The sequence below is a fragment of the Chiloscyllium punctatum genome, chromosome 5 (genome assembly GCF_047496795.1).
Source record: "Chiloscyllium punctatum isolate Juve2018m chromosome 5, sChiPun1.3, whole genome shotgun sequence".
Taxonomy (NCBI): domain Eukaryota; kingdom Metazoa; phylum Chordata; class Chondrichthyes; order Orectolobiformes; family Hemiscylliidae; genus Chiloscyllium; species Chiloscyllium punctatum.
In genome coordinates, this window is record NC_092743.1 from 93,339,797 (window position 1) to 93,411,885 (window position 72,089).

Sequence of the window (72,089 nt, forward strand, 5' to 3'; positions counted from 1 at the left end):
TCTCTGCTCATCTACACTACCAATAATCTTACCATTAGCCAAGTCCTCTTTGTTCCTGTTGCTCCTTCCAAAGTGAATCACTTCACACCTTTTCACATTAAACTCCATTTGCCACCTCTCAGCCTAGCTCTGCAGCTTATCTTTCTCTCTCTGTAACCTGCAACGTCCTTCAGTACTATCCACAACTCCACCGACTTTATTGTCATCCGCAAATTTACTAACCCATCCTTCTATGCCCTCATCCAAGTCATTTATAAAAATGACAAACAGCGGTGGCCTCAAAAGAGATCCTTTCAGTACACAACTAGTAACTGAACTCCAGGTTGAACATTTCCCATCAACCAGCACCCTCTGTCTGCTTTCAGCTCGCCAATTTCTGATCCAAACCACTAAATCACCCACAATGCCATGTCTCCGTATTTTGTGCAATAGCCTACTATAGGGAACCTTATTAAATGCCTTACTGAAATCCATTTACACCATGTTAACCCTTTACTCTCAGTCACCTGTTTGGTCACCATCTCAAAGAACTCAAGAAGGTTTGTGAGCCACAACCTACCCTTCACAAAACTGTGTTGACAATCCCTAATCAACTTATTCCTCTCTAGATGATTATAAATCCTATCTCTTGTAACCTTTTCTGACATGGTGGTACAGTGGTTAGCACTGATGCCTCGCAGCGCCAGAGACCCGGGTTCAATTCCCACCTCAGGCGACTCCCCGTGTCTGCGTGGGTTTCCTCCGGGTGCTCTGGTTTACTCCCACAAACCAAAAATGTGCAGGTTAGGTGAATTGGCCATGCTAAATTGCCCGTTGTATTAGGTGAAGGGGTAAATGTAGGAGAATGGGTCTGGGTGGGTTACGCTTCAGCGGGTCAGTGTGTACTTGTTGGGCTGAAGGGCCTGTTTCTACACTGTAAGTAATCTAATCTAATAGAAGTAAGGCCCACTGGTCTATAATTACCCGGATTTTCTCTGCTCCCCTTCTTGAACAAGTGGACATCATTTGCTATCCTCCAGTCTTCTGACACTATTCCTGAAGACAATGACGACATAAAGATCAAAGGCAAAGGCTCTGCAATCTCCTCCCTGGCTTACCAGAGAATCCTAAAATAAATCCCATCTGGCCCAGGGAATTTATCTATTTTCACGCATTCTCCTTGCAAACGTCAATCCCGTCAAGTCTAATAATCTGTATCTCAGTATTCTCCTCGACAACATTGCTTTTTTTCCAGTTTGAACACTAATGAAAAATATTCATTTAGCGCATCCCCCATTTTCTCGGACTCCACGCACAACTGCCCACTACTATCCTTGATTGGTCCTAATCCTTCACTAGTCATTTATTCCTGATATACCTGTAGAAAACTTTATGGTTTTCCTTGATCCTACCGACCGATGACTTATTATTTAATAACAATAAAGTTATTAGGATAGCTATTCACTTTTATTGTGGTGTAACTATATTAAAATTCAATATTGTCACAGAAAAGCATAAATCTGCTGGAGGAAAAATGCTTAAAAGTGAATTTTATTCTGGTTGTCTGATAATAATCACTTTTTGTACAGTAACTTATTAATTGTTATTAAATATTTTGTAGTATCACTTGATCAGCCATTAATAATAAAATCTGACTAATTATTTTAAAGAATAAAAAATGCTGTCTGTGAATTTAAACATTCTAAAATGGTTATGATGATTGATTGTGAAGAATCACTGATGCAAGTCACTGTGAATTTTTAAAACCATGAGATTGAGAAAAATATTAAGAGCAGATGTTAATTTATGAATGCACATGCATCAAGAAAACTGTACATCGTTCTCCTCCTCTTACCACTTCTCAATCCTCTCCTCTCAATTCTCTCATCCTTTTTGTTTCCCTGCTCCATTTTCCCTCTTTCCTATTCCAATCCAATTGAACTTTCCTGATTACGGTAGTCCAGAAATGCTGAGTATGCAGTTAAACTAGTTAAAGAGCACTATAATTTCCAACTTGCCTCATTTTGAAACTAACAGTGATTGCTACAAAAGTCAGAGAAATTGAATTCTACATAAATATAAAATGAAGCAGTCTGATCTCCAAACCTAGTATATTTGAAATATAAAATTCATTTAAAAATGCAATTAACTTTTTAATAATCTTAGATTGCAAAGAGTTACATATATTTTTTTACACAACTTGCAAACCCATAAAGGTCATAAGTATGAATATTGCAAACTTTATATATAAAATTGTTGGCATCAAAAGGCAGACAGATTGAGTGCAAGAATCTGGAGTTGTCGATCAGAGATGAGCTGTTGATGTGGCAATAGAGTAAGATTGGAACCCTCAAGAAATGACAGAGCAGAGTCCAGACCAGGACTTAGATGTGCACACTGCTATTCTGGGATGTAGAACATGGTGGTCAAAGCAGGAGTCCTGAAGAAGGGCTTATGCTCAAAACGTCGATTCTCCTGCTCCTCGGATGCTGCCTGGCCTGCTGTGTTTTTCCAGTACTACATTTTTCAACTCTGGTCTCCACTTTCTGCAGTCCTCACTTTCTCCTTGTCAAAGCAGGAGACTAGACAAGCAGATGTTATTGATCTGGAATAACAAAGATTGTGGGTCAGGACTCACAGGAACCAAGGGTGACAAGAATCTAGACTGGGACTTACCAAAACCAAATCCCACACCCTTTGGCACAGCTTAAATAAATCATAAATAACTGTGAAACTTCTAACTAACTCCAAAATGTTGCTTTCCAATCAACTTGGTGAATTATAGACCAACTTGGAGAACTGAAACTACTTTTTAACAAAACTTTGAAGGAAGCATGAAAACTCTCAAACAACCCGGAAATGTTCAATAAATGCAAAGAGATGTTGAGACAACTCAGAGACTTTCAAACAACTTGGGAAAATTCCTATAACAGTTTGCAGTTCTAATAATGTAAAGTTGCTAGAGGATGGAATACTTAGTGCATGCTGATGGTGCCACTCAAATTCAGAATAAGAATAGATTTATCTGATTGATGAGACTAAAATAATTGCCATTCAAGAGTTTTGCTTGCTACCACAGTAGTTGAGGTGAATAACTTAGATATAATCATGGGAAGTTTGAAAAATACAGGAGGGAGAAAGGAATAGAAAGATGAGTTGGTGCTTGTAAACACTGGGCATAGATCTGTTTGCTGTACTGTACAGTAAATTAGTAGTTTGGACCTCTAGGTAATTAATCAAATAATATAACCATTACACATGTGATGATACTATGACTTTAAGAGGAGTAATTTTGACTTTTTTAAATGAAGGTTGAGGCAGAGGTATTGAGCAGTCTGCTCAAATTAATTAAAGTATTACAGCTTGTGAGGCCTTATTTTTTTAAAAGTTGGAAAAATAGAAGCAGCCTGAATAGGTGGGGTCTTGAACATCTATATTACTTTGTTGAGCATTTTGGTAAGAGTTAGAGTTAAGCTAATGCTTTTCTTTTCTTTTTATTCTGTCTGTACTTTAACTGCTGTGTAAAATAAAATGTGTTTTGATTAAAGTTGAGTAGTTTGACCAATCGAATTGTAGCTGGAATGTACTGCATTACATTTACCTTTAAAATAAGAAAAGGTTAGATTCTAGACGATCTTCTCAATATATTTTGAGGGGGGTTTGATCTGGTCCATTACACACTGCTTATATAGATGCTGAGAAGGAGAATTTATAGTCCAGTATTTCACTTATGGGCAGTTTCCTCAGACAGACTGAACCTCCACTGAATCATAATCTGTAATAGTACACATATCCTGTCATGACACCTTGCAAAATATCAACCTCGCCATTTGGTTGTGATATTGGCTACTGTACATTATGTGGAGTACACACCAAAGCAACAGGATTCCCTTCTTAAACTGATGAATTTATTTAATAACAATCCCACAGTAAGACAGGAACAACAGCAATGGAATAAATTAAATGAGGTGGTATTGGATATTGTTGCAAGTTAACCTCCTAAGAATTCACATCAAATTGAATCCTAGTAAAACCTGCCAGATAGCAGTGCAATCTTCCCAGAGCCTGCCTTGTCGCATACACATTGCAGCAGACAAATAAGGTTTCCATGCCATTTGTCCCAATTATCAACACAAACCCAATATCTGTCACCAAAGCAACAGTGTCATAGAGGCTGCACCATCTGCTTTGAGATTCCTGAAACCTTTGCTGACCATCTCTGCTGTTAGAATGTCTTAACTTAGGATTCACCTCTAATAAGCAACTCAGAAAGCTCTGCATGATTCCAAATCTGATTATTGGGTATTTCAGCTCTGGCTGAAGATCTTTAACCCACTTTAAAAAAAGAGAACAGCACAGCAGCTGTTAAATTACCACTTTCTTGAACTCTTTTTTGCCAGGAAGTCTTTATGTTTCATTGCGTATTCTATTCATTGCATAAAGAACATCACTGTTTCAGTCTTCACACAAACTCCACAGTTTTATTCCTCATAGGGTCTGCAAGGCAAATGGAGGGAGCAATCCAATTCTGGGATAACTTCCAAAGGTGGAAGAGCAAATTCCTGGTACTTATCTGACAGTCAAATTCCTCATAACAACACAATACACAGAACTGGAAAGGATTTTACTCAATTAACTAGGGACTGTGTATAATACCATTCACACTGCTGTTCGCTTAGCAAATCAGAGGCAGGAAGAGGAAAGATAAACTCATTGAAACAAAAACAATGCAGGAAAGAAAAATGGTAGAAGGTGCAGCAGCTTAAATTTGAATTTGAATGGAAAAGCCTCAGCAAAGGAAAGAACAGATTAGAACAGCATAGAAGGAACAAGTTATTGAAGTGTGACATGAACATGTTACCAAGATTAGTCACCACATGAGGATCTAGCTAAAAGCCTGTTCAAGAAGTGCTATCTATTCAACCTCTAATGGAGCTCAATAAGAATGTAAGCCAGTACTGCACAGCACAAAACACATTTAAGGAGATTTACTTTAAGGAACAGGTAATATAATTGCTGGGAGTAGCATTAGCACCAGTTGTCAGCAATAAGCTTGTGTCTTCAGTGCCAGTTGCAGGTGCATGAGTGAAAAGCACCTAGGATCAACCCTTTCAAGAACCAAGCTGTCAGACTGTCTCTATTTCAGCATCCTCTGGGTTTCACACATTGATTCTTGTCTTTATTTTGTCTTCTTGTCTTATCTTGTCAGTGCAGTGAGTGGAGGAAAGAAAAGGAAGATAATGAGGATGAGCTGAAAGGAACTAACAATGTTTGGGAAGACAATGAAGATGCTAATGACATTGATGAAGATGTAAATCTTGTTCAATCATACCTCTTGTGTGCCTCCTTCATCCTTTGCATGGGTTTACAGAACACCACAGAGTCAAGACAATAGACTCCTTGCAGTGTGAAAACAGGCCATTCAGCCCATTGCATGCACACCAACTCTCTGGAGAGCATCCTACCCAGACCCATACCATCCCTGTAACCCTAAATTTCCCCTGGCTAATCCACCTAATCTGAGATCTTTGGATTGTGGGAGGAAACCGGGGCACCCAGAGGAAACTCACACAGACATGTGGAGAATGTGCAAACCCCACACAGACAGTCACCCAAGGCTGGAATCAAACCCAGGTTCCTGGCGCAGTGAGGCAGCAGTGCTAACATTGAGCCACTATGCCACTGAGGAAGATGTTGTAGCAAGAGACTCGCATGTCACAAGGAAGTTGAAGGAATAGATGATGATTCACCTATTCCCCAATAATTTTAGTAAGGCATTTTCCTTGCTACTTACAATTCCAATGTTCAAGAACCAAGAATCTATTCTTGGCATGTGCTGCAAAACAGCAGAGTGCTCAGCATTGTCCACTGCCCTTATGTGAAGTAACAACAGGAAATAATTTTCCAAATTGAAGACATCAAAGGAAGATGCAGTGGCTTTACTAGAACCTGTGGTAGTCTCCCTACACACATCCCCACACACAGATCACAGCAGCCCCTAAAGCAGCTTGCAAAATCTTGCAAAGATCTGACTTCAGGTTTGAGCAAAATCTGAATTCCAATCTTCAGGCACTTGGGCAGAGAGCTATACCAGGGGCCTAAAGGAACAGTAGCTAACATAAGTGTGGCTGTGTTTATTGAATAGTGGGACATGTCTGACCCGGGCCTTTAAGATTCACATAGGTGACAAGTGCAGGATGACCGCATCAGCACAAAAGGTAGAGAGCTGGCAGCAAATACTTTCCAGAATTTGTCATATGTTGACCTGGCCTTTAAGAGAATTCACATATAAGGACTCAGTGTGTATACAATATTGTGACATTGCCTGGCAGTTCGTCTGCTGTGAATCTGCAACCAACACGCAAACAGAAATCAGTTGTTTGCTGAAATGTCTTTTTCATAACTTAAGAGGTGACTTACTGTTTTTAATTAAATAAATAAACTAACCCATTGAGTTAATCAATCTTTGAAGAACAATTGATTAATCGATCAATATCACGAACATAATAGAATTGAGTCACAAATAACAACCGACTGTAGATTTCCTCATATTGGCCTCAGGTGGCTAGATGCAGAACCAAAAGGGGTAATAGTATGAACTGCAGCAGAATGTGGATAAGTCACAGATCATGTGAAATTCATGATAAAGATTCACAATAAGGAAAATTAGAAAATGCATTGCGGATCAAGCAGCACCAGTGGAGAGAGAAAAACAGAGGGCTGGATAGTATACTGGGGTGGTGAGGGAAGATGTTCCCTGCACTGCAGCATACAGTTCTGGGCCAAGTCTACCTCTGTTTGGCCAGTTTGCTCCACTTTCATTTTTCCAGGCTCCACAAATATCCCTATCCTTAATAATGGGGGTCCATTTCATCTGCATAGAAGACATGGCTGTAGTCTTTACAAACATCTTCAGTCAGAAATCTCAGGTAGTTAAATAGAAAAAAAAGTTGAAGGCCTGTGAATGGGTGAAAGACATGAGAGATTAAAGGGCAAAAGGGAGGTTAATCTCAGACAAAAGGTTCCATAAGCGGTGAAAATGGCAACAGCAAAATTACTATCAACAAGTCCTGTCTGAAACAAAAAGAAAGGAAAAATGCCAAAGGGTTTGACCAGAAATTGTTGAATTCAGCGGTGTGTCGGCATGTCTGTAGATGACCTAATTAAAAGGTGAAGTTCAGTTCTTTGAACTCACAGTGAATTTCATTGGAATAGTGTATGAGGCTGAGGATAGAGAGGTCAGAGTGAAGAAAAGACAGAGAATTAAAAGGAAAGACGAAGAGAAGCAGAACTCACATTCATAGACTAAGTATTTGCAACCTGGGAGAGTGGGATCAGAAGAGGTTAAAAGACTGGTATTACATCTCAAGAAGTGGAATGGTCAGATAGAGTAGTAAGGGGAGAATTTTTGGGGGGCTGATTGAAGAATTGACAGCGGTATTGAAAGAGAAAGTGAGGGAATGTTTCAAATGAAGATGACAGAGGATGGACCATTGAACATGGATGCTAGAAATGTTTCTGAGAGGGAGGGGTAATAGTGACAGTCGAAGTGTGAGAAATTGAATTTGTGGAGCAGCCTATCAACCACAACTGTCGGGGAAGAGGGGCAGGCAGGTTCCCCAAAGAGAAGCAAAAGGTGGCATTCATGAAGTGCTGGTTTGAAGGTTGTAACATTAGAACAGATGATGGTAATGGAGAAACTGAGAGTATGGAATGGAGACCCAACCTGAAAAAGGATGTGAGACTGCGTTGACAGCCTTTGCCACAGAAACAATGAGCCACATCCAGAGAAAAAAAAACTTGATAAAAATATTCTCTAGGTCATCTTTACCACTTATGAATTTAATCACATAAAATTATAACCAGTAGCTCACCATTTTGTCCAAGATAAGGTGCCTGAAGGATTGTGATAACCACATGAGAGGAAAAAGAGCATAGGAGCAATTTTATAAGTTTGCATTAGCAATGTAGTATCCTGTCAGTCAACAGTATGTGTCAGAAGTTCAGATTTGAATCACTTATAATTTTGTAAAACTTTTGCTATAAACTCACAGCAAAGTCCACTGGATTTCAGATGGACATCTTCCCACCAGCAGCACAGTCATCAAATTATTCCAGTAATATCCATGCCAAAATAGATAGAATCAGGACTATGAAAGTAATGAATAAAGGCAGAAGCTTTAGAGGAGGCATGAACGATTAACAAAGCTGAAAGCAACAAGTAGGTCAAAGAAGATGAGAGTGACAAGAAGCCATGGTAATTGTCATTCGATAAATAAAGCAACCTTAATCGCTTTCAATGCAGGCTAATCTCAATAAAAGCGACATTAATATTCAGTTTGACCCGAGGCTGATGTTCAAACTCACATCCTATCAGATCAGTCAGATGTCAACATCTTGGATGCTGAAATCAATCTCTCTTTGCTTCAAGCTTAACTCTTCCAGTGTTCTTTTCATCTATTTCATAAACGAAATGCTATGTAGAGCCCAAACCACCAGAAAATCTTTATCGTCCAAATCCTACCTCACATTGAATCCATGACTTTCAGTAGTTCCTTAGCAACATTCCAAAATAATTTAGGAATGCCAAAAGACAGGTACAGCAGAAGAACACAGGGCTGTCATGGACCAGGCCAGACTCCTTCAGAATATTTCAAAAAGGAACCCCAGACCTTAACTTTAACTTCCCTAGCATAGAAGGGGATTGCCATAGTTTCAAGGCCTCGAATAGGAGGAATTTGATAAGTGTATTCAGAAAAATGTTCTCAATCGATATGTAGATGGCCCTACTAGGGAAGGGGGCAAAACTCAATCTCCTCTTGGGAAATAGTTCAGGGGCAAGTGACCGCAGTGTCAATGGGGAGCAATTTGGAGACCAGTGACCATAATTCGATTGATTTTAAAGTAGCTATAAAAAAGGATTGGTCTGGTCCACAAATTAAAGTTCTAAACTGGAGCAAGGCCAATTTCGATTATATTAGATAAAAACTTTCAAAAGTTGATTTGGGGAGGCTGTTCACAGGTGAAGGGATGTCTGGCAAGTGGGAGGCTTTCAAAAGCAAGATAATGAGAGTTCAGGACCAGCATGTTCCTGTTAGTGTGAAAGGCAAACCTGGCAGGAATACGGAACTCTGGATGATGATAGATATTGAGGCTCTGGTCAAGAAAAAGAAGGGGGCTTATGTCAGGCACAGTCAGCTGAGATCATCTGAATCTCTTGAGGAGTATAGGTGTGTAGGAGTATACTTAAGGGGGGGGAGCTCAGGACAGCAAAAAGGGGACATGGACATCTTTGGCAGATAGAGCAAAGGAAAATCCAAAGAGATTCTACAAGGGCTAAAAAATGAGCAAGGACAGAATAGGGCGCCCTAAAGAACATCAACAATGTGTGGAGCTACAGGAGGTGGGTGAAATCCTAAATGAATATTTACCGTCAGTATTTACTATGGAGAAAAACATGAAAGCTAGGGAATTCGGGGAAATAAATAGTGATGACTCAAACGCAGTCCACATTACAGAAGAGGAAGCTCTGGCCATCTTAAAACGCATAAATACCGATAAATCCACAGGAACTGATTAAGTGTATGCCAGGACATTATGGAAAGCAGGGAAAAATTTTCAGGGTCCCAAGCGGAGAAATTTGAATCATTGATAGCCATAAGCAAGGTGCTGGAAGACTGAAGAATGGCTGATGTTGTGCCATTATTTAAGAAAAGCTGCAAGGAAAAGCAAGGAAACTATAGATTGGTGAGCCTAATGTCAGTGGTTGGTAAGTTGTTGGAGGGTAACTTGCACAGATGGCCACTGTCCTGATGCATTTGTGGGTGCATGGCTGAGAGATCTATGACAGATAGCCTTTCACTCCCTGGAGGGGGCCAGGCACACAGAGACTGAACACCACAGTGACCTTCACAGCCTCAAAAAGAGAGTGGCCTCCTACTCCTGTGGCTTTCAATCCTGATCCAGCATCAGGGACATTTCCATCAGTGTCCCAGGACATAGGAATCATTGGCACCTTGTTTATGCATAGGAGGCAGAGTTAGGGCCAGAAAACACTGGGCACCCCTGATACATCCTGAGATTGGAACTTCTCCCTGAGCTGGCTGCTCCTCCTCCTCCATGCTCACCTATTGCTGTACCTGGGCGTGCAGCTGGCTGTAGTTGTGCTGCATCAGTGTTGGTGGAAAGCACTTAAACTGAGCACAGTAGGAATAAAAAGGTTCTTGGAGATCAGATCAGTTATTAGTGGCATACCCTGGATTTGAAGACTGAGCACACTTTATCACACAGTGAGACATAACAAGGAACATGTCTCCAACATCGATGCACATCAGCCCCAGCTTGTACTGCAACTTGGTGAAAGTACTGCTTTGGTGATCACCCAATGTTGTCAAGAAGGGAGACCTTGCAGTGTTTGGACACCCTTCCAACCCTGGACGCTTCACACTGCATTCAGTAGAGACCATTGTAACATGTACATGATAGATGAGGGCACAATGCTGTGTGACTCACACAAGACCTTTGGATGTTGTATGAATAGTGGTTCCCCTTCAGCCAGCACTGGCCTCTGAGATAATTATTTCTGATAAATTCAACATTATTAAGATGCCCAAGTTTGACGTGCAAGAACCAATGGGCAAGAGTATTGTAAATATTAGCCACCTGTACATCTGATTTGTATTGTACTTTTAATTCTTACCATTGGATTTTCCCAATTAGACATTGTAGTCAGGGAGGTGCAGTTGTGAGTGGTTTGGACAGACAATTTCCAACAGTTTGTGGACTGTATGATCAAAGGAATACTATTGAATAGGTACATCTGGAACTTTTGTGTTCCAAATTCTCGAACAAGAGCACCCCTTTCCATTGATTCCAGGCCCATGGCTCCAACTCTGGTATGGTAATCGTGGGAGTGGCAGCAGCAGAGGCCAGTAACCGAGATCCCGCAGTCCCTTTCAGAGACCACAGAGCCCACTCCAGACACTCGGGCCAATGTCAAGGAGTGACTCTTGGAGTAGCGGAGGAGGAACCAGAAGAAGAGAGAAAGATGAACTCTCTTGTAGTAAAATCTTGTATTGTACTCAGTGTTTCAAGGTGATGCCAGAGGTGGTAACACTTTGTTTACAACATGTAAAAAAGCACTTCTACTGTATTTTTATATACATGTGACAATAAATCGAAATCTAAATGTGTCTCCGACAGTGGTAAAAGCTATATTCTACAAGAGGACATTGAACTAAAATGTGCAAGAAATCCGAGTGTCTAGAAAACCTAAAATGCAACATAATGCTCCACAGCAGTACATGAAGAGCCAACAAGGGAACAATGTCAAAGCATTTCCAAACTTCAAACCCTAGCACACAAATGTGTCAACAAAGTTCAAAAGGTAACTGCAATGTTATACAGTGTGCAGGCCTCAGACCATCAGTACATGTATTTAGTTTGACACCCACGTGGATACCATCAGACAAGCTGATGCCTTTACTGTCATTCAGGTGAAAAATCTGAAAAGGAATGAAAAACAAACACTAGATGCCAGGATTGCTGCTGGTGCAAGTGTAAATATCAGCCCCTTGGCATAACTGGTAATGTACTTTGGAAACGGGCACAACGATGGGCAGTCTGCCTGTGATAAACTAATTATTTACCAAGACTCTGACATCAATTCTACTGACATTATCCATCTTAAATGTCAATATGGCTCCTCAAGTTGGAGTCCTGAAACGGTGTCTATTGTTGATACAGCAGGACTTTCTATCTGTAGTTCACCAGCTTGCACAGATGCATGTTCTTATGGTCAATGAGGTAAAGAACACATAAATTCCAACTCTACAGATTCATGACCACAACCTTGAGTTCATCCATGATCTCATTAGCCTTTACCTTTATGATCCCTCTAAGCCTTTGAACGTAGACGCATCAAAGATGCCTTTAAGTATGCCTATTACAAGATAACCAACCTATTGCATTTGGTTCAAAGTTCTTTATGACAACTTAGGGGATTGTCTCCAACATGGGAAAGGGATGCTCCTGCTCTAGCTTTTGGAATACAGAAGTTCCAGATGCACTTATTCGATAAGTATTTCTTTGATTATACAGACTACAAAGTGGAAACCGTCTGTCAAAACCACTCACAACTGCACCTCCCTGAAGACAGTATCTAACTGGGAAGATCCAATGGTAAGAATCAGAAGTATTGTACAAACCAGATGTACAGGTGGCTATTCTTAATGCTCTTAGCCAACTTCTAAATCCTGTTAAAAATAAAAAGTATTCCTCCAGACTTACAAGTGGACATTGTCAAATCTGAGTTAGTAGTTCGTTTCAACATCAATCTCATCTCAATGGCTTTGTTCACAGCCAAGCAGAGCAGAGTTAGCAAGCTATGTCTCATGATATCCAACTGCAATATCTCAAGGAGATAATTATCAGTAGGTGGGCTGAACACATTCAACAGGTTATCCTTGAGCAAGTATGTTCTTTATGACCATTCAGAGATGAAACTGACTGTCTTGGGATGTAATTTTCAAAGGCAAACAAAGTGATTATTTCACAAAGTCTAAGTGCTTGTAAATATGCTCATAGGTCATATTGACAGAGCCAAAAAGCCAAAAGAATGAAACATGTCATTCAATCAGCCTCAACAGTTGAGAGAACCTGTCAGTCCACACAAGATTCATTCTGAGCTATGGCACAAGATTGGGACACAATTACAATCTGATGATAGACTATTTCACTAAAGTCTCTTCTGTGAGAATATAATATACCATGAGTGTAACAATTGTTGTCTGACAATTGCAGTACACTAGTGCACCCTTCCAAGATATATACAGGGAATGGCATATTCAGCACATTACCTCCTTTCCTACTATGCTCAGTCAAATGATCTTATAGAATGCACTGTCCATATGGTAAATCCTGATGAACATTGAATGTAAAGCTACTTTCCAAGATTTTTAGATAGCCATGGTAAATCTTCATGCTTTCTTCTAGGCAATGGTTTACCCTCACCAACAGCTGTCCTGGTTGGTAGAGACCTACATATAGTTCTTCCCTCACACACTGTTACCACCCAACTACAAATATACAATTCAATTCTGAAAAGAAGGGAGAAAATGCTAGAACAACATGATCAATGAGAAATTATTCCAAATTGAACTTCGACAAAGCATCAGAGTTTGAAATTATTTATCCCCATTCTTTTCGTCTAAGGAATATATACTAGTTCCTTGCTTTTGCTCCATGACATCATTGTCATTTAATCACTCCCACTCTCTCAGCTATCCCTGGCCTTCCCTTTTGTTCGACCTGACTCATTCCACCTTTTTCAACAGCAAACTAAAACACTTCTATCTCTTCAGCCCAGAAGAAGTGTTATATTAGAGTTGAAACGTTAATATTGTCTCTCACTCTCTCTCTACAGCTGCTGCAGTTTCTGTTCATGATTACCTCAGATCATTCTTGATCTATAAAGTAACTTGATTACACTCTCTCATCATTACTATTTCTGAACAGGACGGATTAGTACAATAAGGGGAAAGGCTAGAATGCATGACCATATTAAATAGGAATTTCAATGATGTGGCACAATGACACAGTGTTAGACTTTATAGAGAGTTCCTGTGACATAAGATTTTAGAATTCTGAACCCTTACAATTTTTTGCATTTAAAACGTGAATAAATTGCCATATTTAAACACCCTCCTTATCCTACGTCATTATGTAATACTTATGGGGAAGTGCTGATACCAATGTACATTAACACTGGTATAATGCATAATTTGCTAATTCATTTCCTTTAATACCTTTTAAATCTTTATTATTTTTGAAACATGCCGGATGTTTCACGCCATTTCTCAGGCGACTCTGATGTGAAATCTGGACATTAAATGGAAATGTTAAATCCATTGTAAATCCCTTCAGTCTAAACACAGTTTCAGCCAGCTCAAATCAGAACCAAGATTGTTTCATTTTGTTCTTCCAATAATAAATGAGCTTCTCAGATTAACTTTATTGTCTAAATGGGTTGACGGAACAAGTGTAGTGCTAACTTTATAATGCAGTGTAAAAAAATTAAATCCACTTACGTAGCTGGCTAATATGATCAAATATGGAGCAGCTGAGCTTTGTTCACCATTATTCAAAGCTTACTCCACTCCTGCATTGGAACTCCAATATTAATGAGCATTATTATGTCCCTAAGCATGAAAGCCATAAACCTTTAACTGTATTCAGTCAATAATTACTTCAAATTTAATAACTGGCAATCTGTTTTACTGATTTTCAAAGTCAATATAACATTAAGAAGGCTTTCACTTACAGTGGGAACTATTTTGTCTACAAACCTAAAATACACTGGAACCCAAGCTTCATACTACAACTGGGTAAGAAAAGGTTAAAATGATAATTAAATGCTAGATTGTCATGATGTATATATTTTCTTATCAACCTGCTCAGAGGCATTATTATGCATCTCTGGAGCAGGTAGAATTTGAACCCATGTCTCTTAGTCCAGAAGAAGGGATATTACCACTGTGCTACAAGAGCCCTGGGAAAGGGTTATACATTGTAATAACTCAGATCAGTTGCTTTTGTGTACTATGAGGCTTAGAGTCATTGAAACCTACAGCAAAGAAAAATGCCCTTTGGCCAATCAAGTCAGCATCAGTTAAAAAATGTCATTTAAAATATTCTAATCCCATTTTCCAGCATTTGTTGGGTTCAGATCAATTTGAACTTTTCCAATTTGTTGTTTTCTGGATACTCTGAAGGAAAAAAAACTTTGTATGGTTGACGTTCTTGGTGAACTGCATTGGGTACAGAGAAGGAGGAGGAATGGCAGCATTAGCAGCAGAATGCTCAGTGTTGTAATGCTGGGCTGAGAAGCACTGGGAAATTTCACTGCCACTAGTCCTTATCTGTATTTGTCTAAACTGTTGATACCATATCATGAAGGACGGCCACAAGAAGTCTTCAGTAGCAAAGGGACTCTATCTCGACAAACTGTAGAGGTTCATTACTCATTACTAAACAGCTAATTACATAACATCTGAGAAACATGAAGATTTCTTGTGAGATATTAGGATCAACTTAAGAGTAAGTTCACAGTGCTACTGTGAAACATTCTCACACACTTTTGGTAACAAACACAGAATCATAAGTAGAAGTGGTGAACTGCCCCACAGGAACAGTTGTTTATAACCTAGATGGGTAGCGCTTATCTCAGTTGTTGAGGTTGTGATGTCAGTGATGTCATTTAATCTGTCCAGGTATTACCTGCTTTCTATAATATAGTATGTGAGAGGAGCTGAAGTTGAAAAGAAAGCATATGATGGGTCTGTTTGCAGAATTTATCTCTGGCTACTAGTTAAATTCCAGCAGTTTTTTTTTACTCCCAGAACAGTGTCATGTGGGCTGTCTCTGAGAGCTCATGGACCATGTGTTTCTCAAAAAACAATTGTGCTCTTCATAAGCACAACATTTTAGTTACTGTTGGCCAGTATTCTGAGCTTTGAGAAGTGCTTTTGGCAAAAATTCCACAATACTGATATATTCAACTGATGACACTATGAATTAATATTTTAAATCAGGCATCATTGTAAGGAGCTTTCTGTGAAACAACCTTTAAGAAATGTGAACAGAAGAAAGTCTGAAAGGCAGGACTATCATCTTTAAAGCTTGAAATTTGGCAGAAATAGCCACTATTGTGGTGCATAAAGGAGTAAAGGAGTACTAGTCGAGGATTCTCTAAAGGTAAACATGCAGGTTGAGTCTGTGATTAAGAAAGCGAATGCAATGTTGTCTCTTATCTCAAGAGGGTTGGAATATAAAAGCAGAGATGTACTACTAAGACTTTATAAAGCTCTGGTTAGGCCCCATTTGGAGTACTGTGTCCAGTTTTGGTCCCCACACCTCAGGAAGGACATACTGGCACTGGAACGTGTCCAGCAGAGATTCACACGGATGATCCCTGGAATGACAGGTCTAGCATATGAGGAACGGCTGAGGATACTGGGATTGTATTCGTTGGAGTTTAGAAGATTAAGGGGAGATCTAATAGAGACGTACAAAATAATACATGGCTTGGAAAAGGTGGATGCTAGGAAATTGTTTCTGTTAGGTGAGGAGACTAGGACCCGTGGACACAGCCTTAGAATTAGAGGGGGTCATTTCAGAACAGAAATGCGGAGACATTTCTTCAGCCAGAGAGTGGTGGGCCTGTGGAATTCATTGCCACGGAGTGCAGTGGAAGCCGGGACGCTAAATGTCTTCAAGGCCGAGATTGATAGGTTCTTGTTGTCTAGAGGAATTAAGGGCTACGGGGAGAATGCTGGTAAGTGGAGCTGAAATGCGCATCAGCCATGATTGAATGGCGGAGTGGACTCGATGGGCCGAATGGCCTTACTTCCACTCCTATGTCTTATGGTCTTATGGTCTTACATCATACACTAATCTCACTATTTCCAGTTTTCTGGATGCCCCATTTATTTCCTGTGCCCCCTCCCTGATCTTATTTCTCTCTTGAGGTGTGTATGATCATCAGCTCGAATAAGGGGACGGTGTTGTGACTGATGACAGAAAAGCCAAATGCACACACATGGGACTTCTACATAATCTGAGGGAAAAATCACCAGACACTTGGACAACAGTGATGTCTGAGCTGAGTGCCTTGCATGAATATTGATGGAGCTCTGAGAGGAGGAGTGCACTCAGAAATTCAGACTTGCTGCATCTGACTGGTCCCTGCTGATCTTCTTTGTGATGCTGTTCGGCATCCTCAAGCCTCCTCATGGGAATAGGTCTACATGGGGATGGTGCTGCCAGCCCTGACCACTGTCAACAGCATGCGTCTACAGGGTTGTGTCTGAAAACTTGGAGACAATCATTCTCCTCATTCTAGTCATTTTCAAATGGAAAATAAAAATTAAACAAGCCTTCCCGCTGGGGAACTTAACTTCAACCCGAACCCTATTGCAACCTGATTTCAAGAGGTCCATTGACATTTTAAAAGAGTCAGTCCAGACGACTCCTGAAAATTGTTCAGTCAAGATGGATGGCCTGTTCCCAACAGAATTGGCTTCGTCTGTCAATCCTCTTATTAAAAATGCCTGGTGGTAAAGTTGGCCAGGTCTTCCTTCATTCCACCAACTGAGTATCATCTACAACATTGCACACACTGAACCCCACCCTCCAAAGTACTGCTTAAACTCCCAGTTAACAACAACCCCATTGTGTCTCAAGTCAAGCATTCTGTCTACAACTTTGTTGGATGCTGAACTCTATTATCTAGCTTGAATGTGTGAAATTGGATAACGTGTTATATTGAAAAAAAGACAAAGAGAAACTTAAATTTGAGATTCAAGACGAGATGCAGGAGTCACATGGTCAATCTTTTGGTGTTTAGTAACTGACTTTGACTAAAACTTGATCCTTGAAACTTGAACTGCACAAAAGGAAACAGAGAATTTCAACATAAATGAGCCTTTGTACAGTCAGTTACTTAACTGTAGAATGGTCAAAGGTTTGTTTTACTGCATTACATTCAATAAGCTTCTGTGATATCTCCAAGAAAGTTCACTGGAATCAAATGAAATAAGAATTGAAATAAATTGCAATCAAATCTTTCTCCAGGTAGTTAGTGTGTAAAATGTTTAGCTCCATACCTTTCGTCGTAATCTATCTTTTGATGAATTTCAATTCCTCAATTCATCACCCTCCTTGGTATTCTCCTCATACCAGTGGAGTGATTGTCTACTAGGGGCAGGTTTTAATACCCTCGGCTGAAGTTAGTTAGGGATGGGATATTTAATTGGCCGGGAGAATGAGGGATGCTGCCACTTTCTCACACTTAATATTGGGAATTGGTCAATGCTGAATGCACCTGCACCTCGACCCGTATGACTCCACACTGCAAACTCCTTCTCACCATTGCTCACTTGTGGTCTGGGTCAGACTCCCAGCTAATCGTTGTTCTACAAGCAACCTTGCACCTACCTCCCCCCACCATTTAACAGGGCTGATGGCCTCTGATTGGCTGACAACCAGTTGATGGGCAAGATTCCTGATCCTCCAAGAAAGAGTGGTGGCCTGGCAACTTCCCAGCAGGCATGTACGACTGCCAGGCCTTCCTAGGAAGCTACTTCCTGAAATTGGGAATCACACCAGAGCTCAATCACTTCCACATCACTCCTCCCCATGCTAACAATAAGAGAGTTATAAAACAAGCTGATGGTTTGCTGATATCTATTTTGTGTTAGGGCATAAAGTTGCAGTGATCTCACAGTTCTTCAACTATGTACAAGTGAGGGGTACTGTAATCTTGTTTGCTATTTGCTATCAATCTCACAGTAAAAATAAAACCTGCAGTGGGGTATCTTCTAAACAGGAAAGCCAGGCCATTTTGGCTTCACCACTGCAACTCACTGGTTAACTGCCAAGCAAATATTATGGAATTAGATCACAGGCTAAATATCTTCTTCAGTGAATAGACTCCTGTCACCTGTTCTTCCCAACTGCAAAGAAAACACAAACTGAACTCAATTTCATGTATTATGGACTTCAATGAAATGTGGGAAAAAAGAAACATTCAAACCAGGGACTTTTGTGTAGATGACTTAATATAAAAATAGCGAACACCCGAAAAAGATTTGAAGAATTTTGCACAATGCAGAATAGGGGTGACAAATTATTTTGAATATAACTAATAAGTACACCTTTCAGAAAATGTCAATAACTACATTAAAATAAATGCTACGACTTATGAATAAGTCAGATCTGCATGTCACATGGATAGAACAGCAGACATTGGTTGTGAAATATTGTGTATCTGCTTCATTTCCCTTGCATGATGTACTGTCCCTTTGGAATAAGTTGGCAATTGTGCAAGAGGCTTTGATCTCAGTTCCAAATGGTACCACTTCCTGTTATTTTAGAGTGCAAATGTGCTTAATTTCAGGAATTGCAGGAACATCAAAGTAAACGTAAATATCACAATTGTTAGTAATTAGTTCTACACATGTCATTTGAAAATGAGCTTAAATTATGCCTAGAAGTCTGACATTCAAAAAATATGAAGCTACTTGAGCCCTTGGTCTGGTAAAGTGCAGTGCTCCTTCATTATTTTTTTGTTTTTTTTTGTTTAGGAGTGTTTGTCAGAGATTTGTGCCAGGCAAATTGTACAATTTATCACTCATGGGTAAATATACTTCATCAGTTAGTTATTTTCTCTTAGGTAAACACCCGACCAAGTAAGCACTTCTCTTTGAAGAAAAAGAGATCTATCTGAAACCATTGAGGATTATAAATCCTGTCCCTGTAGACCAGAGATGTTTTCTAATCAATACTTTCACCAGCATCCAATTCCAAAGCCATGAGGCACTGGCTACAGATAACAATTCCATTACAAAATAAACCTCATTATCTAATACAAGAACAGTAATCTGGAAGATGTACAATATAAGAATGACCAGATGCCTGAGGTACTCAGTAGTACACATGTCACACAGGAAAGCTAATGTTTGGTGTGAAAGTGGTATGGCATCAAAACTCGGTTATTGAAATTTAGTCAGAAACTAAATGTTTTGGCCCTCGCTTAAGGCTTTGGGAGTGGGGTACCTGGAGTACCTTATGGAGCTATCGGCAAGATATTTTAGCATGTTGATTCCATACTGCAGATATGCAACTCAGTGAGTTTCCTACGACAGTACCTTGCAACACTGTGAACATGTAAAAGGATAAGAGGAGGAAATGCATGGAAATGCCATTACGTGCAAGTTCCCCTGTTAAGTGATTGACTTTCCTGACTTGAAACTATCTTGTCATTCTTTCACTGTCACGAGGTCAATGTCCTAAAATGTCCTGTACCCTGAATGCCTTGAACAGAACTGTGATGTACCTATACCCCAAAGACATCAGCAGTTCAAGAAGGCAGTTTGCCACTAATTACTCCAGGGCAGATAGGAATGGGCAATAGAACTGTAGAATCATAGAATCCCTACAGTGCAGAAGGAGGCTATTTGGTCCGTCAAGTCCACACTGTCTTTCTGAACTGCATCCCATCCTGATCCATACCCTCACCGCATCCCTGTAAAACTGCATTTCTCATAGCTAATTCACCTAGCCTGCACATCCCTGGACACTTTGAACAATTTAGCAAGTCCAATTCACCTAACATGGACATCTTTGGACTGTGGGTGGAAACCAGAGAACCCAGAGGAAACCCATGCAGACACGGGGAGAATGTGCAAACTCAGTACAGACAGTCATCTGAAGGTGGAATATAACCCAGGCCCCTAGTGTTATGAAGCATCTATCTCAATAGTGTCACTTGAACTTGATAAAGAAAGAAAAAGCTACATTTACATTGCATTGTTCTTGGCCACTGGGTATCTCAACATGCTTTGCAACCACTGAAGTGTACTCACCCATTGTAAAAATGTAGGAAGCATAGAAGTATAGAAAATAGGCTAAGAAGGACTTTGCTGACTTAAGGGAGGTATCCATCCTGCTGACTCAGAATCGTAATTTACATTGGAATCTGCAGGTAAACAGTGAAATGCATGCAGATCAAATTCGTTTTAAACATGTACCCCTACCTGCTTTCTGCTGGGTAAACAGCAAGAAAATGTTCCTTTCAGAAGTCAGCAACCCATCTAATTATAGAGGCTGAGTAAATATCTGGCAGTAAAATTGTAAAGCTGAAGTGTAGTTAAATGGTTGTATAACAGCATAAGCTGTGAATACAAATCGTCAGTCGTTTATGACAGCCAGAAGAGCCTAATAGATTGAATTACAATTTCAAGACATTGCTGTGCATTTGTAGTGCAAGCTATAAAACCACTTCTTATCCCAAATTAGAGAGTTAAGGATATTCAGTTCTTTGAAAATTAATGGCATACTTCAATGAGCACCTCACCAGTGTGCATAACTCAACTTGGATAATCCCCTTTAGGTGTCTTTCCAAAAGAATTGCTATAGTCGATGCATTTTGTTCATTTCCAATTATGAGCTGAAAGTTAATATCAGAATAATAATAAAAAAAGGTTATGCATATCAGTGTCTTCATAAGGAATGCCAGAAATCTGACACGTAAGTGCTTGAGATATTTTGGTGCATATGTCAGTGAAAGCTTTGTTCACGTGTGGCTATGTTGAATATCATTAAAAAAAACTCTGCACAGATGTTTCCTGGTCTGATTTTCCAGCATCTGATTGTACCCCCATATCTGGGTTGCACAAACTCGTTCATATTCGGAATGTTTAATATTATCAATGAGCTGAAGCAAATGACAAGACTCAAAGACCGAGAATCCTCCAAGCAGTGGGGAAATATGTATCAAATCTCCAGCAATGATAATCCTTGTTTGTTGGCCCATCCCTGCTCACCTGTCAGAAATGGGCTCCACTTCTCCATCAGAGTGTCCAATGGTTTGGCAAAAAACAAATCGATGCATGGTCCTGTGAATAGTTAATAAACAATGCCAAGCCCTCATCTAAGCTAAGTTCCAGAACAGTGATTTAGGAAGCCCCAGCCACTCACAGGTCTTTCCCCTTCATCTCTACAGCCCCAAGGAATGAAGCAGGTCTTTCCCCTTCATCTCTACAGCCCCCAGGAATGAAGCAGGTCTTTCCCCTTCATCTCTACAGCCCCCAGGAATGAAGCAATTCCAAGGTGTAACAAATATGAAAATCTACATTTTACTTGTTTTAAACTCACTTATGAAGAATGTTATGAAAATGGATTATTACTACAAATCACTTATTGATATTGCAAACTTATAAGCACCACATATGTTATTTAAATTAAAACATACTAGTCAAAAGATAGTTGAGGATACAAATTCTGTGGCTGTCTAAGATTGTTACAGCTAACCTGAGAATGCAACTTTTAAAAAATTTTGTGATTTACACATGAAAGAAGTGAAACTATCATGGTATTCGAGCAGATGAAAGACTCAACAGACAATCAAGGTATTTTTCAATGTATAATTTCAGTTACATTACACTGTAAATTTTTGCTATAAACTCTGTGCCTTACAATTGTATCCTCCACAACCACCTGATGAAGGAGTGGCGCTCTGAAAGCTAGTGTGCTTCCAATTAAACCTGTTGGACTATAACCTGGTGTTGTGTGATTTTTAACTAAGATCTCTGTGGGTTAGTTGCAAGAGGAATCATGAAATTTAATACCTGAAGATGTCAAGGGAATTTCAGACAACGTCTTATCAAAGGGAAAGATGCTACTCAAATAAAACTGAACGATGATCTCCTATGTGGTGTGTCCTGCAGACACGATATGAGTTGAATGAATTGCATTTCTGGGTGGAAGGTACACTTGTGTTTTCCCCTTACAGAAGTACACAAGAAAGCAGGTTAAAAACCAACTGCAACCTCTGGAGCTGGTGAGCTAGAGAGCTAGTGTGCTGATGTGTTAGCTTCTGGGTCAAGTTTCACTATGTTACCGAATGCTGCAAAGAGTAAAGCTGAGAATGGAGGCTGGAGATCCCTGCATGTGCTGGTAAAAAGCAATAACGATTGCTGAAAACAAGTATCTGCAAAGTCACTGTTGACAGAAACTGGAAAAGCTCCTTGCAGCAAAATGCAGATTCTAATATCTCCAAACAACCACTCTACTGTCAAAGTCAGCTTTAGCAGAAACATCGACATTAACAACCACAGTGTTTAACAACATGTTTGTTACAGACAAGCCAAGAGTGATTAGTAAATTCCTTTTTGTTTACCTTTTAACCTTTTGTGCTCAACTCACATTTCCAGTCTGTGTGTATGTGTGTAGTGTTTCTTCATTCATATTCTTGTATCAAATAATCTCACTCTTTCCTAATGCAAGAAAGCCTGGTTAAATCGGTTCCATATAAAACAAAATGAAGTTGGGTTGGAAAGAGGCACTGGTGTGAGAAAGGACTCTTTTGAAATCAATGTTGTTGTGATTAACTAAGGAGCAGTTGAGTAAACACAGGGAACTGATTCATCCATCTTCACAGTAACTGGGGGCTCTCACTTGCAGATCAGTCAAGACAAGAAACAAATACCAGAGAATTCTCACTTAACACATCATTATCCTCCAGGAAGCAGTGAAGGTGGTGTTTTATTCAGCTGCTCTGATCAATGATCCTTGTACAGTACTTGATTGCTTAAGCTTGTGGTGGAGCGCCTGAATCGAGTGACTAATTTCTGACTCTGATTGAAAATTGCAGGCAGACATGAGGTGTCCTGCTCCTTGCTTTGACCCAGTTATATTTGAAAGCTCAAAGAGTTCTGAGATGACTTAAGTAAATAAACATTGAATTTAGATCTCCACATTACTCTGACATAAGTAAGATATAAAGCAACTTAATCCAAACATAAGAGTGAATACTTTTAAGACCGAAAAGGAGGAATGCATGCAAAAAAAATTAAATATTCAGTGTCATAGAGTCATAGAGTCATAGAGATGTACAGCATGGAAACAGACCCTTCGGTCCAACCCGTCCATGCCGATCAGATATCCCAACCCAATCTAGTCCCACCTGCCAGCACCCATATCTCTCCAAACCCTGCCTATTCATATACCCATCCAAATGCCTCTTAAATGTTGCAATTGTACCAGCCTCCACCACATCCTCTGGCAGCTCATTCCATACACGTAACACCCTCTGCATGAAAAAGTTGCCCCTTAGGTCTCTTTTATATCTTTCCCTTCTCACCCTAAACCTATGTCCTCTAGTTCTGGACTCCCCGACCCCAGGGAAAAGACTTTGCCTATTTACTCTATCCATGCCCCTCATCATTTTATAAACCTCTATAAGGTCACCCCTCAGCCTCCAACGCTCCAGGGAAAACAGCCCCAACCTGTTCAGCCTCTCCCTATAGCTCAAATCCTTCAACTCTGGCAACATCCTTGTAAACCTTTTTTGAACCCGTTCAAGTTTCACAACATCTTTCTGATAGGAAGGAGACCAGAATTGCACGCAATATTCCAACAGTGGCCTAACCAATGTCCTGTACAGCCACAACATGACCTCCCAACTCCTGTACTCAATACTCTAACCAATAAAGGAAAGCATACCAAACTCCTTCTTCACTATCCTATCTGCTTGCGACTTCACTTTCAAGGAGCTATGAACCTGCACTCCAAGGTCTCTTTGTTCAGCAACACTCCCTAGGACCTTACCATTAAGTGTACTAATCCTGCTAAGATTTGCTTTCCCAAAATGCAGCACCTTGCATTTATCTGAATTAAACTCCATCTGCCACGTATCAACCCATTGGCCCATCTGGTCCAGATCCTGTTGTAATCTGAGGTAACCCTCTTCGCTGTCCACTACACCTCCAATTTTGGTGTCATCTGCAAACTTACTAACTGTACCTCTTCTGCGCACATCCAAATCATTTATGTAAATGACAAAATGTAGAGGACCCAGCACTGATCCTTGTGGCACTCCACTGGTCACAGGCCTCCAGTCTGAAAACAACCCTCCACCACCACCACCCTCTGTCTTCTACCTTTGAGCCAGTTCTGTATCCAAGTGGCTAGTTCTCTCTGTATTCCATGAGATCTAACCTTGCTAATCAGTCTCCCATGGGGAACCTTGTTGAACGTGCAAGGGCTCAAATTTAACTCGTGCTTCTAAATAGGAACAGAGTGGGGAAAACTACGAATTAATTTGACTTGCTACTTTATTTTCAATAAGTTAATTTGTGGGATGTGGATGTGTGTGGCAAGGCTAGCATTTAAAGCCCACTCTATTTATCCTTGGGAAGATGTCTTCCAAAGATTGTGGCTTTCAGGGCATTTTATATTTGTAGAAATTCACCAAGACTCTTTAAACAGCACCTTCCAAACTCACAGCTTCTTTCTTCCAGAAGGACAAGGGCTACAAATAGATAAGCACACCACCATCTGCAAGTTCCAATCCAAGCGACTTACCATCCCGATCTGGGAAAATATTATCGGCCCTTCAGCTTGCTGAATAAAAATCCTGAAATTCCATTTCCTAACACCATTCTGGATCTAACTGCAGCTCATGGATTTAGGTGGTTCAAGTAGTGAGTAGGTAACTCACCACCATCTTCTCAAGGATAACTAGGGATGGGCAATAAATCAGTCAGTGACGCCTACATCCTGTGACTGAATTTTTAAAAATATTTGAAATTAGAATCAGAGATAATTTAGTGTGCCCCTTTGTAAAGGGTAATGAAGGATTTAATATAAGGAGAAAGAACTTTTGAGATAGCTGGATGAGTGGTGTACCTAGGTTTTCTTATCAGAGGTAGCAAATTGAAGAGCTATATTTACTTTTGCAACTCTTGTAAGGACATTGCAGTTTCTTTATATATCCATAATTGTACTGGATCTAAAGCTGACAATATCGGTCATCTCTCAAAAGGCAAAATCTTGCTGTGAACGAAAGTCAAATCATTGTAGTGTGCTGCGGGTTAGACCCAATTTTCATGCATTACAAAACATTATATTAAAGTAAAATAAAGTACAATTATTGTTCCAATTGCAAAACATATTTTTTGCGCCAGGAGTGTCAAAATGGTATCGGTAGGGTATTAACTCCAGAAAGTGGAGGCAAAAGATTGGAGTATAAAACAAAGCAACTGGAAGACCAAGACTGGAGGGAAGACTTGCTTGAAAGCAATTAAGAAAGGCTTAGGAAAGGACAGTGCAGGGTGAAGTAAGAATGTAAGGCCTCAGACAGGAATAAGATGCAAGCCTCAGCCAGTAGATGTAACAACATAGAACATAGAATAATACAGCGCAGGAGAGGCCCTTCAGCCTTCGATGTTGTGCCAACCTGTGAACCATTCTAAGCTCATCCCCCTACACTATCCCATCATCATCCATGTGCTTATCAAAGGATTGTTTAAATCTCCCTAATGTGGCTAAGTTAACTACATTGGCAGGTAGGGCATTCCACGCCCTTACTACTCTGTAAGTAAACAACCTGCCTCTGAATTCTGTCTTAAGTCTATCACCCCTCAATTTGTAGTTATGCCCCCTCATACAAGCTGACATCATCATTCTAGGAAAAAGACTTTCACTGTCTACCCTATTAATCCTCTGATCATCTTGTATGTCTCTATTAAATCCCCTCTTAGCCGTCTTCTCTCCAATGAGAACAGAGCCAAGTCTCTCAGCCTTTCCTCATAAGACCTTCCCTCCAGACCAGGCAACATCCTGGTAAATCTCCTCTGCACCTTTTCCAATGCTTCCACATCCTTCCTGTAATGGGGTGACCAGAACTGGACACAATATTCCAAGTGCGGCCACACTAACATTTTGTATAGTTTTTTTTTATCAGATTAGATTCCCTACAGTGTGGAAACATGCCCTTCAGCCCAACCAGTCCACACCCACCCTCCAAAGAGTAACCCACCTAGACCCATTTCCCTCTGAATAATGCACCTAACACTATGAGCAATTTAGCATGGTCAATTCACCTGACCTGCACTTCTTTGGACTGTGGGAGGAAACCGGAGCACCCGGAGGAAACCCACGCAGACACAGGGAGAATGTGCAAACTCCAGTATGACATGGACAGTTGCAGCATGACATTGCAGCTCCGGAACTCAATCCCTCTATCAATGAAACACAGCGTATGCCTTCTTAACAGCACTATCAACCTGAGTGGCAACTTTCAGGGACGTATGTATTGGACTCCAAGATCCCTCTGCACATCCACGCTACCAAGAATCTTTCTATTAACCCAGTATTCTGCCTTCCTGTTATTCTTGTCAAAGTGAATCACCTCATATTAAGCTGCATTGAACTCCATTTGCCACCTCTCAGCCCAATTCTGCAGTTTATCCAAGTCCCCTGCAACCTGTAACATTCTTCCACACTGTCCACTACTCCACTGACTTTAGTGTCATCTGCAAACTCACTGACCCATCCACCTATGCCTGCGTCAAAGTCATTTATAAAAATGACAAACAGCAGTGGCCCCAAACAGATCCTTGTGGCATTCCACTAGTAACTAGACTCCAGACTGAATATTTTCCATCAACCACCACTTGCTGCCTTCTTTCAGAAAGCCAGTTTCTAATCCAAACTGCTAAATCACCCTCAATCCCATGCCTTTGCATTTTCTCCAACAGCCTACCATGTGGAACCTTAGAAAAGGCTTTAATGAAGTTTACGTACACCATGTCAACTACCTTACTCTCATCTACATGCTTGATCACCTTCTCAAAAGATTCAATAAGGTTTGTGAGACATGACCTGCCCTTGACAAAACAATGTTGACTATCTGAAATCAAATTGTTGCTTGCTAGATTATTATAAATCCTATCTTTTATAATCCTTTCCAAAACCTTTCCTACAACAGACGTAAGGCTCACTGGTCTATAATTACCCGGGCCTTCTCTACTGCCCTTCTTGAACAAGGGCACAACATTTGCAATCCTCCAGTCCTCTGGTACTAAACCCGTAGACAATGATGACTCAAATATCAAAGCCAAACGCTACACTATCTCCTCTTGTATTTCATTCTTCTCCTCTACAATATTCTCCTTTTCCTGAGTGAAGACCAATGAGAAATGTTTGTTTAGCACCTCTCCAATCTCCACAGGTTCCACGCTCAGCTTCCCACTTCTGTCTTTGGCTGGCCCTATTCATACCCCAGTCATTCTTTTATTCTTCACATACCTATTGAAAGCTTTACGGTTCTCCTTTATTCTACCTGCTAATAATTGCTCCCCCTCCCACTCCACCAAGGACATGCAGGTCCTTGGACTCCTCCATCGCCAGACCATGGCAACATGACGGTTGGAGGAAGAGCGCCTCATCTTCCGCCTAGGAACCGTCCAACCATAAGGGATGAACTCAGATTTCTCCAGTTTCCTCATTTCCCTTCCCCCCACCTTGTCTCAGTCAAATCCCTCGAACTCAGCACCGCCTTCCTAACCTGCAATCTTCTTCCTGACCTCTTCGCCCCCACCCCACTCCGGCCTACCACCCTCACCTTGACCTCCCTCCACCTATCGCATTCCCAACGCCCCTCCCCCAAGTCCCTCCTCCCTACCTGTTATCTTAGCCTGCTGGACACACTTTCCTCATTCCTGAAGAAGGGCTGATGCCCGAAACGTCGATTCTCTTGTTCCTTGGATGCTGCCTGACCTGCTGCGCTTTTCCAGCAACACATTTTCAGCTCTGATCTCCAGCATCTGCAGTCCTCACTTTCTCCCTGAGAGCTGTCAGCCAAACGAAGTCCTGCAGCTGTCCATTGGAGCCAATACCAGACTGTATCTAAGGAGCAAAAGGGACTCTGGGCCATAGGTCAGTGAAGGTCAGACACGAGGATTGGAGGGGTGGGGGTCATGACAGAAACAGGTGAATGTCTTTTTTTAATTCATTCACAGGATGAGCATTAATTGCCCAACCCTAATTGCCCAGAGGGCAGTTTAAGAATCAACCACAGTGACTGTTGGTCTGGAGTCACTCACCTAGGCCAGGCTAGGTAAGGATGGCATTCTCTTTTCCTAAAGGACATCAGTGAAACAGATGGGTTTTTCCAACAATCAACAACAGTTTCACAGTCATGATTGGACTCTTAATTCCAGATTTGAATTAAATTCAAATTTCACTAGTGGAATTTGAATGCAGGTGCACAGGACATTACCTGGGTCTCTAGATTAATAATCTAGTGGTAATACCATTAGGCCATTGTGTCCTCTTTGTTGGTTGTTGGCAGCAAGGGTGAGATTGGGGGCTGTCAGCAGGCACCACTTTGCTCTTCCCCAATCAGGCACTAACGAGTGTTGGACAATGGGGGAGTCACATTCCACTCCCTCATCAGGTTCACTTTGAGAGTTTCCTGCATGGCAATTGCTCTGCTCACAACTGCTTCAATACCAGCAGCTGTGGGACAAGATCCATAACAGCCTCAATTGGTAGCAGGACAGGAAGGTCATCCAAGAACCTTCCTAAAATGCACTTGGCTGGGAAAGAGGTGGGAAGAAGGCAATTTCCTCACCATACTCCTTCCTGCACGCTTCCACGCTTCCTAACCCACTTTCAAATACACATCAAATAAAGGACATTAAATTCTGTACAATGGTTCAAGTAATTACTCCAATATAAGTTTGCCATTGTGTTTATTTAATATTCATTAGTTCTTAACTGTGATATTATTATATTTTAACTTTATTGTCTGTCTCCCACTTGAATGTTTTTGAACATATTTGAGCAGTGTTGTGTGGTTGTATGAGAATGTGAATACATCTATGATTTTACATACAGTGTCAGAAGTGGACCATATTTTAAAGGTGAGATTCCATGATCCAGTTAGTCATTGGCCTGTGTTGGGTAGTAATTACTGACATATTGCAGGAGTATTGTTCACAGATCTTGTCTGCTATTGTAGAATAAGCACTTTACTTATCGGAGAAGATATTCATATTCCTTGTCCGGTTAGGTCAGGGAAGAATTTAGCTTTTTGGAAAACCGGTATGTTTTGTCTATTGTGGAGATTATGCTGTACCTGAGGCTTTCTCTTACACAAGGTTCTGCTGCTTTCTGTTTCTTCGTAATTCCCATTGACTCAGGACATTACACTTTTAGGAACAACTGTAGTATCTTTTGATAGGGGAATAAAAGATTATTTTAGTTTCTGAGTCCTCAGATTATCACTGAATTTCAAGAAGTGATGCTGAATATCTTTAATTTCCCATAAGACTGAACTACTGTCATCCAACTTTATCCTGTTGCTATAGCTGTATGTTATGCAAAACATGATGACTATGTTTTATGTTAGAAGGTTGTGTTTACATCACTGAGTGGTTGTTGGTGTGGAGTTTTGGATTGTAAGGGTTAATCTCCAATGTGTGGCTACACAGATAATCCACTGGCTTCTTGTACCCTGTTCCTGTGCCCCAGTTGAGTTTAGTGGAGGATTTACTCCCTCTTCCTTCTATCCTTTGCTGCCTTCTGCAAGGAGAAAGAAGTAAGAGATTCATAAGTGAGAACTGTTGCATGCATTACACAACGGGATGGAGAACATCTATTGCAAGTGACCAAAAGAATGAGACATAATACTTCAGAAGAATGAGGGTGAGTGTCAGCATTGAATGAGCAGCTTGAAAGATGTGGAATCACAGACTGGGGTGGACATACCTATAAGGTAAATTGGTGTGAGAAGTGATGTGGGTTATTAAGCAGAGTGAAGGTGCTGGTTTGACCCACACATCAGGATACAGGTAAATGTACTGTTATCCCTATCTTGACCACACTTCTGAAGTCATTGATCCATTTCTTGCAGTATATCCAGGCATCATTCCTACTGCTGATGCCTTTTTCATCTCCAATTACATTGGAGTTCTACATGCCAGCCAACTTCCTCCTCCCACCACTAGGGACCAATATATTTCACGGCACTTACAATTCCCAAGCAGCAACTCCAGGAAGGTGTTGGTGAAACAGGATACAGTTTTATTCATCACGGCCAGATATGTTCCTTGCACCATTTTTTAATTCAATCAGGGATAAGGGTGTCACTGGCTAGGCCAGCATTTATTGCCCATCCCTATTTGCCCAGAGGACAATTAAGAGTCAACTGCATTGCTATGGGTCTGGAGTAACATGTAGGCCAGACCAGGTAAGGATGGTATTTTCCTTCCCTAAAGGATATTAGTGAACCAGATGGGTTTTTCATTGTCAATGGATTCATGGTCATCATTAGACTCTAATTCCAAAGTTTTTGAGGAATTTTAATTCTACTATCTGCCATGGTGGATTTCAAACCTAGGTCCCCAATTACTAGGTCTCTGGATTAACAACTCAATGACAATACCAGTAGGCCATCACGTCCCCTTCCTATATCTAATAGCTTCAACTTACAAGTTTGGAGTAGTTTCTAACAGTGGAGTTGAAATTACATCAAGTCTGTCAGTGATCACCATGTCTGCTGATATTATTTGGTCAGAAAATGTGGAAATCATTGGGTAATGTGTGATTGATCCAGTGCCTGGGTTAAAAAGCCAGTGACAGACTTTGCACTTACTTCTGGGGTTCCTGCTTACATTCAGATTGACCACTCACCATCCCCTAACTGTTAATTTCTAATGAGTTTACAATCTAGCTCTTTTAATTTAACTGAGGCTAACCTTGGTGAGAGATGTTTATCAAACATACTTTAATCGTATAAAGATAGAGGGTGGTGGTGGAGGGTTGTTTTTCAGACTGGAGGCCTGTGACCAGTGGAGTGTCACAAGGATCGGTGCTGGGTCCACTACTTTTTGTTATTTATATAAATGATTTGGATGTGAGCTTAAGAGGTATAGTTAGTAAGATTGTAGAGGTTCATAAAATCACGAGGGGCATGGAAAAGAGGGTGGGGTGTGTGTGTGGAATGGGCTACCAGAGGAAGTGGTGGAAGCTAGTACAATTGGAACATTTAAAAGGCATCTGGACGCATATGTGAATAGGAAAGGTTTGGAGGGATATGGGCCAGCTGCTGGCAGGTGGGACTAGATTGGATTGGGATATCTGGTTGTCATGGACGGGTTGGACCAAAGGGCCTGTTTCCATGCTGTACATCTCTATGACTCTATGTAGAAATTGTATTTGATACATTTACAGCAGTAGAAAATAGTTCAGAGCTTGGTAAGTTGCTATATCAATTTATTAACTTAATGCAGTAGCTAGTGTGATTGATTCATTTTTGTGATTAAAGATTCAAAAATTATTTGAATTCTCTGCTGAGAGTGTGGAACTTACATAACCACTGTACACTGTGTCTGAATAAGTAACTGACCACACTGTAAGAAAAGTTGCTAAAGAAACTATTGAATTACATATAAATGGCAGCATTCACTTCAATGCAGCCTGCTGTGAGAAGCAAAGTCAACTAAGCATCTATTTTTAACCAAACTCAATTTTCAGTTTTTAAAATTAAAAATCTAGGACCAGAATCCAATTGCAGCAAAGCAGTTATTAATTGTTCATTTCAGGTGGGCACAGATCAGAATCAGTTAAACAATGCAAATTTTCCTATGACACTTCACCAATATAATCCACAAACCCTGCACTTCTAGAGACTCTCCTGCTCATGGGATTAGATTAGATTAGATTACTTACAGTGTGGAAACAGGCCCTTCGGCCCAACAAGTCCACACCGACCCGCCGAAGTGCACCCACCCATACCCCTTCCCCTACATTTACCCCTACATCTAACACTACAGGCAATTTAGCATGGCCAATTCACCTAACCTGCACATTTTTGGACTGTGGGAGGAAACCGGAACACCCGGAGGAAACCCACGCAGACACGGGGAGAATGTGCAAACTCCACACAGTTAGTTGCCTGAGGCAGGAATTGAACCCGGGTCTCTGGCGCTGTGAAGCAGCAGTGCTAATCACTGTGCCACCGTGCCGCCTGGGATTTAGGCATCACTGACTGGGTGAACATCAATTGCCCATCACTAATTGTATTGAGAAAATTGTGGTGACCTGCCTTTGTTAATTACTACAGTGCATGGTATGTATACCCACAGTGCTATTAGAAAGGAAATCTATGAGCTTGACCCAGCAACAGTGAAGGACTGGCGATATATTTCCAAGTCAGAGTGGCCTGTAGCTTGGAGTTGAACTTGCAGATGGTGGTGTCCTTCTAGGTCCTCAAGGTCATGGATTCGAAAGGTGCTCTATGAGGTGTTTTGGTAAATTTCTGCAGTAGATCTTGTAGATAGTGCACACTGTACTACTAAGTGTTGGTCATGGAGAGAGTGAATGTGGGGCCAATCAAAGGGGGTTACTTTGTCCTGGATGTTGTCAAGATTAGATTAGATTGCTTACAGTGTGGAAACAGGCCCTTAGGCCCAACAAGTCCACACTGACCCTCCGAAGAGCAACCCACCCAGACCCATTCACCTACATTTATCCCTTCACCTAACACATACAGGCAATTTAGCATGGCCAATTCACCTAACCTGCACATCTTTGGACTGTGGGAGGAAACCCACACAGACAGTTGCCTGAGGCAGGAATTGAACCCAGGTCTCTGGCGCTGTGAGGCAGCAGTGCTAACCACTGTACCACCGTGCCACTTTTGTGTTGGAGCTGCCGTCATCCAGCAAGTAGGGAGTATTTCATCACACTCCTGACTTCTACTTTGGAGGTGATAGACAAGCGCTGGGATATAGGTTACTTGCAGAATTTCCAGTCTCTGGCCTACTCCTGTAAACATAATATGTCAGTGTCAGTTTTTGGTCAACAGTAACCAAAAGACTATTGATAATGGGCAATTCAGTGATGGTGAATCTATTGAATGTCAAGGGAGGATGGCTGGATTCTGGTAATGGTGATCAGGTACTTGTACTGCATGAATTTTACTTGCCTTTCTTGCCAAGCATGAATGTTATCCAGGTTTTAATGTATTTAGACATGGATTCCTTACTACCAGATGAGTAGTGATTGGTGCTGAACATTGTGCAATCATCAGTGAACATCCCCAGTTCTGACCTGATAATGAGGGAAGGTCATTGATGAAGTAACTGAAGATGGTTGAGTCAAGGTTACTACCCTGCGGAAATCCTGGGGCCCTCTTATGGTGCAGTGGTAGTGTTACTACCCCTAGACCAAAAGGCCTAGGTTCAGGTCTTATCTGCTCTGAACAGGTTGATTTGAAAAATTGATTAAATTATAAGAAAAACCCTGAGGAGTTCCTATGATTGAGATATTATCTCCAACAAAACCCAGCTTTCTTTCTTTATGTTGGATATGATAGTGTGGTGAGATGGTGGCCCTGTTTCTGACATGTCTGGTTTGACTTCTGTCCTGTTTAAATCCTGAGCTACTTCAAACGTTTTCATTTTACTGCCTCCTTGAAAGCTTTCCAACCATTTTTTGGTTCTTGGTTTAGATTTAGATTTAGACTTTAGATTTTCTTGTATTTTAGTGCAGAAGTACAGGGGAAAGTGTTTAATGTTCCCACACATGGTGCCATCTTAGGTTCCAAGATACCTAGGTACAAAACACATTTAGGTACAAAGTAATAAGAGAAACAAGAGTTTCTCTCCATCTTTTGACTCAGTGGTTAGCACTGCTGCCTCACAGCGCCAGGGATTCGGGTTCGATTCCAGCCTCGGGCGACTGTCTGTGTGGAGTTTGCACATTCTCTCCGTGTCTGCATGGGTTTCCTCCAGGTGCTCCGGTTTCCGCCCTAAAATCCAAAGATATGCAGATTAGGTGGATTGGCCTTGCTAAATTGCCCATAGTGTTAGATGTATTACCCAGGGGTAAATATAGGGCGGGTTACTCTTCAGAGGGTCGGTGTAGACTTGTTGGGCTGAAGAACTTGCTTCCATACTGTAGGGAACCTAAATCTAAAAATTCTATCTGTCTCCCAGATATTACTGCTCCCTTAACACTCTCTAGTCTGTGATAGCTATTATGCCCAACTTCCCCGGGTTTATGAGTTTGCATGTTAACCCAGAGTCATCAGCCAGAAATACTGCCTTTCTGAACCCTGCTGAATTGAAAATTCTTTGTAATTATTGAACTTCTCTTGGAAATTTACCTCATTAAGGTTTTGGTCAAAAGTAAACTTCTTAAGCCATTCATATTCTACTCAAGTCTGGTCAGGCTATTACTTAAGGGCTATGGAATTTGTGTCGACATGCTTCTGGCACTAACTGGGCACTTAAGTAATCCTTTTGCTGGCTCATAGTTCAGTGGAGTTTTCCTCATGTAAGAGGCAGTGAGGACTGCAGAGGCTGGAGAGTCAGAGTTGAAAAGTATGTCACTGGGAAAGCAAAGCAGGTCAGGCTGTCTGACCTGCTGTGCTGTTTCAGGATCACACTTTTCTACTCAAGTAAGAGACAGCAAACCTCATATTCTCTCCCTGTCAGCCTGCTCTTTGACAGTTAAAGAGAGATAAAGAGGCATAAATCTCTTCCTCATAAAACGTGTGCATCAAATGAGCAAACTTGAATACTTTGGCCCTTTAGTCTGAGCTGGGTGAGGTTCCATCACTTGAGCTGCTTTCAATCTCAGTTCGAGCTGTCTCAGTTCAAATTCCCTTTCTCTGTTGTCCTGTCTTGGCTGAAATTCTCTTGCTTTTTCCCTTTCCTATTCCCGCCTCTCTCTTCCTCTTGTGCCTGAAATTCTCTTCCCTATTTACTCTGTTGAATTCCAAACCTAACCTCTGCTATAAAACAGTCTTCCAAGGTCAAAGCTTTTAGTTTTTCATCAGTCATTTAGTCATGCTCTTTGAAATAACTAACCTCAAATGTGACTATGTTAGTAGCCTTTAATATTAAAGACCAAACAAATCCTTTTTGATAGTTGATTTTTAAATCGCCTCTGAAGGATCTATTTGTTTCCCCTGCTCCAGTCATTGGTCTGTGGGAACATTACAGACTGAGCCCTCAAATTTGCAATGACGAGGCCTTCCTCATTTGAACAGCCTCACAGTCAATTTCAACAATTTTTATTTTGAATTAGCGTTTAGCTATCACAATTTAATTAAACTTAGTTAACCAGATCAAAATTGAAGGAAAACCGATTCCAAGGTGTTCTTGGGAGAATGAAAGTGGAGTTTTATTACCTACTAACCTAAAACAAATAATGAAAAGCAGTCAGACATACACACACACCCAAGTGCAGCTTATTAATAATGGGGGTGGTGGAGTGCGGTTGGGTCACAGGGTTTGGTGGTATGTGTCTAGTACAGACAGAAAGGTAAAAGCAAATGCAGTTACTGATCTTATGAGTCCCTCGGGTCATGAGAATGAAAAGACCAGAATCCAACTGTTTAAATGCTGACTTGTTTTCTTAGTAACAGTGAAACTGTATATGTCTGGTTCTCTGAGAATCCTTGATGTTTATCCAAATTGCTTCCCATCAGCTCGTTTCTGAGCTTGAGGGCGATTGGGAGAGAGAGAACTTTCAGTTCATTGCTTTTAACAGTCTATACTGCTTTCTCTGTCTTTTTCCTGAAAAGCTGCTGGTGATATCACGTATCTTTGCAGATTCTGGTGTCTGTGTCATTGTTTTACATCAGACTGGATAACTGTAGGCAACCATTCATCTCTACATGTAGGTATCATACAACATGTGAGTAAAACAAGAGACTTTTCATGGCAACAACAAAAATTTCTCTGGAAAAGCTCAGCAGGCCTGGCAGCATCTGTGCAGAGAAGACAGAGTTAACATTTTGTGTCCAGTGATCTTTCTTCAGAACTAGGAATAGGATGGTGTATATGCTAAAGATGGGGTGGGCAGAGGGGGAAGGAATAAATGATTTCTGTCATCTTCACCACTTGCCTTCCCATCTATCTTTGTGTCATCTGCAAACTTGGTGAGAATATATTCACTTTCCTCATATATTTTATTTCACATTCTGAAAGTCCAAATATATCTCATCCAATCCTTCTCCGATATTTTTTTCAATTCATTTATCGGATGAGAGCATCACGATGAGGCAGCATTTATTGTCCATCCCTGATTGCCCAGAGTACAGTTAAGAGTCAACCACATTACTGTGGTCTGGAGTCACATGTACGTCAGAGCAGGTAAGAAAGGCAGTTTCCTTCCCTAAAGGATATGAGTGAATAAAAACTAGATGGGTTTATTCCTGACAATCAGCAATGGTTTCATGCTCCTCATTAGACTCCTAATTTTAGATTTTTATTGAATTCAAATTCCACTACCAGCTATGATGGGATTTGATCCAGGGTTCCCAGGAAAACATTTTGGATCTCTAGGTTAGGAGTCCATTGATAATACCATCAGCCTGTATACCTGCATATTTAAGGAAGTGTTTGCTTTCCCTCTTGATATTATTTGTAAGTTTACCCTAAAGTTTATTTTCTCTCTTGTTTATTGGACATTTTTTGTTGGATTTTAAAATTTTACAAATCTTTTGGAAGGTAGTTTTTACTTCAGGTTTTCTTTTCTTTCAAACTCATGTTATTCTTAACTTCCCTGGCCAACCACGATTGGCTTATCACCTTCCTGGAATCTTCTCTCTCATTGGGAAATATCGTTGCTGTGAGCCATCAAGTATTTTATTAAATTCCTGTCATTGTTCCTCAACTATCTTTGCTGCTAAGCTCCTTTCCTCAGCCCTTCCAATCGCTCTGCCCTCACTCCTTTGTAATTCTCCCATTTCTAGCTTTAGCATAGTAGTTTCTGACCCATAGTTTTCCCTCTCAAACAGAATACTAAATTTCACCATTAATGGTCATTGTTTCTGAGGGGATCATTTCCTCTGACATCATTTATTAACCCTGTTTCATTACACATCACTATATTCAAAATAGCTTGATCTCTGGTTGGATCAACAATACATTGTTCAGGGAAACTGCTCCAAATACAGTCTGAGATCTTCCTCATGCCTACGTCTGCCAATTTGACTTTTCCAGTTTACATGAAAAGAAAGTCACCCATGATTGGTAACCTGCTTTTCTTACATTTCCTCATTATCTCCTGATGAATTCTCAGCCTTATCATACAGCTACTATGTGGGACCCTATTCCCACTAGTGTTTTCTTCCTCTTTATTCTTATGACCACCCATGAGGATTCTACCTTTTCTGATCCACAATCATTTCCTGCTGTTGTCCTTTATAAAAATCACAGACCCCTGAATACTTAGTTCCCAGCTTTTGAATGTGGAACCATGTCACCACACTGGTTCTAAGATCATACTCTAACTTGTTTTTGAGCTGTTAGTTCATTTAGTTTGTTCTGAATGCTATGAGCACTCAAGTGAAAAGCCATTAATTTTGCATTTTGAAATACTTTTCCCCTTTGATCCTATTTACTGCTGTTTTTCTACATTTGTACATTCTGTCCCTTCCTGTCCCACGCTGTATACCATCATCCAAATAGATGCACGGTAACGCTATAATATTCTTTTGCTTAGTAAACTTACATTTCCTCTCTCCCAGTCCCTCCCCCCACTTAGTTAAAGCCCTTTCCACAACCATAATATTTGATTGGTCTGGACACTGAGCCCAGAAAGATGCAAAAGAAGCCTTTTCACCAGAACAGCTTCCCTCTGCCCCAGTACTGATCCCAGTGCCACACAAGCCCCTTCCACTCACTCTGACCTTTGAGCCAAGCATCTGACTCCTTAACTGTACTTACCCCATGCCAGCCTGCCCATGGGTCAGGGACTAATCAAGGGATGACTGCATGACATGCTTCATTCACGGAGTTGAGATAGTTGAGTTGAGATAGCAGGAGCAGGTGGATCACTTCCTTTACATTCCACCATCCTCACCCTGTCAAAAAAAAGACAAATTGATTTACGAAAAAGTAATAGAGATGAGAAAATGCCACCTCAGTTTCAAATAACTTGTTCCACTTTGAACCTAGTCTCATTTCATTCAAGTCTGAAAAGAGAAGCTATGTTAATTGAGTTTACACAGCTGAATATACAATTCCCTGTCCCTTTTGTCAGGGTTAGAGTGTCAGTTAGCCCATTCCAATGACAGCAGTGTTGTCTTTCTAACAAGTTTGTCTCATCTCGCGTGGGAAAATTCAGTGAAATAATACAATACACCACGGGCCATCCCCATTCCATGTGAAGATTCTGAGTACATTTCAAAAATTCCATCCGCTAATAACTTCAGTCCAATATTTGTTTCAGCAGCTTGTGTTTTGTGTGCATTCATTAATCTAAAGCTTCGCGTGCTTTGGTGCAATCTCTTTTCTCAAAAGCTTTTGAGTATAAGCAGTTTGGTTTGAAATCTGTTTGATTTATGAGTTTTGAGAGCTAGCTTTGAAGATCGTATCAGATCCCACCAGGTGTTAATGGGTAGGGCTTTATGATATGGACATCAATACCATGTAAGCTTTCACTAAATTTGTAAGGTAATAAATAAATTGTTGAAGTACCAGAGAAATATATATATTGTGTAGGTTTTGAATTAGTAAATGCACTTTCAGATTCACAAAAGATTGAATACTTTTCACAATTGCTTTTCAGAGTAACCTTAGGAATCTTTACAATGTTGAAGTGGGTGAGTAGCTTCTAGGTTTCTTGAGTAGTTACAAAGAGGATAGAGCAATTTATAATGGGTTGAGTTGCTCCCATGGAAACCCTTTTCCATGTCTTTGTACTTCTGAATCTGACTGTTTCAATACTGTCCTGTCCAGCTGATTCCCACCCTGCAGTCCCACAGAGATTATCTTAAATTCAGCTACCCTATTCTGACATACACCATGCCCCATTTGTGTAACGACCCTGAGTTTGCTAATTGGTTTTCAGTTGGTCAAGGCCTCAATTTTAAAATTCCTATCCTTGTTTTCAAATGCCTCCATGTATCATTGTTCCCTATCTCTCTAATTACCTCCATTTCTAACCTGTCCAAGATCACTGCACTCATTCAACTCTAGCTTTTGCACATTGTTAATTTTCTTCCCACTACCAATGGCAAATGTGCCTTCAGCCTAGGCCCTGAGCTCTAGAATTACTTTCATAAACTCCTCTGCCACTTCACTTTGATTTCCTCCTTTAAGACTACTCTTTATAAGCTTTTTGGTCAACTGCTTTATTTTCTAAGTTGGCTTAGTGTCAAATTCTTTGAACACAAATGTCTACAGCAACATCTTACCACATTAAGAAGCTATTTAAATACAAGTTGTTTGGTGTTGCTGGAAATATATTTCTGGGATTCACTTTGTAGCTGATCATCAGAGACTGGCTTCAGTGCCTTTTTGCCCAGTATTTTTGAGGGCAAGCTGGAGGAAGCTGGTCCAGGGAGCTTCCAGCATGAGTTTGATTGATTTGAATTGGACTGCGAGTGAGTGAATAAGCCAGCAGAGAGATCATAATGTTCTGACAAAATAAGGGAAGTAAATGTTTTCATTGATAACCCCCCTTTCATTATTATACTTTCAAGATATCCTATTCTTCGATGCCATCACTCCGTTCCGTTTACTCCCAGCTTACCAAACTCCACCCATTGCTCTTACAACAGCCAACAACAATCTCCTCCTTTCCCACCCCCCACTAACCTGGCTCCAGAGTTTAAAGTGTTCCTGTTGATATATCACAAGAGTTACTCATCTTATGTAGGAGGTCCCATGTGGGATCCGCTGGGCTAGCAAAATCGACAAAGTTATATTGAAACCAGCTTGGCTACTCAACTGATCAACTAGGATCAGTTCAGTTGAAAGCTGGTCCCCTTTATCAACCACTATGGATGCCTGGGTGCACTAATGTTCTTTGCTCCTATTCATCTGTGGAATGTGGATATCACTCGCTGCGCCAACATTTGTTGCCCATACCTAGTTGCTCTGGAGAAGGTGGTGGTGAGCTGCCTTCGTGAACCACTGCAGTCCACCTGCTGTAGGTTGACCAATAATTCCAATTCGGAAGGGAACTGCAGTATTTTGGCCCAGCGATGGTGAAGGAATGGCAATATATTTCCAAGTCAGGATTGTGAGTGGCTTGAGGGGGAACTTGCAGCTGATGGTGTTCCCATATACCTGCTAGTCTTGTCCTTCTAAATGGAAGTGGCTGGGGTTTGGAAGCTGTTTTGCTCAACTGGGGAGTCTAGAATTTGGGGGCACAGATTTAGAATAAAGAATCAATCATTTAGTAACCTCTTCACTCTGAGGGTTGTACATTCCTGAAATTCTCTACTTCAGAGAGCTGAGAATGTTCCATTATTGGGATATTTCATTGTTGTTGATGCCTCCCCCTCAATGCAGCCAGACAGAGTTTGATGGACAAGTTGGTGCTATTTTTAAGAGTCTAGTAACAAGTTCCTCCTAATCATTAATGTTACTGTTGTAGCAATAAAGGAAGAGTTTCAGAGTGCCTTTGAAGTGCCTTCTTTCTCTCATCTGGAATGCTGACCATTTGGGAGTTAAGAACAGGACTTGATGGGGAAACGGTTTTTTAGCCAGCCAGACAGTGTCCAGTCCATCAGTTGAGTTTGCAGGAGTTTTCCCTTAAGCAGCCAGCTTAAGAATGATACTAACATTTATTTGATTGCCCTCCCATTTAATCTAGAGAACACAGCAGAGATATTTTTAGTGAGATTTCTCGCTAGTGTTCGGTTGCATCACTGATAGACAGTCCAGATGTCACTAAAGTACAGGAGTTTTTTTCTAGTCACTTGTGGAGCATGGGACATGGGTATCATTGTCTGGGCCAGCATTTATTGCCTGTCCCTCGTTTCCTTTGAGAAGATGGTGGTGAGCTGTCCTCTTGAACTGCTGCAGTTTCATGTGCTATAGATCCACCTATAATGCTATCAGAGAGGTAGTTCCAAGATTTTGACTTAACAACACTGAAGGAATTATGATATATTTCCAAGTCAGGTTGGTGAGTGGCTTGGAGGTGAATTTCCAAATGGCGGTGTTCCCATACATCTCCTGCCCTTGCCTTTCTACATGGAAGTAATTGTGGGTTTGGAAGATGATGTCCAAGGATCTTTAGTGAATTTCTGCATGCATTTTGTAGCTAGCATACTCTGCTGCTACTGAGCATTGGTGAGTGTGGGAATGAATATTTGTGGATGTGGTGCCAATCAAGTGGACTGCTTTATCCTGGATGGTGTCATGCCTCTGGAGAATAGTTGGAGCTGCACCCATGTGGGTAGAAGGCAGGTGAATAGGGTTGAGAAACATATTAGCCATGATCAAATGGTGGATCAGACTCAATGATGTAGTTCTACACCTATACCTTATGGCCTAAAGGCTGTTTCAAAATCCTGACTTGCGCTTGGTAGATGATGGACAGGCTTTGGGGAGTAAGGAAATGAGTTACTCACTACAATATTCCTACCCTCTGAACTGCTCTTGTAATCACTGTATTTATATGGTGAGTCCAGTTGAGTTTCTGGTCAATGATTATGCCAAGTATGTTGATAATAAGGGATTCAGTGATGATAACACCATCGATGTCAAGCAACAGTGATTGGATTGTCTCTCATTGGAGATGGTCATTGCCTGCCTTTTGTGTGGCAGCAATGTTGCTTTCCACATGTTTGCCCAAGCCAGGATATTGTCCAGATCTTGTTGCATTTGAACATGAGCTGCTTTAGTGTCTGAGGAGTTGTGAATAGTACTAAACAGTGTGGGTAATCATCGGCGAACATCCCCATTGCTGACCTTATTATGGAAAGAAGATCGTTGATGAAGCAGCTGAAAATGTTTGGCCTTGGACACCACCCTGAGGAACTCCTGCAAAATATTCTGGAGCTGAGATGTCTGACTTCCAACAACCACAACTATCTTCCTATGTGCCAGGTATGACTCTAACCTTTGGAGAGTTTCCCCCCGATACCCACTGATTCCAGTTTTGCTAGTGCTTCTTGATGCCACACTTGGTCGAATGCAGCCTTGATGTCAAGAGCTATGACTCTCATCTTATGTCTGGAATTCAACCCCATTCTCGATGTTTAAGCCAATGCTATGATGATTCAGCCTGGCAGTGAATGAGTGAGCAGGTTATTGTTGAGCAGGAGCTGTTTGATAAGACTGTTGATGACACCTTCCATCACTTTACACATTACTGTAAAAAATGTTAGATCAAATCTTTTCAAAACATTACATTGTTATAAATCATTGCACAGTGGGCTATTGATTAAAACTCCTCAGTAGAATAACAAAGGGATTAACTTACAGGATTTATTTTCATGCAGAGTATCTTTAGGACATGAAAAGCTTTACCTCAAGACACTATCAGTCTGTGTCCTTTAAAAGAAAATTGGCTAGATATTTATAAAAAAGAACATAACATTTATGGAAGTGGGTGAAGTAAATGTTTGGAATTAACTGTTCCAATTGAGATAACCATGACACTTGCACAATGGTCCAAATGATTTCCTTCAACGTTGTATGATTTTGTGATTCAGCCCTTTAATTTTGTCTGCACAATTGTGCATTTCCCTCCCTTATGTTACATATTTTCCATTTATCCAAACTTGAAAATCAATACAGAAAGGTTTTGTATGTGGGAAGGTAAGCATGCAAGATAACTGAACTGTACATTTACAAAATTTGCAAAAGTAAAACAGAAGCAAACCCCAAAAGAAGTATTTGTGAAACTGAAACACACTAGAAAACAAATGTTTAACACTCCACTCCAATTATCTTGAAAGGCTCAGTGGTTAGCACTGCTGCCTTACAACACCAGGGACCTGAGTTCAATTCCAGCCTTATGCAATTGTCTCTGTGGAGTTGCACATTCTCCCTGTGTCTGTGTAGGTTTCCTTTGGGTGCTCCAGTTTCCTTCCACAACCCAAAGATGTGCCAGTTAGGTGAATTGACCATGCTAAATTTCCCATAGTGTTCTGGGATGTGTAGGCTGGGTGCATTAGTCGGGGAAATGTCACTCAATAGGGTAAGGGAATTGGTCAGTGTGGACTTGTTGGGCCTAGTGGCCTGTTTTCACACTGTAGGAGTTCTATGGTTCGATGTTTGTAAACTGTCACAGTAACGTTTGGGGTGGAACAGTTTGGATTAATGCATTATTTCACAGTTCCACAACTCTGTTCAGTAGAAGGTGGGTAGTGTTGAGGCAAGCAATGAGGTAGAGGATGGGGTCATGCCAAATGAGATAGAGATGTGGGGCTTCCCAATGTTGACTTTGTACCACCATGCAAATATTGACTCGCAAGGGAATCAGTATTGATCACTTCACATTATCAGATCTCCAGTTTGCATGTTGGAGATGCCAGAATTCAGTAAGATAAAGCTGACATCAATGTCTGCATTAGATCCATCATGAAGCCTTAAGGAAGTAGAGATGTGCAAGTGTGGCTATCAGTGGTCTGTTATTCTTATGTCTTACAGAGAGTATGAAAATCGACAGAAGCCAGAGCTGTACCAATTATTGCTCAGAAGAGAAGGGTGATGGAAAACATTTAAATTTCTTACAACTTACAAACTTTCATATACTCCTTGCCACTTTGTTTTTTGAAGTAGCCTTATAGATTTCACTCTTCATAATGAGTGACCAGAAATGACAGTAATCACTTGTTTTAAACAAAAATAAATGTGGCAGCCTGGAGCTCTATGTATCAACATTAAGTAGAGCCTGTAAATAAAAGCGATAAATTTTAGAATCTATTAAGTTCTCTCTTTCGATGCATTTTTCATGGCAGTTAACTACAAACACACTTTCCATTGCTGGTCAAATTTTCAGCAACTGATTGGTGGACGTGCAAGTAGCAAATCAATATTCAGAAAGAGTGCCTGAATCCCTGATACGAGGCCACAGTGGCGAGAGCCCAGCTGCACAGAGCTCATATTGAATCACCATCAGACAGGAATTGTTCTCAGTCAAAGCAAGCACAACCTTTATAGCAATTTTCACTCACTAAAGCAACCAAACTGTAGCTTCTACAACCCAAGAATTGCAACATTATTCATTAATTCTAGGGTTACAACAGCTTGCATTTATACAGGACCTTGAATAAAGTAAAGCCAAAAGACTTCATAATTAAGTAAATTAACATTTGATGTTGAGCCAGATAAGGAGACAAGGTGAGAAAAGGTTTGGTCAATGAAGTAAATTTTAATGAGCACCTTAAAGGGGGAGAAACAAAGACCTAGGGAGGAAATATCAGAGTTAGGGTCAAGGCAGCTGAAGGTACAAACACAAGTAGAGGGTCATTGGTAATTGCTAAAGCTCCAACCAATAAATCCCATGAACGTTGTGAAGCTCGGCTAACCCTGCCTTCTACTCCATAACCTCAAAAGAACACTGGCATTGCAACATATCAACAATTCAAAGAAAACCATTTTTCCACCAATGACTCAAATATCAGCATCCATATGCAAGTAGTCCCATTTGCACAAGGCATTTTTCAAAACTTATCAAACCTAAATCTCAAAAGTAACTCCTTAAAAACTCCATCAACAATTCCCCCTACTGCCAATGTACCCACTATGCACTCTCCGTTTCTCTTCCTGGAACAATCATGCAACTTTACAAAATCTAATGTTTGCAGATTACAATAAAGGCAAAATGCTGAGTATACTGAAATTCTGAATTTAGACAATAGACAATAGACAATAGGTGCAGGAGTAGGCCATTTTGCCCTTCGAGCCTGCACCACCATTCAATATGATCATGGCTGATCATCCTTAATCAGTATCCTGTTCCTGCCTTATCTCCATAACCCTTGATTCCACTATCCTTGAGAGCTCTATCCAACTCTTTCTTAAATGAATCCAGAGACTGGGCCTCCACTGCCCTCTGGGGCAGAGCATTCCACACAGCCACCACTCTCTGGGTGAAGAAGTTTCTCCTCATCTCTGTCCTAAATGGTCTATTTAAATCAGAAAATTTGACAGCGTTTGTGAAGAAAGAAACTGAGTTAATATTTCAAGTCAATTGTGAAGTTGATTCTGAGCAAGTCATATTCATTTCAAAACATTTTCACTCCACAGATGCAGTTAGACCTGCTGAGTTTTTGCCAGCAGAATCATAGAGATGTACAGCATGAAAACAGACTCTTTGGTCCAACTCACCCATGCCGAACAGATAGCCTAAATAAATCTAGTCCCATTTGCCAGCATTTGGCCCATATCCCTCTAAACTCTTTCGATTCATGTACCCATCCAGAAGCCTTTTAAATGTTGTAATTGTACCAGCCTCCACCACTTCTTCTGGCAGCTCATTCCATGCATGCACAATCCTCTGCATGAAAAAGTTGCCCCTTAGGTCCCTTTTAAATCTTTCTCTCTCACCTCAAACCTGTGCCCTCCAGTTTGGACTCTCCACCCTGGGGAAACGACTTTGTCTATTTATCCTATCCATGCCCCTCATGATTTTATACACCGCTATAAGGTCACCCCTCAGTCTCCAACGCTCCAGGGAAGGTAGCCCCAGCCTATTCAGCCTCTCCCTACAGCTCAAATCCTCCAACCTTGGCAACATCCTTGTAAATCTTTTCTGAACCCTTTCAAGTTTCACAACATCCTTCCTATAGCAGGAAGATGTGAATTGCATGCGGTATTCCAAAAGTGGCTAGCTAATGTCCTGTACAGCCGTAACATGACCTCCCAAGTCCTATACTCAATGCTCTGACGAATGAAGGCAAACATATCAAATGCCCTCTTCATTATCCTATCTACCTGCAATTCTATTTTCAAGGAGCTATGAACCTGTGCTCCAAGGTCCCTTTGTTCAGCAACACTCACCAGGACCTTACCATTAAGTATAGAAGTCCTGCCCTGATTTGCCTTTCCAAAATGCAGCACCTCACATTTGTACTACCATCACTGAATTCCCCAATCATCAACATCTTGAGATTTGCCATTGACCAGAAACTCAAGTTGACTCACCATATAAACACAGTGGCTACAAGAGGAGGTCAGAGACTAGGAATACTGTGGTGAGTAACTCCATTAAGTATAGAAGTCCTGCCCTGATTTGCCTTTCCAAAATGCAGCGCCTCACATTTGTCTAAATTAAACTTCTTCTGTCACTCCTTGGCCCATTGAGTCCCATATTCTGGATTAGTGGTGCTGGAAGAGCACAGCAGTTCAGGCAGCATCCAAGGAGCAGCGAAATCAACGTTTTGGGCAAAAGCCCTTCATCCTGATTTCACTGCTCCTTGGATGCTGCCTGAACTGCTGTGCTCTTCCAGCACCACTAATCCAGAATCTGGTTTCCAGCATCTGCAGTCATTGTTTTTACCCCATTGAGTCCCAGTACTACTCTTCTAATTTTACATTTTGCTTACCTGCTTCAAGTATGTCCCTTCATAGTCTTCACAGCCCAGACTCCCTTCCACACAAATGTAGGAACTTTGTAGAATCCAGCATCATTTGTCACATACTAGTGGCACTTATTAACACCCTCATTCTCTAGCTGCTCCTCTGAAGTATCTCTTTTGCATTATCAATAGGATTGTCAAGGGAGATCTATTGATGCATAATTAAAACTCTTGATTCAACTGAGTGACTGTTATGTGTAAAACTCTCACCCATAACAAAACGTATGTTGCAATACCTGTCAAATTTCAACAGCTGTTTCACATTTTGTAATCAGAAAAAGGCGAAAAGAAAAAATGCAGAACATTGCTGCTAGCTGAGAGATTATTACTGAACAAATACAGAAGGTACCCACCATCAGAAAGCAGATAAGAATTCCAGTGAACAAGCATCAAGGAGGCACAAGCTAGTTTCCTATAAACACTCCTGTCACCTCACCATCCCCCCGCACATTGAGCAAGTCACAATGAGATAGAAAATAGCGATGATTGAGCAGGAGGCCTCCTGTTCCTTCCACTTCACCACATCATAAAGAGGCCGGCCTGAAAAGGGCAATCATCTTTGGCATGAGTTCAGACAACTTAAAATAAGGAGCTAACCATTCCCAATGCCCCAATCTCCTCCCCCTAACCCCCCCTCCCCCCCCAACCCCCTCACATTTCTCATCAGGCAGGTGGATGTGAGTGCTAACATCTGCATTTAAGAAAGTTAATCACCACTTGCAAATTCCCCTACAAGTCACTCATCATTCTGACTTAGAAATATATTGCCATTCCTTCAATGTTGCTGGATCAAAATCCCAGAATTCCCTCCCACAGGGTGTTGGGTGTCTATCCACAGCACATGGGTTGCAACAGTCCAAGAAGGCAGCTTACCACCATCTTCTCAAAGGCAACTAGAGACAGGCAGCAAATGCTGGTCCAGGCAGCAACACCCACAGCCCACAATTAATTAAAAATAATCTATCAAGGTTGTTTGCAGTCTCTTTGGAAAGTCCCTTGAGAAAATTATCATCAGTAAGGCACCCCCCCACCTCTGCTGTGACCTATCCCCCCACCCTTTCCTGCTGAATACCTCCTCCTTCCCACTCCACACTAGACATGTCTTTGTGCCTGTCTCAATCAATGATTCCAGGTCTCAGGCGGGTGTAGGACTGACAGCTGTCACCATCTCTCTGGAGTCCTCGATTCTGGGGATGGACTGCTGCTGCTGCCCATTAATGCATCAACAAGAGGCAGTGCAGGACTCTCTCCAGTCCTCCTACCAGTGGGCATGAACCTTAAAGCCTCCCTTAAATATGCAGTGTGGGAATAAAGCTTCTCCGCATTTTTTGTCCAACTCTCTTATCAATTGTTTTAAATTTACAACAACTGATGACAGACCCACCAGCCAGAGGAAACAGCTTCTATCCTAATTGATCTATCAAATCCTTTCATGATCTTGAATGTTTACTACTGAATCTCCCCTTAACTCTCTCTATTCTGAGAAGGATAATCCCTGCTGGTAGCATTCTCTGTACCCACTCTGAGGATCTGACATTTGACCAGAAGTGTGGTGCTCACAATGGAATACTCCAATGATATATATAAAGTTATTGCATTACTTCTTTGTTTTGTATACAATATCCCACTTATAAAGTCAAGTGTCCCCCATATCCTTCTTAATAGCCTTATCAACCTGTCTTGCCTTCAGGAATTTGTGAATGATTCCTTTGCTATGCCATCAAAGTCGCATAATTTAGATTATAATTGCTCTCCATGTTGTTCCTTCCAATATTCAATGGGGCATTATTTATTCTATTTTGTCAAAGAGAATTAGGAAGAGGTTATTTATTGTAATCATTTAACTTTTCTTGTTTGTTCCTTATCTTCTTGTTCATCTTCTGCTAAAAAAAATCACTTGACATTTGCAATGCTGTATCATTTTTCAATGCTATAACAAATTCGTATGAAACCAGAAGATAAATCCAAAAGCTAAAGTAATTATCAAACAGACTTGCCATTTGTTCCCTGTGCATGTTGCCAAAAGCTTATCAAAGATCTCAAGCAATGATTACACACTTTCAAAGTTAGAGGAAATGGGAGACCGAATGGGAGTCCTCTGACCACTTCGGCCTGTTCCATTGACCATGACTGAAATACTCCACTTTTCTGTTTTATTTCCCATATCCCTTGATTCCTTTGCGCCCAAAACTCAATTGCTTTCTGTAATGAACATATTTATCTAAGAATCCACCGCTTTCTATGTCAGAAAATTCCAAGGGGAGAACTCAAAAAGGCTCCTTAGACAATCATAACTCATGACTACTACTATCCAGAGGGACAACAGCAGCAGATACATAGGAACACTGCCATCTGCAAATTCTTCATACACCACCCGGACCTAGAACTGTTGTGGTTCTGTTTGCCAAGCTGGGAATTTGTGTTGCAGATGTTTCGTCCCCTGTCTAGGTGACATCCTCAGTGCTTGGGAGCTGCCTGTGAAGCGCTTCTGTGATGTTTCCTCTGGCATTTATAGTGATTTGTATCTGCCTCTTCCGGTTGTCAGTTCCAGCTGTCCGTTGCAGTGGTCGGTATATTGGGTCCAGGTCGATGTTCTTATTGATTGAATCTGTGGATGAGTGCCATGCCTCTCGGAATTCCCTGGCTATTCTCTGTTTGGCTTGTCCTATAATAGTAGTGTTGTCCCAGTCGGACCTAGAACTATATCAAAAATTCCTTCACTGTCATTGGATCAAAATCTTAAAATTCCCTCCTTGACTGCACTGTGGATGTCCCTGTACTCCAGACTACAGCACCTCACCACCTTCCAGGATGATTAAGGACAAGTAATAAAATTCTGACCCAGTTAGTGGCACCCCCATTACAAAAATTATTATTTTGTTTCAAATTGAGATTCATCCATGAGAATTACATAAAATGTAAAATGTGAAAATAGTCTAAGGTAAAGGTTTTGAGAAAACTCACATCTGATGATAACTCAAGTAGAGTCATTTTGCCTTAGCTAGTCCCTTGCAGTGATACTACTCTCATATCTGAATCATGCATTCGAGTTCCAGTCCGAGACTTGAGCATAAAATCTCAACTAACACTTAACTGAGTGTTGCACTGCCAGAGATTCCACCCTTTGGATGAAACATTCAACCAAGGATACACTTGCAGTCTCAACCCCCAATACTATCTTGTCATTATGACATCGTTGTTTGTGGGAACTTGCCTTCCACACATTAACTAACACTCGTTCTCCAATACAAGAACAGCTACATTTCAAAAAGTACTCTTTGGCTGTCATATACTTTGAAACATCACTCGCTTGCAAAAGATGCTGTATAAAATCAATTCCTTTCTTTAGCTTGACTTATAATGACCATCAAACATCTGCCTTCATTTCCAGTACAATTTCAGATGGCGAACTGCCTCCTCAATTCTGTTCACAGTGGATTAATTGGAATGTATTTCACCTTCCTTTTCAGTCAGCAGACAGATGTTAAAAGCTCCACAACTTGGAATTGATTATGAAGTTTACAATTCAGTTAGGCACTAACAGTAATTTGGAAAATGTTCAGGAGAAAATACATGAATAAAATGAACATTCTCCCTGTCCTGCTAAAAATCTGTCAAATGCGTTTTTCCACCAGTTGCCTCCACGTCACCTCAGAACACTGTGAACAGGTCCGAAGCTTACCTTGCAACATGGTCTTTTTGCGTGTGGATGATCTTTATGTCAATAAGTGCCACCTTGGCCCGCACCAATACGCCACACATCTCATCCCAAGTACAATACTACACCCACTTCAGATCGGCTCACTGCAAATTCCCTCTGTTTCAAGTTCAGGGTAATGCATCCTGAATCCCTCTCATAATACTTGCACCTCAATCCACTGGAATTACACATATGAGAGATACCCGCAAAAAGCATTGGGACCTCAATATGTTTAACATTAGGAAACACAAATGATAATAAGATCCTGAATGCTGCAGTGACATATGCTTCAGAGAAATGTGATTCAAAAGTCTGATCATGGAATAGAAAATACATAGAAAATCTCTGTCATTGACTGAAATATTACTGTGTACTCTTCAATAGACTCTTCATTACTCTGCCATCGTTAAGATAAAATGGGCAGTAAGGTAATTGTGAAAGTGGGTGGAGAGCCCAGATGATATAATTCCTATGATTCTTGTCAGGAGACTACCATGCAGGAGCTCATTTTGACTTTGCTTGGTAGTGTGTTAGCGAATCAGTTGCCTGTTTTACATATTCTTTGATTTTTTTATTTCCATTGACTTCAATGGAAAGTCAAAATCACTACTGTGTGTTACCATGACAGTGTTAAGTAGGCATTGCAGGAAGACAGATTCCGTGCTGACATATGACGAGAGTTTGGGGAGTTGTAATTGCTATAAGTTGAGTTACCAGTTTAAATGACGATTTTTGTTACATGTTATTTTGACATTTGAAATTTTTGCTCAGAACTTGGAATATGAATTACCTCGGGAATATTTATTTTTCCCTCTCTTCTGCAAACGAGTTGAGGAAAAGAGGAAATGCAGGTAAAGGAAATTCTATTTGAAATGGGCTTTTTACAGTGTATGAAGGCATAGCCACAGTTATTTGGGCATGTTTGAAAACAATGTAGTTCTTGTACTCAACGTATCATGTAAGAGTGACAGATTTGTACCATTTTTGATCATAGGATTTATCCATTGATGGTCATAAGGTCATCATAGCCCTTCAATTGTGTTTCACATTCCATGTTGGACACCAATAACAAAAACCAATGTTTGGTTTCCAAATTCATGAAGGAGTTGAATGATGGGTTGTGCTCAAGGCCAAACAATCCACAATCGATGAGAAGACTCTGCACTTTGATTTATTTGTCAACTTTACATTACGTCCAGGGGATCTGCATGTAATTCTTGCATTTTCATGATAGTCTGGAAACCCAAGCCATTAGCTTCTAAGTTTGTTATGTTAATAATATCGTGGAACAAAATAGCTTCTTTCTTTGCAATCAGTTTGCAACCAAATATATTTCTTTCCAAATGCATAGTGGTTAGTCTGGTCAATCCAATTCCATCTGGTCCTTTCATTTAGTAGTGGTATATGTTTCTTGTGTTTCTCTGTCAATGGCTGGTGTAAGCTGGCTATTGGATCTTAATGGGAACATTTTGAAATTGAGGAGCTTTGTGAATCCATATAACATGAGATATGCCTGAAACTGGTTCCATTGAGTTGGCTTCAGTGATGAGAGGCTATCAAGTGCAACTACTCAGGTAAATCTGAGAAATGTCTTCACCCTAGACAATGCAGGTTACTTAATATAGATTCTAATGACTCAAGGAACACTGGTGTCTTGGGAAGGTTATTTTGGCCTTGGAGAGATTGCAATGCAGACTAATGAGAATGATATCTGGACTCCTGTAATGAAATGATTCGCCAATGGCTGTATTCCTTGGAATCAAATAGTTAAGGGTTGAACTGATCAAAGTTTAAGATATTAAGAGGAAAGGATAGGAAAAGATAGTTAATTCTACTGATTGGAGTATCTAGGTCCAGAGAACATAGTCTAAATTATAAAACATTCAGGAGTAAAATTAGGAGACACTTCTACACACAAAAGGTAGTAGATGTTTGGGACTTTTTTCCCACAAGGATCAGTGCTGGGTCCTCGACTTTTTATCATTTACATAAATGATTTGGATGCGAGCATAAGAGGTACAGTTAGTGAGTTTGCAGATGACACCATAATTGGAGGTTAGTGGACAGCGAAGAAGGTTACCTCAGATTACAACAGGATCTTGACCAGATGGGCCAATGGGCTGAGAAGTGGCAGATGGAGTTACTTCAGATAAATGCGAGGTGCTGCATTTTGGGAAACCAAATCTTAGCATGACTTAATGATAAGGTCCTAGGGAGTATTGCTGAACAAAGAGACCTTGGAGTGCAGGTTCATAGCTCCTTGAAAGTGGAGTCACAGGTAGATAGGATAGTGAAGAAGATGTTTGGTATGCTTTCCTTTATTGGTCAGTGTATTGAGTACAGGAGTTGGGAGGTCGTGTTGCAGCTGTACAGGACATTGGTTAGGCCACTGTTATAATATTGCATGCAATTCTGGTCTCCTTCCTATCGGAAAGATGTTGTGAAACTTGAAAGGGTTCAGAAAAGATTTACAAGGATGTTGCCAGGGTTGGAAGATTTGAGATATAGGGAGAGGCTGAATAGGCTGGGGCTGTTTTCCCTGGAGCATCGGTGGCTATGGGGTGACCTTATAGAGGTATACAAAATTATGAGGGGCATGTATAGGGTAAATAGACAAAGTATTTTCCCTGGGATCAGGGAGTCCAGAACTAGAGGGCATAGATTTAGGGTGAGATGGGAAAGATATAAAAGAGACCTAAGGGGCAACTTTTTCACGCAGAGGGTGGTGCGTGTATGGAATGAGCTACCAGAGGATGTGGTGGAGGCTGGTACAATTATAACATTTAAGAGGCGTTTGGATGGGTATATGAATAGGAAGGGTTTGGAGGGATATGGGCCGGGTGCTGGCAGGTGGGACTAGATTGGGTTGGGATATCTGGTCGGATGGATGGGTTGGGCCGAAGGGTCTGTTTCCATGCTATATATCTCTATGACTCTATGACTCTGAATATAGCCATTGGTGTTAAATCAAATTATCATGTTAAATTTGAGGGTGTTATATTTCCATTAAACAAAATCCTAAAGGGAATGAAAGAATATGAAATTCGATTCAGCCATGATTTTACTGAATGACAGAATAGGTTTGAGGGGATGAATAACTCATTCTTCTTCTAAATTCAGGTCACATGAAATTCCAATCCAAGAGATCTGGAAATAAATGAGGATGTGAAGCTGGTACTGTGGTCAAGAAGTTCACATTGCTCCATTAATTACCAATGTGTGCTGTTTGGGCATAACCAAAGCATTTTGTGAAGAATGAACCATGACTAGAATTCTTCGAAGGAGATTGTCCATTGCTTGTCCCAGAATGCATTCTAAACAATCCCAACCTCCCATCTCTCCTATAACTCCCTCTTCTGTCCCTTCTTCCCTTTCCTCCATGGCCATCTCTCTATTCTGCCTGCTCCCTCTTCTCTTTCCTCTCCCCTCTTCCACCTACTCCCTCGCCATCTTTAGCAGTTAGCAATGGACTCTGAAATCTGATTTCCATGCTGCACATCTCGACGACTCCAGATGCTGTAGCTGTGATGGCTTAAATGGGATAATGGTTCATTGCCCTCTACCAACATCCCATATCCAAAAAGTGGATAAAGATGACCAATTAATATCTTTTGTATGAGCTAAAGGACCATTAGTGAGGTGGTACTAAAATGAAATAGCATTAATGGTAAGGAGAACAGATACATGTGACAGCAACAGTCAACAGTGAGACAGCGCTAGCATGATCCTTTCTTTTCCTTGTAACCATGAAAGCAGTAAGTACTCAAAGCCTTCAAAGAGCCCTCTGATAAGTACTGCGTATTTTGCTTTATATGGTTTGAAAAAATTGAAATATGGCCGAAACAATTTCCAACATGATTGCTTTTTAAAAATATTTATGGAAACGAAAGTATTTTCTCCGCAAAATCAATGTGAACTACCAATCATGTCAGGTAAATGCATTAAAAGCTCTGCACGACAGGAGGAAAAAACATTTTCCAAAAATTCAGTGACTGCTAAAATCTCTCAGCACTACAGTTAACATTGATTTCTTGAAAAATTGTCCGATGACATATGGGAACCGCCGTGTTTCTTATGGAACTGTTTCATTTACATTGTATGGGAAGAGCAGTGAGTTCAGTTTAAACAGATGCTCTGCGTGAAGACATCAAAAACTGAGGCTGCTGAAGATTTATACATCTCGGGAACCAGTTATTTCCCAGGAGAAGATTGAACCAGCGCAGAGTGCAAAATACTTTGAATTGGTGCCTCTGGTGGAACTGTAAAGCATTGGCATGTTAGTCACATGCTGTTTTTACTAAGGTGCAGCTATTAGAGTTGTAAGACCACTGTCAGTACTATGAACTTGTCATATTTCTATGTGCAAGAAAAACCAAGAAGAATGATCTACCTGCACATGCTTGATTTTAATGGCTGCGCCATTTTCTAAAATGCTTGGAGTTGCAGGAGGTAGGAGGGATCCTTAATGAAAAGTTTGCTTCAGTATTCACTACTGAGAGGGACCTTGACATTTGTGAGGACAACGTGAAACAAGCAGATATGGTCAAACAGGTTGATGTTAAAAAGGAAGTGCTGGAAACTTTGAAAAACGTGAGGGTAGATAAGTCCCCTACGCCAGACAGGATTTACTACAGGAAGTGAAGGAAGAGATTGCTGCTCCTTTGACAATGATCCCACAAAAATTAAATTAAATAATGTGCATGCTAAACCAAGCCATGCCATTCAGAAAATAACATCTTCCCATGAACTGTGGTAGAAATACCCATGACAGGTCAAAGCTGTCTCAACCATCCATCTATATTAGGCCCTGCTCCATGTATCTGCTTAGTTACTTATTTACTTAAACTCCATCTGCCACTTCTCAGCCCATTGGCCCATCTGTTCAAGATCCTGTTGTAATCTGAGGTAACCCTCTTCGCTGTCAACTACACCTCCAATTTTGGTGTCATCTGCAAACTCACTAACTGTACCTTTTATGCTCGCATCCAAATCATTTATGTAAATGACAAAAATTAGAGGACCCAGCACCGATCCTTGTGGCCCTCCACTGGTCACAGACCTCCAGTCTGAAAAACAACCCTCCACCACCATCCTGTTTTCTACCTTTGAGCCACTTTTGCATCCAAATGGCTAGTTCTCCCTGTATTCCATGAGATCTAACCTTGCCAATCAGTCTCCTATGGGGAGCCTTGTTGAACACCTTACTGAAGTCCATATCGATCACATCTACTGCTCTGCTCTCATCAATCCTCTTTGTTACTTCCTCAAAAAACTCAATCAAGTTTGTGAGACATGGTTTCCCATGCACAAAGCCATGTTGACCATCCCTAATCAGTCCTTGCTTTTCTAAATACATGTACAGCCTGTCCCTCAGGATTCCCTCCAACAACTTGCCCATCACCAACATCAGGCTCACTGGTCTATCATTCCCTGGCTTGTCTTTACCACCCTTCTTAAACAGTGGCACCACTTTAGCCAACCTCCAGTCTTCTGGCACCTCATCTGTGACTATCGCTGATACAAATATCTCAGCAAGAGGCCCAGCAATCACTTCTCTAGCTTCCCACAGAGTCCTAGGGTACACCTGATCAGGTCCTGGGGATTTATCCACTTTTATGCATTTCAAGATATCCAGCACTTCCTCCTCTGTAATCTGGGCATTTTGCAAGATTTTGCCATTTATTTCCCTACAGTCTCTATCTTCTATATCCTTTTCCACAGTAAATACTGATGCAAAATACTCATTTAGTATTTCCCCCATTTTCTGTAGCTCCACACAAAGGCTGCCTTACTGATCTTTGAGGGGCCCTATTCTCTCCCTAGTTACCCTTTTGTCCTTAATGTATTTGTAAAAACTCTTTGGATTCTCCTTAATTCTATTTGCTAAAGCTACGTCATGTCCCCTTTTTGCCCTCCTGATTCCCCTCTGAAGTATACTCCTACTTCCTTTATACTCTTGTAAGGATTCACTCGATCTATCCTGTCTATATATTACATATGCATTCTTCTTTTTCTTAGCCAAACCCTCAATTTCTTTAGTCATCCAGTATTCCCTGTATCTATCAGCCTTTCCTTTCACCCTAACAGGAATATACTTTCTCTGGATTCTCGTTATCTCATTTTCCAGCCATCCCTTTACCTGCAAACATCTGCCCCAATCAGCTTTTGAAAATTCTTGCCTAATACTATCAAAATTGGTCTTTCTCCAATTTAGGACTTCAATTTTTAGATATGGTCTATCCTTTTCCATCACTTATTTTCAATCTAAAAGAATTATGGTCACTGGCCCCAAAGTGCTCCCCCACTGACACCTCAGTCACCTGCCCAGCCTTATTTCCCAAGAGTAGGTCAAGTTTTACACCTTTACTAGTAGGTACGTCCACAAATGGAAACATCTTCCCAATGTCAACTCTATCCAGGCCGTTCAGTATTCTGTAATTTTCAATTAGATCCCCCTCATTCTTCTAAGCTCCATTGACTATCAACCCAGAGTCCTTGAATGTTCCTCATATGTTAAGGCTTGCATTTCTGGAATCATTCTCATGAACATCATCTGGACCCTCTCCTGATCCAGTTCATCCTTCCTGAGATATGGGGTCCAACATTGCTCACAATATTCTAAATGTGGTCTGACCAGAGCCTTAGAAAGCCTTGAGGTACATCCCTATTTTTCAAGTCCTCGCAAAATAAATGCCAACATTGTAATTGCCTTCCTAACTACTGACTCAACCTGTCAGTTAACCTTAACAAAATCCTGGACTAGGACTCACAAGATCCTTTGAACTTCAGATTTTTGAACTTTCTCCCTATTTAGAAAATAGTCTATGTCCCTGTTCTTTCTGTCAAAGTGCAAGACCTCACACTTTCCCACATTGTACTCCATCTGCTACTTCTTTGCCCACTCACCTAACCTGTCCAAATCCATCCACAGCCTCCTGCCTCCTCAATACTACCTGTCCTTCCACCTATCTTTGTGTCATCTGCAACTTAGCCAGAACACGTTCAGTTCCTTCATCCAGATCATTAAGGTATAATGTGTAAAATTGTGGTCTCAAGACTGACCAATTGCCAACTTGAAAATGGCCCCTTTATCCCCACTCTCTGCTTTCTGCCAGACAGCCAGTCTTCTATCCATGCTAGTACCTTGATTCTAACACCATGGGCCCTTATCTGACTCAGTAGCCTCCTTTGTGGCAGCTTGTTAAATACCTTCAGGAAGTCCAAATGGACAACATCCATTGGCTCTTCTTTATCTAATCTGCTTGTTCCCTCATCAAAGAATTCGAGCAGATTTGTCAGGCATGACCTCCCCTTGAAACCATGCTGACTTTGCCCTATTTTACCATACACTTCCAAGTATTCAGAAATCTCCTCCTTCACAATGGACTCCAAAACCCTACCAACCACCGAGGTTAGGCTAATCAGCCTGTAATTTCCTACCTTTTGCCTTACTCCATCCTTAAAAGAGGTGAGGGGGCTGTTACATTAGCAATTTGTCAGTCCTCTGGGATCCTCCCTGACTCTAGTGATTTCTGAAAGATCATCACTAATGCCTCCACTATTTCTGCAGCTATATCCTTCAGAACTCTAGGGTGTAGTCCATCTGGTCCAGGTGATTTATCCATCTTCAGACCACTCAGTTTTTCTAGCACCTTATTCTTGGTGATTGACATTATATTTACTTCTGCCCCCAACTCTCTTGAATTTTTGTGATGTTACTTATGTCTTCCACCATGATGACTGACACAAGTACTTGTTCAGCTCCTCTGCCATTTTTTTGTTCACCATTACTACTTCTCCAGCATCATTTTCCAATGGCCCAATGTCCACTTTTGCCCTTTATATATGTAAAGACTCTTGCAATCCTCTTTTATATTACTGGCTAGCTTACCCTCATGTTTAATCTCCTTCCTCCTTATTTCTTCTTTAGTTGTCTTCTGTTGGTCTTTGTAGGCTTCCCAATCCCCTGGCTTCCCACTGTCCTTTGGCACATTATATGCCTTCCCTTTTGCTGTCCTGACTTCCCTTGTCAGCCATAGTTGTCTTAACCTCCCTGTACTATGCTTCTTTTTCCTAGGGATGAATTTTTGCTGTGCCTCCTGAATTACTTGCAAATATTCCTGCCATTGCTGTTCCATGTCTTTCCTGCTAGGCTCCTCTCCCAGTCATTCTTCCCAGCTCCTCCCTCATGCCTCTGTAGTTGCCTTAATTCAACTGCAATACAGTTACATCTGATTCCAGTTTCTTTGGAATTGAGAGAGGAAGAGTATCAAAAACAGCTGATCAAGTAAACAGCTTAAAAGATCATCAAAACAGAGAAATATAGATGAAGCAATATCAGAGAAAAAATTGGTAAACATATCATTTACTGATCAATGCAATAGAGATGTTAGATAAAGGCACAGACCAGACACAAAATGTCCAATTGCAATTCCCTCTGACTCATGATGTTCAATATTAAATCTCCTTAGATTATATATAACACAAGTTGTTACTTTCACACAACTGGAAATGATACAATTTAATATTTATGTAGAACTATCTCTCTCATCACCGCAACACCATTTCGTACCATCATTATTATCCAGAGGCTGTATCTTTGCTATATTCTATTCTCTAAGGGATCAGAGCCTAAAGAGTGAACAAAAATCCCACTTGCCCATAATCCTCTTACTGGATTTAGCAAGGTCTCTCACTGTGCCAGCAAATAACAACTTTTAGCATGCAGCCTTAAGGTTTACCACACAAACAATTAATACCTTCAGTTGCAATTAATTAGAAACATGCAATCCAAAAGCTTGAAGTATGTTAGGATTGAAGGCCCTCTCCCGTGCTTCCAATGTGGGGAGCACATTTCTATTTGCAGAAATGCACAACTGGCATGAGCTGGGCAATATTTCATGTGAAACAATCTGTTCGTCTTCGCGTGTTAGTAATAAATTGACACAGAGACTGACCACAATCTAACTGACTGGTGAAACAGGCTTGAGGGACTGTTGTTGCTATGTATGAACTATAGCCAGTCATTTGTACAGGTGTGAACTGAGCCTTCCATCCACCATTTCCTACTTGACTGCTCTGGAGTTGCAGTTACATTGGGCAGAATTGTCCAATGGCAAGATCAGTCCAGTACGTGTTTAATTTGAGGTTAACACATGGATCACAAGTCTAGCAGTGTTCAGATGAAAATATAGACCTTAATGCAATGATCAAGCAAATGTATAATGCAATGAAACAAAAATCTCCGCATCCACACTGAGTTCCCAGCCACTAGTGGTGTACAGATGCAAAACCTCATTTGGTCAGGAATCTGGTGATGATGAAGGTGCTGCAGACATGTCTGCCACATCACACCGTGGCCCTGGTATCCACACTATGCACTGCCCCCTCATTAGCACTATCTTCCATTTCTTCATCTTCAGAGGAGCCATCTGGCTACTCCAGTTCCCCTTCTGTAAATGCTTCCCAAGTTGCTGCACCGGGCATAACAAACCAGAATAATCTGGAACTCACCTGGTGAGTAATGCTATTCTCTACCTGAGGGAGCTGAAGCAGCAGTCCATCATCCTGAGCAGTCCAATAGTTTGCTGTCTTGTCATCCTTGTTGCAGTGCAGGTGTGGCTTTGTACTTCTCAGCTGCACTTCGCAGCTTCTGCACTGGTGTCATTAACCAGGTCTTCCTCTGTGTCTGTCCTCCTCCACTAAGCCTGCAGATCAAGACATGAAGCAAACATTTGTGGGCACCTGCAAGGCATCGAGGATGCACAAAGCATGAGATCTCCCTGGGCAGTACTCACCCACAATCAGTGGGTTTGTTTCACAGCCCAGCTGCACATTAAGAGTGAAAGCCCTTTCAGTTTATGAATGCTGCCTGGAAAATCTCAGTACTGCATGTGTGCCATCAATTGTGCAGGCAGTAAACCTCACCTGTCTCTTGTGAATCTAACTCATCCATTTGTAGACTACAATATCGTGGACATGTAAAAGCTGAAAATTCAAGGCTTTCAATAGAATGGAATTGGATTACCACCCAGTTCTCACTGATACAGGTTTTCCTGGAAGACCTGGTGTATAGGAGTCACTGCAGTCTATGACATCCTCAGTTGCTGACAATGTCACCTCTCTGATAGTTGCAAGTAACTGCACCATTTGCAAAATATTCAATGGCACAGTAGTGTTGGATGGAGCAGCAGCTCCTCGTTGCATTCATCCTGCACTGCTTGACCGTCAGCCAATTTCTGCTGCAGTTCTAGCCGCTGCTCTGCTTGGTTTCTGCACCAGACTTCACCCACTCCCTCCACCACTGCACCAGAACTAGGAGAATGCCTAGAGTGGCATGATAACAGTTCTGAGGAAGGGTCACTCGACCCGAAACATGAACTCTGATTGAGCTTTTTCAGTAATTTCTGTTCTTCACCTGTCACCATGTCCGCCTGAGGTGATTTGTGAACAAATCGTGGGGAACAATCCAGTTAGCATATTCCATAAACCCCACCTTCCTGTCCTAAGCAGTTTTAATCAATGCAAAGACAACCTAAACATTGGCTAGCCCCAGCCTGCACACATACCACCATGATTAATGCCATTCTGGATGAACACCGGGCAGCACGATGGCTCAGTGGTTAGCTCTGCTGCCTGACAGCGCCAAAGACCTGGGTTTGAATCCAACCTCGGCTGAATGTCTGTGTGGAGTTTACATATTCTCCCCATGTCTGCGTGGGTTTCCTCCAGGTGCTCCGGTTTCCTCCCACAATCCAAAGATGTGAAGGTTAGGTGAATTGGCCATACTAAATCGCCCGTAGTGTTAGGTGCATTATTCAGGGATAAATGTAGGGTCAGGGAATGGGTCTGGGTGGGTTACTCTTCGGAGGGTCAGTGTTGATCCTTCGGGCGGAAGGGCCTGTTTCCATTCTGTAGGAATCTAATCTAAAAACATTGCAGAGAGCACTTCTTGTTGATGCAGCTAAGAACATGTAAACTGAAACAGTGACCCTGGAAAGGGAAGCCATTGCTGCACATTCTCTAATCACTATTGGATTGACTAGTCTCAGCATCACCCTTGAGCATCAGACCAACACCCTTGCCTCAACTCCAAATACATTCAGCCAACCTCGATATTAGCACCTACCAGGTACTCTTAGCACAGTGGTGAAACCTCTCCCTTCACTGTTACACTCAAGGTGTCATCCAGCATTCTCAGCATCTCCTCTAACTTCCTTGAACATATCATATTTTCTCTCGAGTCTCATCACTTTGGGAATAACCTTCTTGGTATGAGCCTTGCTCTCCCTATGATCTTCCAACACTGAAGTTCCTGGCATGGTCCAGTGTTTGCCCTATGTGCACTATGAGATATCATAGGTTTACCACCTCCATATCTCAGGTTTCTTGATCAGCAGGAACTGTCCTTCAACACATCTAGCCATCCTTCCCCAATCATACTGCAACCTTGGTTGACTGACAATGATGCTCATGTTTCTGAGTGTAACTCTAGAGATGGGAGCATACATGTCCATGGGTCTCATCCATTTCACTTATTATTAGGTGGTCATTTTATCGCCCAGTTATGCTCACCAATAAATCCACCCACAACAACTCTCCTCCCACTTTGAGCAATTGCATGTTTGGAGCTGTTTTTATTTGCTATTCATTCATGGTACATGGGCATTGTTGGCTGGACTGGAACTTACTCCTTGTCCATAAATGTCCCTGAGACGATGATGCCGAGCTGCCTTCTTGAACTGCTGCAGTCCATATGCTGTGGGTAGACCCACAATGCCATTAGGAAGAGGCTTCCAGGATTTTGACCTAGCATCAGCGAAGGAATGGCTGATATTTCCAAGGCAGGATGGTGAGTCGCTTGGGGAGGAACTTGCAGGTGGTGTTGCCATATCTGCTGCCCTAGTCCTTCAAGTTTGAGGGTTTGGAAAGTGCCATCAAAGGATCTTTGGTGAATTTCTGCAGATCATGTTGCAGATATTACACATTGATGCTACTGAGTGTCAGCGATGCAAGGAGTGCATGCTTGTGGATTGGTACCAATCAAGCAGGCTGCTTTGTTCTGAATGGTGTCAAGTTTCTTGAGTGATATTGGAGCTGCACTCATCCAGACATGTTGGGAGTATTCCATCATACTCCTGACTTGTGCCTTGTAGATGATGGACATACTTTGGGGAGTCAAGAGCTGAGTTACTACCTTCATTATTCCTAACCTCTGACTTGTTCTTTTAGCCATATTATTTATGTGGCTAGTCCATTCAGTTTCTGGTCAATAGTAACCCCCAGGAGGTTGACAGTGGGATATTAAGCAATGGTAATGCATTGAATGCCAAAGGGCAGTGGTTAGATTATATTTTATTGGAGATGGTCATTGTCTGGCATTTGAATGCAGCTACCCACATTCTTTTTCCTACCTTCCTCCATCAACCTTGCCCCATTGACTGCTGCCACCTAAATCCTCACATAGCCTGTTACACAGACCAACCCTCCCCAAGGGGGACATAGCAGTGACATCTCACTCCAACTCCAGTATTGACCATTTCCTGACTCCCCAAAGTCTGTCCATCAACTAAAAAGCACAAGTCAGGCGTGTGATGGAATACTACCCATTTGTCTGGATGAGAGCAGCTCCAACGCCACTCAAGAAACTTGCCATCATCTAGAACAAAGGGACTTATATGCCTTCAGGAGAGATTACCAATACTTGCCACTGAAAAGCTCAACCCACCTTCAACCTTTCGAGAACATAAACCCTTAGTTTCATCCCAGCTTGCTTCCTGCTCCCAGAAGCAGCACAAGATTGCACCCATTGTTCCAGTCAGTGTCCCCGTTAAATCAAAATCAGAAGCGTATTGAGTTTTGTGCACTGATCAAGACACGCTGTACAGTTTGGGTACTTTGTGGATTCTAAAAGCGGGAATCAATAGTGCTTCAACACAATGGCCCAGCAGAAGTTTTTTTTTTAGCTGGCTTCAGTGTTTCGAAATATATCTGTCATTTAACACAAAGTGGAGATTAACATTTTGAAATGAAGAAAATGTAATTTAAATGTTAATAAGGGATGGAATTAAAATATTGGTCCTTATTTGTGCGACTAGTAAAGCAGGAATGCAACAAAAGGGATAATTCAGTTCATATGTAATAGCATCTTACCCTGCCATTACAACAGGAAATAATTTATTGATATCTTCATTCATGAATATTATCTTGACTCACTCATGACTGATCTGCCCAAGTTAACGTGTGAATTTAAATTTATTACGTGTGACTGCTGACCATGTATGCCCTGCACAATAATTTTAATTATCCACATTATTAGAACTTCTGATATAATATAATTGGATTGCCACATTGCTGTAGCTCAAATGGAGACAAAGCTACTAATCAAATAAAAATACAACTGCATTTATATGACACTATTTGCAAAGTAAAACGTCCCAATGTGCTTCACAGGAACATCAAAATTGAGTAAAGGAGAAAAGAGGTCTGAAGTGGCTTTTGATCAGTTTTTTTGAAGAAGGAGGATGTAGAGATAAGAAGCAGAGCAGTCCAGGGAGAAATTTGGAATTTTACACCTGAAAGTACAACCATCTGTAGTGGAGGGATGAAAATCAGACACCCGGGAGTCTAGAAATGGAGGAGCAAAGAAAACCATCAAGATAGGAGTGGCAAGGTCATGGAAGAACTTAAATTAAGAATCAGAATCTTAGGAAGGAGGCATAAATGGATCAGTAACCAGGGACAGGGATAATGGATAACATACAAGCTTTAAATATTTGAAATTCCTAATTATCAGCAGAGTGGATGAAATGCTCAGCCATACAGTCCTAATCAACACCTGCCCTACGATATGACTGCAATGCCCTTCCTTTCAAACTACCACATGGAAAGGTGGCAGTTCTTAAAAAGGAAAATGCTGCTTAATGGATTTTTTTGCTTCTGATGGTGACTTTCACCTTTAAAAACTGGAATTGGTAATGAGAAATTTGTTTTGAATCTCTCCATTTTCTTCCCAGCAGGAGCTTCCAAACTACAGTCATCAGTGGTATTTAAACTAAGTGCAGACTAGGCAATTCTCAAATTGTAATTCTCAAAGCCCCCACTGCGGATTTTTGAAGATGTAAAGGGAAAATTGAAGACTTTTATGAGCAGATTTTAAATTAAATTTCTCGTATTAAGTTTAAAACCTGAACTTTCAGTCAGTAAACAAAAAATGAATGTTCTTTTCAGTATCTAACTAGAATCATGATTTACAGGCGACCAGTTTTAAAAATTCCTCAGAGATAGATTACTCATTGCATCAGAGGAAAGACTGGATTTCTGACCACTGGCGAGCAATTATGCTGCAATTCAATTCTATGTTCCTAACTTGCAGGATAAAAAGCACAAAAGGAGGCTATTATTCATTTTGGTCCTATTTTAGAAAAATCAAAAGGTGGCATTTAATGAAGGCCATGGCCAGACAGCTGGCAAGAGCTTTTACATAGGGGTCCAATGGCTAGAGTCTGGGCCTCCAGGAGATCTTTGATGTCTGCGTTTTCATTAGGGGTCAAGAGCTCTGATCAGGAGTATTGTCAGGCCATTTGATTTTTGGCCCTAACCCTGCAAGATTCCAATGTCATCTCTTTGAAGCTAATGCTTTAGGTCAGTCAGGCATATGATAGGAAGTAAAAGGCCTTGCCCAGAATCATGGACCTCGGGGTGAGGGGCTGCTTGCTGAGAGCTACCTGCACTCAGAGGTCTACACAGAAGCTGCTGCTGTTGATGCGACAGCCACTTGAGGCCTCAGATCGTGACTGGATCCCCACCCAGAGGTGAGTGATTACAGGCTGGCTTTAAACAGGTCAGCAGCAAGGAAACAGAGGTGGCTTCCACTTAATTAAATGCCCTCACTCCACTAAACACTAAAGGAAGGCATTAAATTCTCAAACTGCCGTGTGGAATTTGGGTTTGCTTCGATCAGATTATTATCTTAGATCTCATACCAACTAACTGCTGTCATATTGCCCAAGGCCTTCATAAGAATACCTGAAGTCGGCAGAGGCCTCATTAAAAGATGCAAGTCAAGGTCCTATTGCAGACTGAACATTATTTCCAGTAAGAATGGGTGGACCATACTTTGTACTTTTGTACCTGTTATCAAGTGGCCTAAGTCAGCCATCCTGAATAAAAAAAATCTCTTTTCTCATACAAATAACATTATCAGCCCAATCCAGGTGGTAATGATGGTGAAGAAACAAATATTCTTTTCTCTACCCTCCTGCAGTTACATCAATGCAAGGCTCTTCAGCAAGTGCCATTAGGTTAATTAAATCTCAAATCTAACAGAGGTCAGCAGAGATAAAGATCACACCTTTCCCTGAAGTGTTTCTCTTCCTTAGTATAGACTTTCCTTACCCACGTATCAAGTTAAAATCTTGGGTGAGACAACAAAATCTGTAATGCAAATTATATAGAAATGAGTACCCTCAGTATATTATTTCAAATTATATATATAAAGGTTGCCATAATTTAGATGGCAATGACAACCACCTGAGGAAGGAGAAGCGCTTCAATAGCTACTGCTTCCAAATAAACCTGTTGGACAATAACCTGGTGTTGTGTGATTTTTAACTATGAGGAGAAAGTGAGGACTGCAGATGCTGGAGATCAGAGCTGAAAATGTGTTGCTGGAAAAGCGCAGCAGGTCAGGCAGCATCCAAGGAACCGGAGAATCGACATTTAAGGCTGAAGAAGGGCTAATGCCTGAAACGTCGATTCTCCTGTTCCGCTGATTTTTAACTATGTAAAGGTTGTAACCAAATTTTTTTTACCAGATTTATTAAATATGAAGTCTTCATAACACAGCAAAGAAATTGAAGCATTCTTTTTTAAATTGAGTTCCGTTGTCAAAAGCAACTGCACCCAGACTTCCACAAGTTGTACAAGTCTCTTTCAATCTTCTGATGACTGCTTCATAGTTACATTATGTAACTTCTTAGCTTTTACTGATCTGAAAAGTAAGCCAATGACAATTAAATATAACTTGCCATTGAAGACAAATAGATTATTTCCATCCATTCCTATGGCAATTTTACAAATTTATTTGACACCTATGCTTGTCTCTGTTCTGATGTGTGGCCCATATTTGGCATTTGGAAATAATTTCTTCAATAGAATTTAAAATTCTGGGCCCTCAAACTGATGACTGAGCCTGAATTCTACATTTGATGACACACAAGTGACCATGATATAGCTTCTCTAAGACGTCTTCTCTGAGTGAAGTCACTGAGTAAGCACTCAGCCATAGCCAAATTTTGTCCATGAATCATTTTTGTAAAGTTTGGGGCAAGGTGAAAGAGCTACCATCCTCTCAACTGTGGACCAGGCATTGAGGAGCCTATTAATGTCCTGTCTCCCAAATCGGCTTGAATTATCCAATCGCCAGATGTGATGCAGCCAATGAGGGGATATGATATCCAAATGGTAGGCCAGGGGACAATGATCCAGTGGATTATTTCAAAGTCCCTTTCTTCTGCAGCCATCAATACTGTGATGATCAAAACCGTGGCTGTCCTGTTCGAAGAAGTTCCCATTCCAGAGTAGAGCCTAACAGGGATATTTTTATATTAGTAAGAAACATTGAAAGGGCACTTCTTTTTTGTTCTCTCTCTTTCTCTCTCACTTCCCTGTACATATTGACAGGTCCCACCTCAGGTAGTGTGTCGTTGCCTCCTCGCCAACTTTAACTGGACAACAAGTCGGGGCTCTGGCCATTAATCCATCTGGCACTGAAAAATGGCTTCAGAAGTCTATTCCTGTGGTGCAGAGTCAGGGTCCCCAGTCCTCCTAACTTAAAATGGAAAATCCAGTTCTGGTACACTGCCAAAACAGATAACTTGTATACCTGATCCACAATCTCATATACCAATGCACATCTGTTTTCTTTCTGCCCGTGTGGGAAAGCCAACGTAACATCACATGCAGGTAACAACAGGTTCACCTCTATTAAGGCCATTGACTGTCTGTTAGCTCACGGTCCTGGTGAGTCTGACTGTGAATGCAAGAGATGAAGACAATGGGAAAGGTGAACATTGGGAGTTCTACCCCCACCTCTAGCTCACAAACAGAATTAACTTTTGCTTTTGATTCTTAATCTCCTTACCCACTCATTCACAGGCACACACTGAAGTATAACACTACATAAAGTCCTGCTGTGAAACAGGCAAAGTAATCAGATCTGTAGTGTGCTTGCAGCAACCAAACATCTATTTGAAATAATGGTGGCATCACATCTGTGCACAAAATGACTTTATGACAACTGCTGGGGTAATAGATGTTCAAGTGCATTATATTGTAGCTGTAGTGAGCCGGAATGGGACCTCATCTATTCATGAAGGAGATTGCTGTATCTCCTCATTAACACTGTGATGTTGGAATATCAAGCGAGGAGGTAAAAAAGTGCAGGGCTGCCTTACATCTTTCATGGAGAAATAGCTGAATTTATTGACCAAACCGAACAGACCAATGTGATATGTATAATGTAAACTTGTACATGCATTTGGGATATTTGACAGATACTCCCCTGCTGGTAAAGACTCAGTGACATGTAAAAGTCCAAAGCACTGATTACCCATGGACACTGATAAACAACCCCTCCCCAATGTCCAACACATAGTTCCTTGCTATGATAGCTTCCTTGGTGCCTTTTAGTGGCTGAATGCTGATTGTTTCAAACAGCTGATTCTATCAGCTGTAGACTGTAAGAGAAAGTTCTCAGTAACTTGTTAAGTGCCAACAACTTTGATTGTTATATTCCTTCCTTTCCTGTAAAACTTGAAAATGCAATGTCGGTGGGCAGGGGGATAAACCTATCCTCTAGTTAGGAAGACAAAGTGAAATCTCACCAGGGAGATAGGCAGAGAGGACAGTTGGAATCCACTTTTAAACGTTCCTTCAATATGTTCATTTCTGGCAATGAAACAAAACAGTATAGTATCTCTATGGGCCAACAATGATTCAACAGAGAAGTATTGAAAGGTGTTAACAAGCACAGTGGCTCTGCAAAACAAGTCAAACATTTAATAATGCCTTTAAAAGAAAATGGCTAACCAATGGGAATGGTGTTTCATTCAATGACAATGTCTATGTTTGCTATCTGGACATGTTTTTATATACTTCAGAGGATGGTGGTGTAGGGTTATTTTTCAGACTGGAGGCCTGTGACCAGTGGAGTGCCACAAGGATCGGTGCCGGGTCCTCTACTTTTTGTCATTTACATAAATGATTTGGATGCGAGCATAAGAGGTACAGTTAGTAAGTTTGCAGAAGACACCAAAATTGGAGGTGTAGTGGACAGCGAAAATGGTTACCTCAGATTACAACAGATGGGCAAATGGGCTGAGAAGTGGCAGATGGAGTTAAATTCAGTTAAATGTGAGGTGCTGCATTTTGGGAAAGCAAATCTTAGCAGGACTTATACACTTAATGGTAAGGTCCTAGGGAGTGTTGCTGAACAAAGAGACCTTGGAGTGTCAGTTCATAGCTCCTTGAAAGTGGAGTCGCAGGTAGATAGGATAGTGAAGAAGGCGTTTGGTATGCTTTCCTTTTATTGGTCAGAGTATTGAGTACAGGAGTTGGGAGGTCATGTTGCGGCTGTACAGGACATTGGTTAGGCCACTGTTGGAATATTGCATGCAATTCTGGTCTCCTTCCTATCGGAAAGATGTTGTGAAACCTGAAAGGGTTCAGAAAAGATTTACAAGGATGTTGCCAGGATTGGAGGATTTGAGCTATAGGGAGAGGCTCAACAGGCTGGGGCTGTTTTCCCTGGAACGTCAGAGGCTGAGGGGTGACCTTATAGAGGTTTACAAAATTATGAGGGGCATGGATAGGATAAATAGACAAAGTCTTTTCCCTGGGGTCAGGGAGCCCAGAACTAGAGGGCACAGGTTTAGGGTGAGAGGGGAAAGATACAAAAGAGACCTAAGGGGCAACCTTTTCACACAGAAGGTGGTACGTGTATGGAATGAGCTGCCAGAGGATGTGGTGGAGGCTGGTGCAATTGCAACATTTAAGAGGAATTTGGATGGGTATATGAATAGGAAGGATTTGGAGGGATATGGGCATGCTGCTGGCAGGTGGGACTAGATTGGGTTGGGATATCTGGTCGGCATGGACAGTTTGGACCGAAGGGTCTGTTTCCATGCTGTACATCTCTAAGACTCTATGACTCTATATGATCGCATTATCATAAACTTTAATATTTTGAGGAGTTTTTTGCACAAGGGTTGCACAGCCTCTTCTGTGTTCTGGGCTGTTCACATTATGTTATTGTACACATTGTCTGCATCAGATATGAAGCATTTGCAGCTTTCTATAATCATGGAGAAATAATAGTTGCCATGCTTAAGTGTACTCCAGCACAGATACTGTATAACAGGCCTCATAATTTCAACATCATCCTGAATAGACAAGTCTTCCATAACCTTTTGCGGGCTTTATATTGGTAAAAAGGGGGAGTTCAGGACTGCAAAATGTGACAATAACATTACGGGTGGACCCCCACCACATTCCCAACTTTGATCCATGGCAGATGGCCTCCCTGCTTCTCAAGGGAGCTTCTCACGTGAACAATTCATGCCCACTGCTCTGTGACATACACCCTCTAATCCCACCCAGCCCCTCTCCGCCGACTCTCCCACTGCCTAACTATCTCTCGCTTGAGCCTGGGATCCAGTGACAAACATGGGACTTGACTGGGTATTGTATTGAAAGCAACCACCATCTCCCCAGTGACGCTGCTGTTCAATTGATCTGCCAATGTCTGATTGACTGGGTCACTAACCCCAAGGGATGGCCCACTGCTGCTGTCTCAAGGCTAGAGTGGAGCAGGATCTGCTATGCCTTCTCTGAAAGAAACAACACAGGCTCTTACTTACTCTCCAGCCAGAAGATCTGCTACCTCTGTAAGGTTCTGTCCTACATTTTCCCTCCAAAGTTCCCCACAATGTATATTCCAACGTAATGATCAAATGCTAGAATTCCTTGCCAAAATATATTTACGCATAATGTTGGGAAATAGTAATAAAAGTCAGTGCATGGGTCAGTCTGGTAGGGACAATTCCCTGGCGAAACAAAATCTTGGCCTGCTACTTTAAAGGAACCACTTTTCATCCAACAATTATTTCATTAAGATAAGATATTTGTTATCATTGCTGAAGAGGGAGAGGTTAGTTTATGTTCTTCCTTCAGATGATTTAGCTTCTGGTGGCTCTGTTATATTTTCTATTTCAGATCGCCATCAGCTTATGTTCTGTATGAACTATTTTGCTTTCTGATTTAGCTCTTCCCACCCTTCCTGTTTTCACTGGCTTAATTGAAATCCCTTTCCTCTAATGTTTCCTGCTTGGCTCAGTACACGTTTCAATATCATGGAACTTCTGGTTCTGTTCTCAGCTGGAATACCACCTCCAATCTGCACATCACATTTTAGGAAGAGCATCAAGGCCTTATTAGAAAAGAGAAGCAGAGAATGTACCACTATGCAATCAAGAATTAAGGGTTTCCATTACATGGAAAAACCAAAGAAGCTAGGTTTGTTTGCAATTGGACAGAGAACATTTAGGGGTAAATTAATAGAACAGTTCAACATTATTTACACTGTCAAAACTATTCATAAAGAGAAAATGTTTCCATTGGCAAGAGGGTTAGCAAATGGGTTTATCTAATTGGCAAACAAATAGCAGAAGGATGATCAGAAGTATTATTGCACGCAATCAGTTGTTATGCTTGGAATGCACTGCCTGAAAGGGTGGTGGAAGCCGATTTTATAATAAGTTACGGAAACAATCGGATAAATACTTGAAATGCAAAAGAAAAAATGCAGGCCACTGGGAAAAGAGAACTAATTCCACAGCTACTTAAAAGATGGATCAAATGGCCCACAGGTGGAGCAATTAAGCCTGACAGAAAATTGGCCAAACTAAATTAAAAAGCAGCCAGCAGCTATTCGCTGCAGACCATGATGGAAACCAAGAACGAAGGAGTTACAAAGGTTTAAGGAGAACAGGATATAACCAGCCTGAAGGTCATGTATTGGACAAAGTGTCAATCAGACATGCCTGTGTATGTGCACCTTCTGATATAGCAACATCAAAGAGTGTTCGCGTGATCCCATTGGATGATTTAAACCCAGCTCATGACCCCATTGACCAAAGACCAATGAATATTCTGGAAGGTCCAATGGAAGAGGGATAAAAACACACACCTGGACATCACAGGGCCAGGGACCTGGGTTTGATTCCAGTCTCGGGTGACTGTCTGTGTGGAGTTTGCACATTCTCCCCGTTTCTGCGTGGGTTTTCTCTTTTGCAAACTTACTAACTGTACCTCTTATGCTCGCATACAAATCATTTATGTAAATGACAAAAAGCAGAGGACCCAGCACCGATCCTTGTGGCACTCCAATAGTCACAGGCCTCCAGTCTGAAAAACAACCCTCCACCACCATCCTCTGTCTTCTACCTTTGAGCCAGTTCTGTATCCAAATAGCTAGTTCTCCCTGTATTCTGTGAAATCTAACCTTGTTAATCAGTCTCCCATGGGGAACCTTGTCAAATGCCTGACTGAAGTCCACATAGATCACATCTAACGCTTTGCCCTCATCAATCCTCTTTGTTGCTTCTTCAAAAAACTCAATCAAGTTTGTGAGACATGATTTCCCATGCACAAAGCCAT

At 41.1% G+C, this 72,089-nt stretch overlaps 1 long non-coding RNA gene across 1 annotated transcript; it reads right to left on the bottom strand.

Moving 5' to 3' along the window:
* Positions 1–2,240: 2,240 nt before the first annotated feature.
* Positions 2,241–46,708, bottom strand: LOC140476758 (uncharacterized). Its single transcript, XR_011960595.1, has 3 exons — positions 46,640–46,708; positions 38,073–38,209; positions 2,241–2,584 (listed from the first exon to the last, which is right to left on the bottom strand). It is a non-coding gene; the product is annotated as an uncharacterized lncRNA (long non-coding RNA).
* Between the last annotated feature and the right edge of the window lie 25,381 nt (positions 46,709–72,089).